Source organism: Poecilia reticulata, linkage group LG11 (assembly GCF_000633615.1).
Source record: "Poecilia reticulata strain Guanapo linkage group LG11, Guppy_female_1.0+MT, whole genome shotgun sequence".
In the NCBI taxonomy this organism is placed as follows: Eukaryota; Metazoa; Chordata; class Actinopteri; order Cyprinodontiformes; family Poeciliidae; genus Poecilia; species Poecilia reticulata.
The window spans coordinates 20,066,177-20,120,983 of NC_024341.1; the positions used below are offsets into that span (position 1 = coordinate 20,066,177).

General features: G+C 39.5%; 1 protein-coding gene across 1 annotated transcript; it reads right to left on the minus strand.

Moving 5' to 3' along the window:
* Nucleotides 1-8,205: 8,205 nt before the first annotated feature.
* On the minus strand, nucleotides 8,206-28,771 carry LOC103472661 (TGF-beta receptor type-2-like). The gene is made up of 5 exons (XM_008422422.2): nucleotides 28,509-28,771; nucleotides 20,449-20,590; nucleotides 18,321-18,514; nucleotides 10,169-10,920; nucleotides 8,206-8,403 (listed from the first exon to the last, which is right to left on the minus strand). The coding sequence occupies exons 1-5, from the start codon at nucleotides 28,582-28,584 to the stop codon at nucleotides 8,221-8,223; spliced, it is 1,347 nt and encodes a 448-aa protein (XP_008420644.1). The 5' UTR covers nucleotides 28,585-28,771; the 3' UTR covers nucleotides 8,206-8,220.
* Between the last annotated feature and the right edge of the window lie 26,036 nt (nucleotides 28,772-54,807).

Genomic DNA, 54,807 nt, shown 5'->3' on the forward strand with positions numbered 1-54,807 from the left:
ATTAACTACAATCCAGAATAAACATTATTAAACAAATCAAACTAATTAAAATGAAATGATCATTTTGCTTCCGTGTGAAAGAAACAAACTTCAGAGAATCTWCAAAGCTCACAGATGTGCAAACAATGGCTTCTGGTACCTTTACAGTAACTTAACCTGAAGTTSTCCTTCAGGTTACYTCCACACAATACTGTTATGTTTGGTTTCGTCTAAAGATAGTGGGCWTTCTGACCGTCATTAAAGGAAAGCAGAAAAYAAAATCGATTCAAAATYTGGACTCAAAAATGCAACTGAAAACACAAGATGGTACACTTGAGAATTTCCTCAAAATTCAGACACCTGTTCTGCTTTACAAGGCTGGCACATATTTTCCCATCTTCAGGTCTTTTTTCTTTTCCTTCCCTGAAGCATTTGTCAGAAATGTCTGTGCAAACTGTCTGGGACTCCATATGAGAAACTCTGCGTTTTGTATCTATACTGCCAACCTGGCTGCCTTTCCCCAAAACTCCCCGCTTTCTCTTTCTCCCTGATTAATGCTCCCCTCCTGACTACTGTCTGCTTTTCTGTTATTCTGCAAGTTCACATCCAGTCTGAAAAGTCCCAAGAACACAGTCGCAGCCAGACTTCTTGCACGAACTTGGAGATAACTTTGTTTTCGGAGACCTGACTAATCCACCGTCTGACTTTTACTAGGCTGTGGAGGCACTGACACTTGTTTTGCGCAGCGAAAGTCATGCGATGCAGTTGCATAAATGTTTATGACATATTAGAGAAGCTTACATTTGAGCATATGGCACAGACATAACCTACCATTAACTATAACTTATAAAGGCTCTAACCCCAATCAAGACAATAACGCCACTTCAGTGAAACCAAACTTGGTGGGGATTTTTTGTTTTTTCCCGTAACATTTGCAGATTGTGCAGTTGGGCAGTTTTTATCGCCAACACCCAATCTCTCTGCTCACACACATGTATGTACAACACCATCGGCCGCTAYGGTCGCACACATCTCACAGCTCTGACATCTGGAAAACAGCTGCCTCTAACCTCTCCGCCCACTCTCCAGACTGGGCCAGCCTCTCCCTCTGGGGAATGAAAGCATTTCTACGTCTGCAGCTCCACAACCCGCCTCACTCCACTATTATCCCCCTTCTTGGCCCCACCCCGCTGAGGAACGCCGTCGTAGTCATTTCAAGCCCTAAATCTGGACCGGGTAAATTATACAGTGGAGRGATTCGAAGAAACAGAGATATAAAAGATCTAAGCGTCGAATCCAACTTTTTCCTTTTCTTGGCGTTGTGTTGAGTTCCCCGACTTTAAAGTCGTAGAAGATAAAAGGACAGGAAAGCCATGTCTGATGTCTGACTGGCTGGTTCTGGGCTGGTTCTCCTTGTCTCAGATTAGGGTACCGGACGCAAGCAGAGGGCATCAAAGACAAAAGAAAGAGCGTCACCGAGTCTCAAAGAATCTGCGATATGTCTTGTTCAGTTTGTGTTAGTTTAGATGTATTCTTGCTCCAATTTTCTCCYAAGTGAGTTGAGTCATGGATGATTCACTCGGCACTTGGGACAATTTAGAAAAACAAGAGGTGGGGCATGAAAGCATGCAGCTCCTTTTCATTACGCTCTGCATATATCAATTTAATGCTCATGCACTTCTGATTCAGGAATAAATACAGCATATGGCATCGAAGCTGCTGTGAAAAGACTTCCAGGTAGCCGTAAAACCACACAAAAATAAAACGGCTAACAGCACAGCATGCATTCAGAGTTAGCTTTCTCTTAAAGGAACAGCGAAGACTTTCAGCAACAGGGATTCTGTGGCGTCGTTGATAGCCGTCAGTGTTTTACTCACAGAGGCAGAAGGACATTTGCAGAACCCGACTAACTGCTGGTTAAACTGGAGCCAGTTCTGGTACTGTTAGCACATTTTCAACCTCCCACTATCCTTTATTGAGACTCAAACTATCACTGCAAAGTAAATAACCTCTTAAYATTGGCATGTTATTTCACTCTGCCAGTGGAAGTTGAACTTTTTAATCAACATTAAGGAATTACTRACTTAAAACAAGCTCCTGCTCTGGTTGAAAAGCTACTTTTAAGTTGATTTTGTCTAATTTCAATATATTTGATCTCAATGCAGTCTAGCAGCGCTTTGTCCATTTTAACACACTTATAAAGATTGCAATCGCAATTTTATTTATTAAAATTGCAAACTTATAAGGGAATATTTCTGCACAAGTGACTGGCTGGTTTACAGTTTATTTCATACAATTTATTTTAAACACACATGGCTATATCTCTCCTTTTTTAAAGAAAGAACTGGGAGGATTTAAACTATATAATCTGGAACTCCTTTCCAACCCATAAGGTCCTGATTCGACCCGCCAACGCTGCTGCACCCCATGTTTATGAGATAATCACCGCTACGAAGAGTTCGCCTGATCTGAGCAAGCTGCAGCTGTTTCAAACATCTTGAGGATAGTAGACAACCACCGAGTTTGTTTAAAAAAAAAAATCTAAATATAGTTTAGAAAAACCTAGAAGAAGAGCGTGACATAGACGCTGTGGCTTGAGGGCGTCCAGCTGGGGAATCCCCAGCACATCTTATACGAAGTTCAGGTTAACGTTGTGAGTCGTAAGTCACGACTCTTTGGATCTGTAGTCACGTCGCGTGCTGTTTGAGGACACAAGGTCACTGATATTGATGAATCAGCGTGTGTGACGTCAAACAACTAAATTATTTGTAATCGGTTGGTTTGCGGTTGTGTATTTATCACGATCTGGAGAGGGCTTAACTGTTTTAATGCTTGTTTTAAATGAGGAAATGTTTGATCTTTGCTACTTTTATACAAGCAAATTATGTYGAAACACTTCAAACTTCATTGTGAGATAACTGTGTTTTTTGTGCTACTAAAAATAAGTTAACTTAGATAATATTTACGTGTCTGAAAATGTTCAGTTTTTGCTCCTAAACTTTCGTTTCTTTTTCAACGATTTCAAGGTCATTTCGCTCACCCGTTCCTCCTGGCAGTTATTASATAAAGGTGAATTTACTGCCTGAGAAAAGCTTAAATTTGAGTCTTTCTCACAGGCCAACTAAGTTATTTTTTATTTTTTTATTTTGATGCCACAGGTAACTTGTTGTGCTCTTTTTGGAAACACACCATGAATGTGGAAACAAAATTTGCTCATCAAATGGACTCCAGGGGATGAACATTATCACATTATTATCACAGGTTCACTCATTGTGATAACGATATATGACAAGCAATATCGCGTTGCCCATCCATTGTTTGTACAAAGACTTTATCTATAAGCACAAGGATGTTTTCTTGGATTTTAGTCCTAATCAGATTCACCCTGCTGTCTGTCCCAGAGAGCTGCCAGCTCTGGAGAAATGGGAACAGAGATACAGAAGACAGGAAAAACACATAAACTGCCCCGGCTGCTTCTATCTTTAGTCCGTAGGTGGGACGGGAACTCCTGCGCTTCCCCCGTCTAGAAAGTCCACCACACTGGCCRTCCTCCCTCCCCGTCTGCTTGTGGCTGAATTAGGGAAGTAATTGGGCTGTGATTAATGTCGCGTTGCAAAATGATTAACAGCTGCCTGCCTCAGATGAGGAAAAAGCAGGACGGTATGCAAAAGAAGGTGAAACCTTCAGGATTGAAGGATTGCATTTATTGCGTTATTTGGTTCTGTAACTGATATAGTTGTTCAGGATGAAGATAAACATAGTCGGACTCAGAGAATACAGAAGAGTATACAGGGTTTTTACTTTGTAGTATACAGTATGTAAAGATATGAGCTTTTTCCAGAATCAACTTTCATAAATTATGAAATTTTACCTTAATATTTATGGCAAACATTTCGTGGATGAGAATAAAAGAAATAAAGTAAGATTKAAAGATTAAAGATAGACTAAAGAAAGAAGGAAAATATTGTGCTACGCACAAAGAAAGGAACGAWGAACACAGGAAAGTAAAGAAGAAAGAGCRTGAAGGACAGAGGGACACAGGGTRGGACAAAAAAACACAACATTTAGATACCGGACAGGGAAAACTGTAAAAAACCAAATATGTTTCCTTTCTTTTATTTTTTTTTCCATACGTAGTCAGATCTGAAAAACACTGAAATCAAATTCCAGACTTTCCCAGACAGCGTAGGAACCCTGCGATAAGTTTAGCCTTTAACCTCTGTCATTATTCTCTGCCTGGCCCACTGTCAAAAGACATTAAAGAAAGGATAGATCCAAATTTCCAAACTGTTTCAAACCTCACACTAAAAACAGTTTGCCTTGGAATAGTTTTCGCTAAAACAGGAAATGGGCTATTTTCTTTTCAAATGCACCCACAGGGCTCACATAGTCTTACAGCTGGAAAGGAAGAGGGGGTTTGGGTCACATGGGTCGCACACTGTTGGTTAGCGCAACAGCATTGATGCACTTCAAGGAGATCCCCCCACGGAGAGGGGTTATGGGGGGGGGGGACAGGAAAGCACCAAAGCAGGAGCGCTCATGCCGAAAGGCGGCTCTCCATCTCTGCTCTGACACAATGGAGACGGGAGCGGCGGCAGAACCGAAACGGGACCGCTGAGACTTTGGAGGGAAGTGAAAACAAACGGTCGAGCATGGACATGAACTCCCGCACAATGCTTGAACTGCCGATAATCACTCATTTCTAGGATTTGCACACATTCTGACCTTGCTTGACACACACACAAGTTACGGCACATTAGGGCGGCAGAGGGCTGATCCCTSACACCTCCACTGCAAGACAGATCGCCTGGTCAACGCGTTCAGGCTTGGCTCCCGTCATGACTAATGGGGTCGTTGATGGAGTTTTTGTCGACATCTTGTAATGAACACAAAGGGGAGCCGAACGYTGCACTCCGACTGCATAAAGATATCACACTGCCATTCTCTACAGGTCRRCTTTTATCTTTCAGCGGAACTTAAGAGGAAATTTCCAAAGACTCCAAAGGGAATTTCATCATKAAGTGCTTGTACTGTTTTTTGTAATGCTTAGCAATGTCTCAACTGGAAACAAAAACCTGTCACTGTGAAAAAATGCAGTGWGCATAAATTACTAGATTATTTGTAGGCACACCTAGATTGTATCTATTGGGGTCACGTAACCGTGACACAACAGTTTCACTTCKGCTTTTAGTTTGGGGGAAAAAATAATAACTGTCTTTTACTGTAAATCCAGCTGTTCTGTGAAGGACTCGGAGGTTAATTAGAGAACATTAGYGAACAAAAAGCCTCATGAATGCCAAGGAACCCAAGGGATAACCAAGAAACACTCCAGAGAGSTCGAAGGGAAAATTGTGAAAACCCTTTTAGGAATAGCTGGGTTACAAAACAATATTCAAAAGCTTGAACATCGCAAAGAGAACTGTTTAATCTAAATATTTTTAATGGCAGAAGACATGAAGGTCAACCTAAACTGACACAAGGGAAGTGGAGGAGCAGCAGAGATCCACRGGTCAGGTGAGAACCTGCTTATGACAACAAMGGKGGCCTTCACAGATCTAGTTTTATGAAAGAGTAGCAGGAAGAAAGCCATTGTGCAAAGAAAGCATAAGAGGTCCCGCTGCCAACAGGACTTCACATCCTGGGAATAGTAAAACAGAGAAGCTGGAATGTTGATGGGAAGATGGATGCAGGATGTTACTGGAAAGAAAACTGGTRTAGAAATACTCTAAAAACTTTAATTGTAAAAATAGGTGGTACTACTAAGTATGTATAGAGAGGCTGAACAYTGGTTTAGTCTGAAATAAAACATCAGTACAATGTTTTTTTTTTGCAATGTGACAAATTCTGAAAAAAATCAAGGACAAAAAATAACGTGCAAAAACTGCGGAAATTATCTTCACGAATCAGGAAATGTTGCTGTTCACTACTTCCACTACAAAATTTCTTCTACTGTTCTGCTATATTAATATCAAAGATGTGACAGAGAATTTAATTTCCAAAACAATTTAAAAGTTTCCACAGGCCAAACGGGTCTGGGGCTAAATTTGGATCTCTCTTAWATGCTGGCCCTTCTGGCACCGATTCAACACGAACATGCAGTCCTTTTATAGGATTTTTATTTTCTGAGGATGAACTGCTGACCTTTCTGTGATGCACTGAGCCTTTTGGTTGGAYCTCTGTTCACCCACTGCAGAATATATTAACCACAATGGATATATATTTAAAGGGTCCTTTGATTTCCACGCTATGTGAATCATTTTCTGGCAGAAAGACGCAATGCTTAAAAAAATACAATCCTTATATAATAACAACACTGAAAAGAAAAGGTTTTAATTCACCCGAGTTTTTTCATAACCAATTGGTAATATTCAATAGTTCTATTATCTCATATACTATCTAGTTCCTCCTGATTGTGGGAACAAAACAACAAATCTGACRACTAAAAACTATGGATAAAACGGACATCATCAAATTTCAGATAACGACAAACATATTTACTGACAAACTATACTATATTTGGTGTTTTATGGATATAGTTAAATAAATGAGTGTCTTTGTGACAGGCTGCAGGCAAATAGTATCTAAATATCTTGTATTTAATTGGTTCTTTGCTAAGCTGTCTATCATGTGAGTCAARACACTGGTTCTTTCATCGAGTGTACGAGACTTTTAATGCGTGAATGATTCATGAGTCAGAAAAAAAACTGCCTTAGCAAACAAACAGATGTCTCTTTTTCACCAAGCTCAAATGATAAATGTAGTTCTCTAAAATGGTTTTGATTTATGTGTATATGCATGCATATCTGTAGCCTTCGAGAAGTATTTGTGCTGAATATGAGGTTAGACAGATTATTTCTCCTATTTGTGTAATTTTAGGACTTTYATGCAATCGTCTCAAAGGGAATTTTTCATGTTACTTTAAAATTTAATGTGTTAAAGTGTCTTAATATTAACAGATAGTGATACAGTCCAACTCCAGCAGCGATATGGACTTAGAATTTTTTTGTGACGCTATTGTGATAACAACAAAGAATATGATTTAAAGAATATTATTTTTTAGGGAACTGTGTTAATGTGTCTGCATGGTGCAGCAATCATAGAGCCACGAAAACAAATATTGCTCTTGAAAACGTTCCTATTTACGTCCGTGCTCCCCTCCGTTTTGTACGATTCTACTTCCGTATTTATACTTCCAACAACGAGTTCTGTGACGCGAAGCATTGCTTTTCTATTTTGACAGACGCTTGCATAGTTTCCATCTTCACATGATTAAATGCGACCAGGAACAAAAATCTATTTCAACTTTGGCAAAGAAGAGGAAGTAAAACGTTTTCCTATATGCTTGTCTGCTCTAAAAATATTATTTATTTCTTCCGTCGTTTGGAAAATGTGGGAAAGCTTCCTGAGAAATACATATTTACAGGAAGTATCTGTGAGTGAGACAGAACCAGTGAGTGAGTCCCAATTCCAAATCCAGAACTTCTGTTCACTGTCCAGACAAAATGAATAAGTTAGTCCGTTTATCCTTATGATTTCCTGTGTGATAACATGGAGCAGATTGGCAAGCCAGACCCGACTGCTACATCTCAYGCAATCTTTCTAGTACTCAACTAAGCATGCAAACATCAAATGAGCAATAMATAATTCACATAAAGCTTAAACTATCAGCTCAGTTGAAGATTCTCAACTAATGAGAGCAGATACTTGGGTAAAATCAGGAGATATTTTAATCATTTCAAGTGGGATTGCTGGTTTGGATCAAATAAAACAAAAACAAAAACGAATGAAGCAACCAACAAACATGGTTAAAATGGTTTTAGGTTAAAATGTTTATTTTTTCCACATTTAAAAAAAATTAAACCTCAACTTACTTGATTTTTTTCACTAATAATTTTCAGTGCATATCAAATATCTCTTTAGGAGACAAGTACTCGGTACCAAAGAGGCGCAGGAACCTGGGTGGTTTTACACTGCAAGTTTAAAAAGCTTCATGAGTTATTACCAAGCATCTGCTCTTTTTTCAAGCCCCATTTCATACAGTGTTGATGGTTTACTTTGCTCCTTTACACAAATCCTAAACACCTGGAGTATCCCTAACTGCATGAAAGGACCAAAACACCAAAACACAAGGTCAAAAACACCTGAAAACCCAAAAATCTTGCCTTCAGCTGCAAAACAAAGTACCTTTAAGAAGAAATAATCAAACTTTAATGCCTGAATTTACTTGCAGTGCAATATCTCCTAAGGGTGTCTGAGAGTTCCTGTATTTCCTGCCATCTTACCTCCGATCGCGCTGCATCTGGAGATGATCTCCCACAGCACCAGAGCCATGGAGTAAACGTCTGCCTGTTTGAAAGACTCGATGTTTTCCAGATTGATTCTGGACTCCAGCACCTCGGGAGCCATGTACCTGGCCGTGCCCACCTGAGAAAAAATAAATAAATAAATAAATAAATAAATAAATAAATAAATAAATAAATAAATAAAAATGAGACAAGCACACAGACTTACACGACTTTCTAAAAAAAAAAAAACACCCTCTACACGACCGTCTCATGGAGGGAGCAAACTTTCATCCGCAGTTGCAGTAGTTGGGTGACACGCGGTCACGCCGTGCCCGTGCATTTGTCACAACAAAGTTTATTTGAATCAAAACATGATGGATGTGAAGAGTAATTAGAAAGTAAATGTGTCCCTGAGCTCATCAATGCGACGCTTCTCTTTAATAACCTTATTATCAGCTCGGAAAAGAGAATCCTTCACATGCATTAAAACGCATTAGCCGTGCTGTGCTGCCTATGATGAGGCCTATTCAAGATGAGTCATTTTAAAAACAGAGTGAGCTGTTGCATCAGAAAATTGAGTCCATTACGCTCAAATCCTTGTGGTAGGAAAAAAACAGCCTGAGGCCGCTCATTAAGATACGGAACGTTGATTTTCTTTCCCTAAACTACCTTGGCGCCAAACAAAACATTTATTTCCATTGAACTTTTAGGACATTTTATTACATTACCAAGAAAAACTTAGTGTTTTATTGGAATAATACATGCTTTTTTATATTCTTTACAAATATAGATCTGAAATGCGTAATGTGTTTTGGTTTCCAGACACATTTAGTAAATAATTAATACTGCAATTACATCTGCAAGCTTTATGGGTAATTCCCTATTAGTTCTGCAGACCTGTAGACTCGTTTTATTGTGCATTGGTCTTAGCAAAATAATTCAAACTCAGTCTAATATCTAGTTTTACCAACTTTTGATCTTATTAAAAATGCTTTTTAATTAAAAATACCTTTTAATAAGGTCTTATTTGGACACACACTTCCAATTCTATTGTCTATTTTGCAAAGTTCATCTATCCATCAGTTCTAAAGAAAAAGCCCCCCACAGCATGATACTGCTTTCACTATGTTTCACTGTGACAATGGCTTAATCAGAGTTGAGTTTAATTTTCTACAACACACTGTATTTTCCTGTATATGAAAAAGTTTAACTTTAACTATGTTTTCATCAGACCAGAACATTTTCTTCCTCATGTTAACTGAGGAAGAAATGGATTGTTTCTACTACCTTTGTCTTTCTTCCAGTCAGTTCTTCCATAAACACAAAATGTGTGGAGTTTATAACTAATAATTGCCATGATGACAGATTATCTTGCCCATTTTCTGAAAGTCTGCAGCTCTTTCCTCCGCTGGTATGACCCCGCCATCTTTATTTCTAACTAACCAGCTCCACTTAGCAGTGACCATCAGAGCCCTTTTCTGGATGATGACCAAACTTCAACAATGGAATAAGGTCTAAGCGAACGTTACTATTTAATCAATTTGAACATATTTTAGTCTAATAAGCCATTAATTGATAATTAATTGTAAGTTTATTAATTGTTTGCATCCTGAAACCTAGACTTAATTTAAATGTTTCCACTTTTTGTCTACTGTGTTCCTTGCTCTTATGACTAGATTTTATTTAGGGCAATCAGAGTAAAGGGAGCTGGAAAACAAATTAATTCACAAGTATAAGATTTTGATTCCCTCAAATTCTGAAAGCCATACGGAATTTTCCTTCAGCGTCACAATTATGCACTGCTTTTTCTTCACATAATCAATCACATTAAATAGCAAAACTAAGCACAGCGAGAGATCTTGGAGCTGAAATTAAACGATGAATCAAGGAGCAGGAGGTCTTACCTGTCCGCTGTTGGCCAGCTCGTCCACAGACAGAGAGTTGTCCAGTCGAAGTGCGAGGCCAAAGTCACACAGGCAGCAGGTCATGTCCTTTTTCACGAGTATATTTGAGCTTTTAATGTCCCTGTGAGCGATGGGAACCTTGCAGCGGCCGCAGGAAGTGCGGTCACTGTGCAGGTGTGCCACCACACGGGCCAGCGAGCTCCCCAGCAGCCACAAGTCTGGCCAGGAGATGATGTGATTGGTTAGGTACTCTTGGAGGTTCCCCAGTGGGTGGTAAGCCGTGATCAGCCAGTACTGCCTCTGCCCCTTCCTCTCCTCGGCCGTCAGGAAGTGAAGCACGTTCTCATGCCTCAGGTCCGCGTCTGAGAAAATGTCCTTCTCGTTCTTCCAGGAGGCGTACTCCTCGAACTGGAAGATCTTGACTGCCACCGTTTCAAAGCCGTGCTCCTCCCGGACCGACGAGCCTTGCTTGAGCTTGGCTTTGTAGACCTCGGCAAAGCGGCCCTTGCCGACCAGAACGTCCAGCTCGATGGGCAGGAGCTCGGTGTTGTGGTTCAGGTTGTTGGCGTGCGTGGAGCTGCTGTCTGAACCCTCGTTGTCTATGATGGGGTGCTTGTCGGTGTTGTCCAGTGGCTTGCGCGGGTTTTGCTGTTGACTGTAGACCCGGTAACAGTAGAACGAAGTGATGACAAAAATTGCTATGACCAGAAGAGGCACCAGGCTGACCAGGATGACGGGCCCAACCTGAGAATCTGTGACGGAGACAGAGAGGATAAGCACATCAATACTCTGGATGAATCCATCTCCAGATAAAACTGACTTTATAACTACACTTTAGTATTGTGTCAACTTTTTGTTTAAAATTTCAAGTTCAAAGGGCGCCAGGTGGATCAGCGGTAGAGTGTGTGCCGGTAGAGTGTGTGCAGCTGTCTCAGGTTCGGTTCCTGGCCCATTTACTGCATATCCTCTGCTTCCCTCGCTAACTTTCTTCCTGTCAAGCTAATAACGAATAAAGGCCACTAGTGCCACAAAAATAAAATCAAATAAATAAATACATAATTTCATTAAAGCATTAATATAAAATAATCAGTAACACTTTATTTGAAGGGGTGTGGATAAGACTGACATAACACCTGTCATAAACATGAAGAAGTCTTCAGGAATGTCTACAACTATTGTCATGAAGTGTCATTGGATAAATAATGACACTTTTAATGCAAAGTTGACACTTTTAATTTACTTCTAATGCAAGTTTTAATGGAACTTTGCATTGAAATTGTCATTATTTACCAAATGACACTTCATGACAACAGTTGTTAACATTTATGAAGAGTCATTCCTGTTCATGACAAGTGTTATGTTTATTACAGCGTCATGTCAGTCTTATGCACACACCAGATAAAGCGTTACCAAACAATCTGTAGATTCCAGAAAGTGATCATAGCCTGTTCACCTTTTTCCACTTTCAGTGTAATATGTGTAAAAACAGAAAAAGTTTGTTAACCACGTCGCAACAGTTCGCACCTTTAGACAAATACTGTTTTAGTCTCTTTTTGATTCAATTTCAAACGTCTATCTTGTTCGGAACGAGCCCAACGTCAGGCTTTTCCTGCTACTTGTGAGAATATTCTGCTGTGCTCTCCATATGTCATGAATAACAAGCAGGACAAAATAGTTTTCTACCAATACTGTCCAACATTAAGGTAACTAAATGGTTTCATACAAGTTTTGACTGTAAACAACTATAAATTCTTGTGCGAACAGCAATTCAGCTAACTAACTTCCCTGAAATTGATCATAAATTGCATTTTTTTTTAGCTATCGTAGTCATTTATTCTATGTTTGTCAGTTCTTTTATGGCTCTCATTTTCAGAAAAATGCAGGTGCTACTGTTCATTCATATTGCTGTTCTGCCCTTGGGTTCATTAACTTTGGAAATGTATTTAATGTAATACTTTTATGCTAATTAATTACAGATAATTACACTGTCCTTTCTTATAACTGATTACAGTAAATTATACTTTTCCTAAACGAGCGTTTTTATCAGTTAATTAAGGTAAAATTGCAGTTTTCCTGAAACAGACCTCTTCTGTTCATTCACAGTTTTTGTGGGTAGTACTGATGTTTAGCTGCAGCTTGGAAAGTTAATCTCCACTTTGTCAAACTAAAGATGTTCAGGGAGTAATCTGATGCACGTCATAACTTCATAACAGAAACATAAACTTAAAGAAATTGTCAGTAGAAAAAGAGTTACTGTTACTGTGTTGTAGAATGCAAATGTGAAATATTGTGATCTTTGTTGTTACGCGTCTTTAAATATAAGGTAAAGATTTCTATTGGTACACAATGGAGAACAGGAGTTAGGGCATTGTCCACATACTCAAACCATAATAATAGTTATTACCGGGAAGTTCTGCTAATCTGGCCACAGACTTTGCCTTTACTGCAGAAAAGTTTTATTTTATAAGCATGTCTGTTTTGATTGTCAATATAATTGAAGAGGAAAAATGAAAGAGGCTAAACTGTTTACACTGGGATTTTGGAGCGTTTGTAGATGTTTATGTTTGTTGCTTTAATCACTCAAACTATGTCCCAATTTGAGACACAGTTCTTTTTGTCTTCCCCTCAGGCTCCTTGATCTTTGCAGATTTCCCCCCCCATACTGGAGTGTGTATGCATAAGAACTCTTTCTGTATGGACTTAATATATCATGCAGCTGATGGTCCTTTGGTTGCAGGAACATTTCATGAATAATCCTCCCAGTGTGTTACTTTAGACCTCTTTAGGTACTCATCAGTAGAGAATACATCCCACTAAGTTTCATCGAGATGGATATTCTCTGAAACGCTTGAAAAGACGGACATTTAACTAGTGCAAGTGAAGGATTTTGTCCTTGGAACTCCATCTGATGGGGATCGTAATGAAAACATGACTTTTTACCAACCCCCGCTTTCCCCTTTTTTTTCCCTTTTGATTAGCACAATTATCATCCGTTTTACACAGGTTACAAATTGCAAATTCGGATCTGCTTGCGGTATGCTCATGTGTCCAGCTAAGAGCACAACAGTACTCTTAGGTCAGCGGAGGAACTGCTCTTTGGTTGTGGAATGTCCATTTAAATTAACGTCTGGACCACAGATCCAAAAACAACTCCAAACCCCGACCCAGCCGACCGCATATTGTGCCTCTTTATAGAATTTGTTGTATTTTTGTACGCTTGGAGAGGGTGTGTCTGGAACCTGCGACTGTTTTGGCAAACAGCGCCATTTGCTGCATTTATAGTTATACATTTTGAAGTTGCAGTCATAAAACGGGATGCATAAGAGTACGTCAGTACAAGTAAGGAGTGGCAACTCTTTCCAGTTTGATTAGGTTCAAACTGACTTTTAATACTTTACATTAAGAGATCTTCATGTTTTGACGTCACTTTTTGCTGCTGCAAACATAAAGTGCAAAAACAACAACAACAACATATCTTAACATATTCCATTTGTTACAATAAATGACAAGAATACATTTTTTTGGAGGACACTGTGAGACAACGGGCCTAGAGTCAGTCTTGAACAAGGTAGTAATATTAATGTAAAACTCATCTCTCTGCCTCCACAGACCAAGCCCTCGAGCGCTCTATAATTTTTTTTCTCCTTTTTTCTAAACAGGAAACCGCATGTCTGAAATCCTCTGCAGGGCCCCAGACAGACAGTTTGTTTTGACTTTCGCAGAGTGAGAAGGTTTTTTTTTACACAACAACCTGTCACTGTGCCTCCTGACGCAGACATTTGAGAAAAACCCTCAAGTTGTTGTCTACGACGTTAGCAGGCCTGCGTGTCAATGTTACATAATGTTGCATAAGATCAAATTGGTGTCATAAAGTTCGTATTTTACCTTAAATTAAAAGTTGTTTACACTTGCTAATTTAAAAAGCCTTCACTATAAAAAGGAATGGTTTATGGGTTTGTAATCTGACCTTTAAAAGTGACATTTGGTGTAGTTAATTCATTCCACAGTTGGTTAATTTTAACTTTGAGACAGAGGCTGATTAAAAACAGCTGAAGTTATGAAATCTCTAAAATGAAAAAGAAGTCAAAATATGCTACAATATTCAATGGCAAATGCTGAAAATAAAATGTTATAAAAGGCACAATGTAGACTTAGTTAAAAGGTGAACAGGGGAGAAGATGGATGTTGTGTTTAGAGGAATAAGAGTTCATCAATCATGATGTACAAAAACCCCAAACAAGCTTAAAACTGGGTGAGTAAGTTTGCAAGAAAGCAGCCATTTGACAGCTGTAATCTTTCCAGGTGTGGCTGTGGTCAAATCTAATGATTGTACAATAGAGAGCACTGTTTTCCTTTTTCATTTTGCAGCTTTTCACGGCATTGTATTGTAAGAATGCTCGGTGTTTGCTGCAGGAGCGCCACGGTGGCTCTTAACGGCTGACATTGCACATCAATCCTTAAAAGTACAAAACACACAATATTCCCAACGTTCAGCCACACAAACAGTTTTGACGTCACAAACGTCCATAACTTTGAAATTCCGAGGACTTTTGAGGCAAAAATTTTACTTTTCGTTGCGATGTCTTTGGCTAACAAGGGGGTAAAAAACCTTTTGTTTTTGTTTCAAAGTAGTTTAATTCAAGAGCATTCATTTGCCAACAAAATTAAAATGGTAATTGTTTGCCACACAACTTGTAATCAGATTTAACTTTTATTTGTGTTTTTAATGACATGCAGTTCCCCCATTAAAACATGYTTGTGAAATTAGCGCTCGCCAACTTCAGATTTTTGGCTGACCTTTCCACGATCATCTTCTCATCATTTTCTAATGAATTAACTTTGAACTTCAAATGTCGCTCTTTCCCGTCTTCTATGCAACTGTTACAGTTTGCCACGCCTACTCTGCTATTCGCAGAACATAATGAGCGTAGACATTCAGTTCAGTCAGCCAATATGCCACGTCTACAAAAAAAAGAAAAAAGAAGAAGCATGTCGGTCCCTTTCTATGGAACAACTGTTTAGACTATCAGCTGTCTAACAGGGATGTGTTGTGGCATGTTTGCTCTGGAGTTTCATGAAAAAAGCCCACCCGCCTGCAGTCTGTCTGCTGAGAGAACTTCCCCCTTGACGTTTAAACTTCTTCAACTGTTTAGGTTTTTTTTTTACAAGGACACAGATAAATTTGTGTTACGGATTACGTTTTATGAGCTCTTGAGCTCATTTGTAGCTATTCGTGTTGCATCAGGAGAATACACTTACACTGGATGCTGAGAATCTTATTTTTAAGAATATTGCATTTGTAATACCGTATTTTCTGGACTCCAAGCCGCTACTTTTTTGCTAAGCTTTGAACCATGCGGCTTATAGTCCGGAAAATACGGTCATTTTTCTTTTCTCCAAATGATGACAACACTGTTCATTTTCTCCTGGCCTTCTGAATGTTCTCATTTGTAATCCAGCACCAATTTTCACAGGACAGTTTTTTTCCCTCTCACTTGTTCAGCCAGTTATCTGAGGTTTATGAATCATTCAGCCATTAAAAGGTTCCAATACTGAACCAGTTTTGTGTCTATACATATCAGAAAGCAGAGCTACAAATCAATAGTCTTCAAGTCAAGTCCTGTCATGTTTTCACAGCAAGTATTTTGTTTTAGTTGCACTCCCATTCCAAATAGTGCTTGTGAGTTGGGATCAGTTGTGTGGAGTCGAACGTTCTGCTGCTTCAACATTGCACAGTTTGGTTTTATTTCTATTTACTTTTTCCATATTTAAGGATCAACTGGCCGTCTTGGGATGAAATTTCAATGATCTATGACTGTGTCAATTTCTGGTATTTTAAATGCCAAGATACGCAAAACATCTTCATAACATAGAGATGGAGTCACGGTAAAATTGCTGTGATAATTTAAGTTGTGTTGATTCTGTTGGATATATGCTCAATATGTGTAACATGTCCGATAAAAATCAACAGCAGTTCGGTTTATCTGATAATCAAACAGTGTGTGCTAAAGTGTCCCATGCATAGATGCTGAAATATTATTTTCTTGTGGCATTCTGTCTTTGTGTGTCCTTGAAACAAGAGGCAGACAAACAACAAAAACAGGCTGCCACAAAAACACAGTTAGTTGCAGTTTCTTCAGTTAAATCTACCAAAAACACCAACTCGACACTTTCCAACACCAACAAACTGATTCCCTAAAAGCTAATAAAACGTGTGATGAAGTGGATGAACTACTGAGGATCGATGCTTCTCTAAGGTTCCTAGAAATAACTTGAAAACTCTTCGTCTACTGTGGAGAGTTTTTAAACTGGACATTTTTGTCCTTCAATTGTCTGCTTTTCTTGTTTCTAAACCATCAAACTATCTGTAAATGTCAGCTAAAAGCACCTAAAAAGAGTTAAATTGAAATTAAATGCATACATAAATATATATAAAATAAATACACACATATCGCACTTGTATTTTTCTTTGAGAACAACAAACATTAGACGATGAGATAAAGATTTTAAGAATTCTGTGTTCTGTGGATGCCTAACAAAATTAACCACTGGTTAAAAAGCAACAATTATTTGTTTATTTTCTCTTCTATCAGGTTGACGTTGAGCTGAGATGGTGGGGGGAATGTTGTTGTTTTTTTTTTGAGGGTTGGAGGAGGGTTGGGTGGGAAGCTGAAACTGTTGGATCGTAACTTCGGAACTTTTATTTCTGTACAATGCCTCTATTATTGCACTGTGTATCGATCACCATGTGTTCAAAATGAGAGGTATTGTGTTTACATGTGTATGTAAGTTCAAATATATGTATGTATTTTTTTCCTTCTTTCGGCTCTAATAAAAATTCTAAAAAAAAAAAAAAAAAAAAAAGCAACAAGCCAGATTCACTGAAACTTACTGGAATCGTTACTTACTAACTCACATTTAATCACCACAGCCTTCATTGCAGCAACACCCATCTCTACTCACTGAAAAGTTACAGAGACTGCTCAGACATTCTCGAGAGTACGCGAACGCATTTCCATGACGTGCTTTGCACTCCACAGATGCTTCTAATTTGTGCTCTCTGCTGTTCCAAGCCAGGTCTCAGAAATCCACCGCTACGCTGTTACTGCAGAGATGCTGCAGTAAAAATACAGGAGATTCCAGCGCCAACCGGAGACAAGAAGGAAAGGCGTGTCCTGAGGCGGTTTGTAATCAGAGAGACACAGCCTCACAGTACGAACATGCTGACATTCTGGCGTGACACTTTACACGACGAGCCGACAGTGACGAATATATCAGTTTACCTGTTGCTGTGATTATTGAGTGATTACAAGATGATTCACTTACAATCAGAAGAAGAGCAAAGTAGATCAAGTCGTACGGGTATTTTACAACTTTTAAAACAAGTAACCCTATAAACCGAACCCTTCTTCAGATTACTGTAATTAATCTGAAGGGTAGACGCCAACTGACTCATTACACTAATTTAAAGTTATAACGTCTGCAGCTCTCAGCTTGTTCCATCTAATTGCTTTGGCTTTTCAGCTAACAATTTTAATGTTTAGTTTTAATCTCGTCATAAGAGCTCAAGCTCCTTCACCCTCTCATGGCGAAGACAACTCGCTGAAGTTCAATCAGAACCGGGACGAGGAGGATTGGGAAGACTTCGGATGTGGCATACTTATTGGTGGTCTAAATATTTTAGCAATTTATGACCAAGCGGGAGTTTTTACATACAATTGACTAAAAGTTTACAAGGAATGTTCCACAAAAGAAAAATATGGATTTTTTGCTTTTTGTGGAGCATTCCTGGTTTATTGAATACAGAAGGCAGAAAACCATCTCTACGACGATGACAAACAATCAATCACACCGGGTGACACGCCAGCCAGCTGAAACCAGAAAACTAAAACTAAAACTTAGACATGTTCATCAAAATTGGAGAATATTAAATTGGAAAATTGTTGCCCCGTCTAGAAGTGTCTTTATTTCAGCTGCCAAACGAAGTAGAATCATAATATATCGTAGGCAAAGTGAAAGCACAAAAATCATTCTTAAAATGTGTCCATGGAGATCTAACTAAAAAAAAAAACACACACAACATCAGGATCTCAAAAATGCAAACAGCAAATTAAAAATACAAAAAAAACAGAAGACAAAATGTCCAACTCACTTAGGTTGAAAATGATGTGATCGTTGCACTCCTCCTCGTTGGAACAGGAGCAGATGAAAAACTTTGAGTCTTTGGCCTTTTTCTCCTTCATAATGCACTTTGTGTTGTTGTAATCGTCCAGGTACAGGCCGTACAGGGGAAGAGCTGGATCGTGACAAACCGTTTCAAACGTAACATTGTCGTCTTTCTTCCGCCTTGGAAAGAGAAAACAGAGACAACAAAGCATATTGATTACCTGTGACCTATGACCTTAAAGAGTCCAAATGCCTTCAACAAACATCTTGACATTGTGCAAAAAAAAAAAAAGCAGCTTGTGTCCCTGCTGGAAAGGGGCTGAGATGTTGTACTAAATTTTATGTCAATTTGCCTTTTTTTTAAAAAGGGAAAATTCATTTTGAAAATAATGAGGAAAAACAGAGATAGCAAGAAAGGAACGGACAGAGTTTTCCTTTTTTGGTCCACTCCTTTTTTACAGGATTGTTCTAATTCTGTCACGCTGGAGGATTTTTGAGCCTAATAATCCCACAGTTTTTAAATTACATGTAAATCCAGATTTTGACTAAGTCACTAAAAAACCCCTCATTTTCTGCTGGAGTCCAAAACATTTCCATGCCATTGGCCCCCAAACATGGCCCCTCTGAGTCAGTGCTTCAAAACATGCAAACATCACGTTTTAGAATGTTTATTCCTCACTTTTTTTATTCACTATTCAAGAATTATTACTTTGGTTCAGCATAAACGCTGCCTCATACCTTCTGATTTTAGTTGGCCATGAATTCTGTGGAGGAAAATTTATTATCATGTAAAAAGTAATGACTTTATTAATCTGGTGTTTTTGACATAATATATGACCTGATAATAAAACTTTTCCACCACAATGCCCTCTTTTAATTATAAGAAAATGTTCAATATTTTATATTAATCACACATTTACTTCACCCACGCAGCTCTTAGGGGTTTTTCTCCTGGACAGTCCTTCAATATTTTTCTTTATGTCAGAAACTCACTTGTTCACTTCCTGGTTGCTGCGCTAGCTTGTGAATGACTGGCAGCCAATCACAAAAGATAAGCATGTCAAATTGCCTTTCAGGAAATTATTTCAACTTATTTTTCACAATAATTATTGAAAAATCCATTAGATTTTATTGAAAAACATACATAGATATTGTTTTTTAAAATGTATAGGATTCAATTCTTTTATTTTTGCTATTTTTTCCTCTTCTTTCCAACTTTTGGAGGGAAGATGAGGCCCTTTTCATGGTTTATTTATGGTAAATTGTGAAAAGGTTTTCCTAGTCTTGATGCAGAAAAACACACTCTTACACCACCACTGTTCTTGTTCTGATTATCTTTTTTTTCTCTCTCTCGAAATGCTGTGTTGGTTTTATGCAGGAGAATGCTGAAAGCTGGGCAGGAAACGATCTTCACCTGCCCTCATAAAATGACGTTTGTCTCGCTCTGCGGTAATGACAGCCTTGGAAACGGCATTAACGTCCTACATGATCCACTCAAAAAGCTAATATTTCACAGATTCAGAAGAAACAAACTTAAGAAGCAATAATTGGTTTTTATATACCCAAAAACGCGTTTATTTTTGCCCTGAAGCCTCTAAATTTCTCTTTTATCCAGGGGATTTAGGACAATTTGCTGAAGACGCTGGAATATGAAAGCATGCTGACCATTCAACGACCTCACATCTGACTCTGGGTGTGCAAAGCAGCAGGAAGCAGGTTTGTATTGGTGTTAAAAGCTTAAGGCTACGCTGGTGTTTCTCACTATAATGCCAATGTAGCGGTCATGATATGAGCTGAGGTTAGCAGAAAGCTAATGGTACACGGATAGCGGCGCCTCTTTAAATTGTCCTTCAGAAATCACAAATCCAGAATTACTCAGCAGGAATTTAGATGGGCAATATGTAGATTTGTCCAGCTTGACTTTATTCCAAACTTGCTCTTTAGTAGAGCTCCTACGTTTTCCTTAAAAGTATTTGACTCCTTACAGTATTTCTCCTGTTTTTGCCTTTTGTCAGCTTTACATGCTTCAGATTCAAATATCCGAACATCAGATAAACTGAGCCGAGATGAAAATCAGATCCCAAATGATGAGTTATCATGAAAACAGAGCTTACCAGATGCTGACACACACTTCGTTATCTTCGGGGCAGATGGCGGTAATGTCACATTCCACCTTGCAGACTCCCCTGCCGGGACAGTTGGTGGCCCGCAAATCACAAAACTTGCACAGCTGTTTTATAGCGATCGCGGAGGTATCTGAAATGAGATAAAGGATGGAGAAAGTTGGATTGGTTACCAGATGACACACAAATAAATAAACAGCATTCACGTTTTGCAAGCAAAACAAACAAACAAAAACAAAAGCAATAAAAATAAAAACGGTATTCGTCTTCCAGTGGATTCATTCAAGAGAGCGAGAAGAAAATCCAAAATATTTAATCGTAGGGAGGCGGGCGCATTTTTTCCAAGATCTCTGTTGATCTTGTTCGGACTTGACTTTGCCAGCAGGCACGTTCAGATCAGTCAGACAGACTGGATTGTGTGATGAGCGCCTGCGGGCTTGATAATCACCTAAGACCTGAGACAACTGCCAGACGGGTAAGTACAACAAACAGAGGAAAAGCAAAGCCATCTGCTGGCTGGGAAGCCTTTAATTTGTCATTCCGATGAGTCGGCTCCCCCATTTAAATATGTGTTGTGCCAAGGAACTATTAAAGCAAACAAAAGAATGTAATTGGTGATCGTGAGTGATTGGAGAAAGGAGGAAAAAATATGCATATTTTTCCAAGACAAAAACATTAAAATAGCCAGATTATTTGGTCATCATAAGACCTCTTATCCCTAAAAATCATCCATGATTAATTAATATTCACTGCAACCGCAGGTAAAGATTTTTTTTTAAAGATTAGAATTATTTTCATCTTCTACTAAAATGGAGTAATCTCACCAAACAAATGTAGAAAAGCCCTTAATTTGAGTACTTTTATCCACAGTGGAGAAAAAACTAAATGAGAAAATGTTTTTTTTTTTTTTTAAATCACTGGTGCCACAATTAATGACAACTTATATAAGACTTTAGCATACTTTACTTTTTTAAAGAACTGGTCAGGCTTTAGAAGACTGCTAACTATGACTTCAATTTTAATGTCCAATTTCACTTCAAAACGAACAAGACGAGAGAACATGTCTTGGAACATGTTTTCTAATCTTCAAGAAAATAACTCCTGTATTTTCCACACTCCAAGTCGCACCAGATTATAAGGCGCACTGTTAATGGATGATCTATTTTCGATCTTTTTCCATAAATAAAGCACATCGGACTGCAAGGCGCATTAAGCGAAACAAAACAGTCAGATGAGTCAGTCAGGCAAAGCACAGCACGTATTACTCCGCGACGCTCCTGACTACGGTGGCCGTGATGTGATGTACGGTAACTAAAATATTTTGACAGAGCGCCGTGAGCGTCTTGTACCGCACAGAATCGCTTCGAGATCAGTCAGCACATCCAGAGTCAATCCGTATTAATTCACTAGAGGGCGCTGTTTTACTCCAGAATTACGCGGTCCAGATTGTAAGCGCGCTGACGTTTTTTGATATAAAGGTTCGGAAAATACGGTACTATCGTTGTCTGTAACTTTAGTCAGAGCAAAAACAGAATAATATCCAGCCTCGTGACAAACGATGCTGGATGGAAAGGTCAAAGAATCCCTAAAACTCATCGTCAGCAAACTGCAGCAATTTGTTTAGTATGAGATTATGCTTCTAATTTAACATTTTCAGTTTGCTGTGCCAATAAAGGTCATGAGCAATGTACATTGTGCTTAACTGACTTTCCCTTATTTTATAATGTGATTTGGCGTCTTGCATAAATATTCCTACCCTTTGTCACATTTTGTCTAATTACAGCTGGGAATTTAAATGTATTTTATTGGGCTAATTCGGGACAGACCAACACGAAGAGACGCATATTTGTGAAGTTGCAGGAAAATAAAATACTGCTTTCTAAACTTAGGTTTGAAAGCAACATGCCTTCAGGGGTTATGAGCAAACATGGGGAAGAAGCTGCTCTGGGGAGATGAAACCAACATTTACACTTGTGTCCGCTTCATCCATCACTGTGTGGTTTGCCTCAGCTACAAAACAGGACGGGCCCAAACTTCAAAGAGCAATCACATCTGCAGAGGAGATCACTGCGGCTGATCGTATCATCAGCTTGGACTAGTACAAGTGGAGGGTCAGGAAAAGGGAAGCTAATATTTCTGCAGACCCCACACGTCCTGGACACAAACCACTTAGACTTTTACCCTCACCTTCGTGCTACTACAGAGGATTATTTGCTAAAACCAGCCGCCACAGAAACCGTTTCTTCCCCCAGGCTGTTTCTCTAACGAACACATTAAACAGAAACCTTCCAGCCTGAGCAGTCAGCTGTGCAAAAATAGACATATTTGCACTATTATCACATATAAACATTAGCTGTACATTCACATTGTACATGTGTTTCCAATTAATATTTTCTATGTAGAGTTCATATGTAAGTTTATATATTTATACTTCATGTCTGCACACTGATTGGTGAAACCATAGCCAAATGAATTGTTTGGCCACGCAAATACGACCAACGGAGCCGATTCTGAAGAAGTCAAAATACGATGAGTAGAGAAAAACTAGACCAACACAAACACATATCAGGGAGTTCGACATTGTCATTGTGAAACAAGCTGGTGGCAGTTGGGCGAGTGGTTTTCTGTAGAAAAAATGAGGAAGCTTGTCAGAGCTGATTTGAATATGGATGAGGCTAAATACGGTGCAACACTGGAAGAAAATCTGTTGAAAAGTACTTGAGATTGAGCTACACTATCACCTCTGATATGAGAAGAATGCTAGAAAAAAAAATAGGAGCCAGAGCTCTTTGAGAAGTGATGGTAACGCTTGAAAATTGAGCAATTTTGCAAACAAGATTAAGCAAAAAAAGTTCAGTCTGTAGATCAGCAAAGCTGACGGAAACGAACAGCAAAAGAGTCTATGCAGCTGTACTTGCAGCTGCAGCTACAGCTGCATAGACTCATTGATGTTACTGTACTGACTAAATGAAGTATTGACTCAGGGGGCCACGATATAAATACTGCAACACTTCACTTTATTTGTGAAAAAATAAAATAAAATAAATGAAACAAGGGATTGTTTTCTTTCCAAATTACTCACAACTGTACTTAATTTCATACCATCAAAAATACGACACATCGAAATTTGGGGTTTTAACATTACAAAATGTAAAAAAAAAAAAAAAAAAAGTTTACCAGGTTACAGGTTAAAGGGCAGTTAGTGAGAAAGCAAGCCATGCAGAGAAGTTATATTACTTCCTACTGTCTGTGCTGGGAAGTAAGACACATCGAGAGACAATTTAAAAAGCAAAAGTCTGCTATAGGAAATTCGCACAACCACACTACTTCAGCTGTATCCTGACTCTGTGTACAGGAAACCATCTGCTCACGAACCAATGAATTCGATGCGCAGCCATACTGAGAATAAGTAGGTTTGTTTCCATCTACGTGCAGGTTTTTAAGGGCTCCGTGTGAAGGTTGCAAAGCATACATGGCTGATCACATGACCAGATGTTTTTCAGGTTGGGAAGTGCAAGCGAAAGCATGCGTTTTGGCAGCCGAACGTCTTCACACCGATTTCAGAGTATGCTCCTGAAACGTGGTACAAAAATCTCTCTGTGTCAGCTCAGCCACACTGCAGGGTGGGCTTACGGTAAAAGAGCACAGCTTCTGCAAAAGAAAAAAAAAAAAAAAGAAAAAAGGGAAGAGCAGGAAAGTTTGCACTGAAATGCATCCTGACATCCTGTTTTACAAAAAAAACCTGTCACAGGAAATTGCAGAGAGATATTTCTGAGCTCATCTCTGCTGAACAAACTTCCAAAGTCAAAAAGCATCACTTGAACTCCAGATTAAACTAAATGACTTAGCAATTTAAATTTCTGCCCCGTGGGCTTCGAGAAGTGTTTTTTTTGAAGTGGATCAGCAACAAAAATGAGGGACGGGGGGGATGAAAGCCCATTCCTGAGTAGTAGGAAGGTGGCTGAGCTCAAGTAATTATATCATTAGAGCAGCTCCTCTCAAAGAGCATGTCATTTTAACCCAGGAGGCGGGCTGTGGAAGGGATGAATGGTGGTAATTGTCACCCAGGGCTGCATATAATTGCAGAGTAGTGGGGGGAAAGGGGATTAGTAGCAGCCAGAGCTACTTGGTGCCGCTGGGACTGAGTCTGAGACAGATGAAGGTAAAACTTCCTGGCAGCAGAGCGACTTGGTCAAAGATAAGACAGACAGGACGATAAGGAGGAGCAGAAAGGCTCCACAAACATTTCACTTGGTGTAACACTTAGGTGTAGTTGAGGAACCCAGCATGCGGTTAGGCAGTGTGAACTTTGGTACGCTAGGACGTTAGGTCATTTGGGACATGATGAGTAAAGAGAATTTCACCTTTGTCTTGAAAATTATATAGCAAATGTGAGCTTGGGAGCAGACTCCTAAACCACATGCCGTAGTGGATGACCTATCATGCAGAGGGCTGTGGCCAGCACAACAAGCCGGAGAATGTAACGTATAAAAATCTGTTTTTTTTGTGTGTGTGTTTTTTTTTTAATACATTTGTGAAAACTGTGACTATGTCATGACAGTATAATACTGATAATCTGTGAAAATAAAATGAGTTTATCTGTCTTCTCCTAGTGTTAACTACATAAATCAATCAGAAATGACCAGTCAGAGCTGGAGGGAGGTCCTAGAGCTGTCAATCATACTCGTGTATATGCCGCTCACAGCTGGTTCACCAAACATGGAGCCCGTTCTGACCACTGAGGCTGGTTAGCATGGTCACTGTTGACAGATGAATGTCTTTCTTGTAACGGTATGCTGTTTCTCCTCCATTAGCACATTTAGCAGCATGTACACAAGTGTGATTGACAGCACAAAGACACTCCTCCTGGCTCTGATTGGTTGTTTTTGACTGAGAGATGGCAGTAGCAGCACTGGGAGGAGGTGGAGCAGTTCACAGATTATCTGTCTCATGATATACTGTCACGACATGGTGACAATTTTAACAAATACGTAAAAACGTTTTTATGTACATGTTACATACCCCCACATTTAGATATTTGGATTAGCACATTTAGATCCAGTAAAAGTAAAATATTATACTGTGTGTAACTGATAGCATCTTATTTTGAAGCATTTAGGTTCAGATGTTTGACAAGTATTTCTGCTTGTTAATGTGATAGCAAAAGATTTGTTCAGTGAAATAATCTTTAACCATACTTAAAGCATGATTAGCCAAATTTAAACTATATATGCTGTTTATTTTTCAGTAGGGTCGCTGTTCTCAGAATGTGGTACTTGGGTTTCCTTCAGTGGGGCTCAAAATAACTTCTGGTTATTTCCAAGGTAAACACAATCAAACTGACTGTGATGAAGTGAAGAGCAGCGAACCAGGAACAAACTCTCATGGCTTCTGACGCTGCGCTCTACTGATCTCCGAACGTGGCAATCTGGGAATCACATCAAACTTAACCTTGTCTCAGGGTTAAGTTGGAAAACCGGATAATGGATGCTCTCAGTGATAACTACTGTTTGTAATAAAAGCTAACAACAAATTTCACAAGCCAACAAAGATGTTCTGGTGCGACTGCATGGACGTTTTTGCTGAAGGAGGTTGCATATTTCTGCAACCTTCTTTGAGAAATACAAAGTCTTTTTGTTTTTTATGAAAGTTTGGCTTTTGTGGGACACCTCCTTTTATCCCACAATTGAAAATGATCATTTTAAGGACCTATCTGTTAATTTATCTAACTTAGAAATGTGAAAATTCAGAAAGTTCAAAAATTCAACACATGATTGCAGCTCATCTTTCAATCAAACAAAGAGAGTCTGTTTCCCCTCATGTTACTTTTTTTTTCTTTTCTACAAAACTAGATAAGACTGAAGGAGCATCCAGGTCCGTTTTTCTTCTTGTAGTACATTTTGAACTGAAATAAATACACCCCTTGCTTTTTGAAAATCCAAACAAAAAATACATTGCTAAAAGTTCACATTATTATTATGGATGCTGTGAAGGTAAGCCATTCAAAAGTGCAAAAAATATATATTTTGGTGCAGCTATATTGAGGAACAATAACATTGATATTGAAGGCAACATGCTGGACCTCATACTGGTTATTGTACATTTAAAATGTAAAAAAAAATATTTACAACTTTCAGTGTATAAAGAACCTGTTTCAAGTTGTGCAGCTGAATAATCTCTGGTTTTAACCATTGTTTTCTCTAATTCAGGGAAACAATTGGGGCAGTATACCTCTTAAACTTAACTATTCCAATCCAACTTTATTACGGTATTTAAAAAGTTTTAAAGAGCTCAAAGAGAAACAAAGTGATGCACAAAACTCCGCGGCCCAAACTCTGACATACTAAGGGTTCAGAAACGTAAGGAGTGAAAATGGGTGATTTTATTCTTTCAAAATGATTGTTTAATTAACGTAAAAAGAATAATGTCATTCTACAACTAGTACATTCCCAGCTTCTGACCCAGAAAATGAGTGGAACAGACTCATAACCACAAATGCTGATTAACTGTATTACAATCAGTATGTAAATAAATGATTTACATAAAAAACAAGGTCTAAGGTGGGTGAGAGTTCATTCATTATTGTTACCCAAAATAAGACAAGAAAATTAGTATAAATAAGTTTATAGATACTGCAGCCAGACATATCAAAGTATACCAAAACTTTTTGCCATAACTGTCCCATAGCTTAAAGACATTTTGCAAACATGCGAGAGTGAGCAGAGTGTTTTCCGCCTTTAGGATGCATGTTAACACAGGAAAATACTCCCACACTTGATGCTTCACACTGCCAGTCAGCTGGCTGAAAGAGGGTTACTACACTGTTGCATTGGTTACAATAAAGACAATTCAACTGTTTGCAAATATTTCCCAATACAAATACAATGGACAGACAAGGCATATTAGCCCTATTGATAATATTGTTATGACTAATAATAATATTATTAGCTGGGAAAAAATATGTTACAGCATAATTTCTACTTTAAAAGTTTGCATAAATGTCATGATAGTAGAAATGTATTAGTTTCACAATGTGAGTATTTCATTCTGGACTGTAGTTGCAACTCATCTAAACTTGTCTACTATCCATATCTATAAAACAAACCCTCCCACCTTTTCACAGATAGTTTGTAGATTTTTCCGTGGAACATAACTCCAGAGAATTCACAGAAACTTTCACAACGTGCAGATTTTATTATTAATTATTATTATTATTAGCATAAAATATCTAAAATAGTTGAAAGAAATACAGCTTAGGAAGCTGAAATGCACAGATACAATGCTACTTGACAGACTATTGACTGGTGTTTACACCCCAGAGCATAAGGAAGACTGTAGATATTAGTTCCTGGAGTAGTGCTAAGATGGTTTCTGAGGTATATTATGTGTTTAAATGATTAAAAAAGGCAGTTATTCTGGTTTTCAGAGGGAGTTTAAACTAATAAGCAATTCGCTAGCAGCGGTGGTGACACACCGCGGGTCCTGCAGCACAGGCCCCCCAAACCCACCTCTGTGAACGCCACTGCTAAGGGATTTAAATACTCCAAAAACGGTACCAACCGACCTTTCATTGTCTTGATTTTTATCTATTTAGGTCACACATATCAATTGCCACAATTATTTCTGGTATTTACTTTGATTATTCCGAGGCTGTCAAGACCGCAACTTTCGGAACCACCGATAAAACTGTCAAACCAAACGTGCTCCTCCAAACTAGCTTTGTCTCGTAAAATGCAGTCAGTCACGTCTTCGTAAGACATTAAGCCATTTTTACACATAAAATATGAGAGAACATCTTAAAGGAGCTCAAACATTTGATTAGTTTTTAAAAGTCGATGACAGATTTGAGATCAGACAATAAATGTCCGAATTACGCTACTTTTGCGTTTAGTTTAGTTTCTCCGACTTAATTTACTGTTGTAATAAAAGTTTGCATCAGGCACAGTGGACTGAACGTTTCTTAAAAAAAAATAAAATAAAATAAGGAAGTTCTTTGTTGAAACTTTGAGTCAACTCGCTCCTTGAACAAACTTTTAATAAGTTTAACTCACTCGTCTCCACCGGCAGAAGCACAACACCGAGCAGGACCGCTCCGCAGCAGAAAACGGAAAACCGAAGCAGCTCCATGTAGAACCGGACCTCACGCCCCCTTTCTTTTTCATTAATTGAGCCTGGACAGAGGAGTTAAATATCCGAGTTTCTCTGGGATCCAGCCGCCTGTTGCTCCTCCACAGAAAGCGACTTCACAGCTCGGTGTAGAAGCAGAGTAAACACCAGGCAGGCAGGACTTGCCCTATATGACTCACAGTATGTGCGCCTTTCCTGAGACAGGAAATCTTCTGAGGGGCTGGACGGTCCCCCCCCCCTCTCTCTCTCTCTCTCTCTCTCTCTCTCTCTCCTTCTTCTTGTTCTTCTCAGTCATGCTTCTGTGGCTCACAGAGTTTTGAAGCATGTCATTAAGAAGCTCAGAGCCAGTAGAGCAAAGGCTTGAAATTACACGCTCCATACTTGCTTAATTAGAGACTTCACTTCTGGGCTACACACGTATATACAAACAGATTTACTTAAGAGAATTCATATTTTCATTTAAAGGTGTCATATATAGTGAAATGGTCATTTTAAGACCATGTAACAGGGTCACCCAAAGTTACACCAGGCCCTGGGAAGATGGATATCAGAACCCAATTCCCGATAAAGAGATGCACTTAGTATTTTGATGTAAGGTTCAAACAACATCTTAATATTTTGGATGGCAAGTCAATAAAAAAAATGGATATCAGAATTCAAACGGTGCTTTAAAGAATCTGTAATCAGTGGAAATAAGGCAATTAAAGTTTACCCACACAAAGCAGACTTTCAAATGGAACCGCAGCCCAAATTTCCCTGAATAAAACGGTGAAATTTCCCTTTAGTTTGCCCTAAACTAAAGGGCAACCCTCCCTTCTGTCACCCCACAGACACTGAAAATGTTGAGATGCTGAATTATAGACAGTTAAATACATGTTAAACTTCTTAAAATAAAATAAAGCAGCCCTTTAATACTGTATCGACTCCAGCCAACATCAGCTTTCTGAATGTTTAACTCCCAGCTAAACATTAGAAAAAACTATTCTGGGTGCAATATTACTTTTTTCCGTAGTGGTGCCCTGTGCAGAAAGCTACATTGTTCATATATAAAAAACTACTAATGGATACAAATAAAAATGTGGTGGAAGTATCTGTTTAGTGTTCGTGTAAACCACTGAATAAACTAATATGCAGTCTGTATACAGTACATCAGTTTGGTCATACAACTGAGCATCTTGCAAACTACGTCCCATCGTACTTCAAAATAAGAGCATAAAACATTTTAAGTCAATTCTGCACTTTTTTCTGGATCGGTATCGGCCGATACTAAACCTCAGATATCTGTGTAGGTGTCGGAAGTGAAAAAAGTGGATCGGTGCACCCCGAGACATCTCGAAAATGTGCATCAAAAATTGTGTTTGGTGCACAGTTACAAAGGAATAAACAGACAAGCAAAAGTTTAAATACGTAGTAATGAAAGGGAACGAGACACAAGTAAAAAAGCAAGGAATCCTGCTGACTTGGAGTGCGTACAGTAGGCCAGCTCAGCCTACTAGTGTCCACTGCTTGGCACGCTCCTCTGGAAGTGCTCATGTTTCCTTCAAGGCCCGCATAAGGAACTGCGTCTGTCTAACTCTCATTTGCTTTTGTTATTTTAGTTGAGGACACACAGAGAGGAGTTTAGCGCCCAGGAACACTCAGAAATTATTCATCTGCTGCATCTCTTCTCTGGCATGTTTTCGCTCTGCATGCTCGAGAAGTGACGTCAGGCTGGAGCTCTGACCCTGTGACCCCAAAGGCATGTGATTCTTTAGAAAAAAACGTCACTGCTCCCTTAACTTCCTCTCTCATCAGCTGTTGGGTTACTTTATGACATACATACAGCAAAAAAACCCAACAAAAAACATCATATTGCCCAACTAAAAGAGGAGCTCTTGTTAGCATACTTGTGCATACTTTTATTTGTACAACTATATTTAAAAGTCTTTTCTGAAAGGAAAGACTTTACTGGCCTCCGTTATTTTGTGTTCCCTCATTCTTGGCTCTCAGTCAGCGGGTGTGGAGAGTCGTGTTTATGTCTCGGTGTCTGTTTTAGACGTGTTCAGCCGTTAGGTACTGCAAGGTGGACTTCAAGCCACAAGGTGGAGATCCGAAAGCATTTTAAGGCCAAAACGGGCCCCAGACCTCAGCACACGTGAGGGTTTCAACATCCTGCTCAATGACCACAACATTCAAACAAAACTTCTGTATAAATATATGCCTAACTTTATAGCTTTATCTGCTTCAGTTGAACAGGAAACCCCAGCTTAACCCCGGGAGGCTTATTTCAGTCCATGTGCCGTTTTCTTTTACTTTCAGCTTCCTCCTCCTTCACAAGCTTCACAGAGTTTTCTTTTTTTTTTTTTTTTTTTGCCTTTGAGCTACTTATGTCTTACAGTGTTGCGCAAAACGCAGATAAACAAGAGCCAGGCAAACATCCTGAGCGGTAATATGCTCAAAGCCGGCGCCTTGTGTTCCTGTGAACTGCTTTGGTCAAGTTGGACGGCAAACAGAGTGACCCTTACAACAACTCTCTGGACGCGTGCCTTCAGATAACACTGACAGCAAACAGCCGATTTCTGCTATTTCAATGACGCTAAGAGACGTCACTCCTCCAGCCCTCCCTCTCAGTGACACGATGAGACTGTTGGTAATTAAATTTGACACGGTTGCTCTATTTTTAGAGCCCGAAGACGACTTCGTTTGACTTTCTCTTTCTCATAATCCAGATAATCTCCTGTCCAGTTTCTTGAATGGACTTTGCTTCACCTTTTTCATCGTTGTTCCCGCAGCTTGTGCACCGTTTTCTACTAAAAGTTTTCCTTCCACTCAACTTTCCACCAATATCTTTGGATGCAGCGCTCTGTCGAGAACCAGTGACTTTTAGTGGCCTGTTTGGTCGAGTGTGACTGACAACTGAGCTAAGCTGCAGTGAAAAGCAAATTGCTTTTCCCACATTGCAGCAGCTTTATTTACAAACAGCAAGAAGAACAGCAGCAACAAAATCCTCCTGCTGCACAAAAATGGCAGCAAATGAAGGCAAATCAAAAGTTCACCAGCATGGCAGCTTTCATCTAAACAGATCCATTTTTACACAAACAGATGAATCTATATTCAATCGACTTCTCAAAACGCACTCATGTTGCACACGCATGCGTCCACGAAAAGGTTCAAGTTGAATTATTACATTCCTAATTTTTACACTTATAAAAGAAAGGGTGAAGCACTTGATGTAGAGAACTACAATTTGAGGATTATAAATGACAAGCGTAACAATAACAATGCAGAACAAAGAGTTCCGCCATGTTAGGGGAAATACCTGTAAAGGGCCTGAACTTGTGTAGTGATTTATCCAGTCCAGAGATGGTGGATTTGTTTAGACACGCTGATGGTGGTAAGCTACATTGTAGCCACAGAAGCGAGGCTGCCGTACGCGATACGTGGAGTATAAACTTTATGCACTGCAGTGGTGATGGTGGTGATGTTTAGAGAGCCAAATAAGCCTGAGATCTTGTCAGATCAAATTGCATTTTGCACTAAATGACAAAGTAAGCTGCACCGGTGTGCTTGTGTTTACAAAACTGTAATCTGAAACAGATTATAATAGACTGTTCAACATGGTCTAGTGTAGATAATATACTGACTGCTGATAATTACCCCACAGAACCCTCTTTAAAATCCTCTGCTATCCCAGTAAAAGTCATCCTTATGGAATGCATCTATTGAAATTTTTACATTCAAATCTTAGTCTTATATCTTTAGTTTTCAAAAAATGTATCCAATCAAACCCAGATAATATGTTAATTACAGAATTTCACTTGGCATGTTGTGTCTTAAAAAAACAAGACAATCAGTGGTGTTACGAGACAAAATGCTCTTGTTCCTGTAAGGTGTGTGCTTGTATCACATAAATATAGTTGCTTTGTTTGTGTGTGTGTGTTGTTGCAGGCCCGTCTTTGCCCTCACCGATGCTTCTCCTCTAATATGTCAATCTGAAAAGTGAACCTGCCTCAGGATGTGCCTCCACAATCCTTCAAAACTTACTTCAGCCCCAGAGAGCTTAAGTCAGCTCTCACGGCGTTAGAGTCAAACTGTTCAAGACACGGTGTAGTGTACGGCTTTCGGGGTCGTCTAAGGACCGAAGATGAGTCAAGACGGTACAAAACAACAGTGTGGAAACTGAAAGGTGAAATCAAGCTGGGAGAGGAGTAGAGCGGAAGCTGAGCTGAGCACATCTCATCTGGTGTATCTTCTGCAGCAGTAATTGGCTCTGTCAGGGTGTGCAAATCTTTTGAGACCTTCACACTGCAGATCTCTGGAAGGATGTGGGCTGCCTGCCTGTCTCTATACAGTCACAACATAAACTGAATTCAGAGCCGAGTGGTTAGGACAGAATTTAGGAAAGAGACTTATTTATCATATTTTAGAAATTATTTGTAAGAGTTTGCCTGTAAGAGTTTGTTGATCAACACATTTTCCTACAGATAAAAACACTTTTCACTGACGTAATACATCAGATCATATTTTGTTTCTGTTACTGAATCTGACTGAATCCTGGTGAAGGGATTAATTATGTCATAATAAATCTGCTGTTGCTTTGCAAAATCTCTCAGTTTTTCAGAGCTTCTTTGTTCGTTTTATAACCGCTTTGAACGACATACACGCCGACATCCTACCAAAAAAAACCACTCCGTTTATTGGAGTTCATGCTGCGAAAGCTGTTAAAAAACTGTGGACCAGAAGACATCTACAAGACAACATTTTACTGCACTCAAACATGTGCGAAATGTATCTCAGCGTTGCGTGCATGCAACCGTCGTCTTAAAGCCACAAAGCCACAGAAATGCTATGATTTCCTCAAATATGATAAACAGAGTAGTGATGAATAACATCTTACTTTGGATGTTGTTGCATGCAGCCTGCCACAAATTCCTAACGTATGACTTCAGGATTTCATAGAATTAACTTTGTGTCCATTGCTGGGCAAACACCCAGCACACTAACACTACTACACACGCACACACACACACACACACACACACACACACACACACACACACACACACACACACACACACACACACACACACACATCCCCGTTTAATAAACTGGTGCCACAACAGCCTTTCTATCTCTTCTCCCCATCGCTCGTCTGCTCGGATTAGTTGGAGACATTAAGGGAAAGCAGGATTTGCCCTCAAAACTTCACAGACCTGCAACCTTTGATATCACAACTAATAGCTATTGTTCTCAGAAAGAGTATAAATAGGTGTTCAAAACTGTGCCAAGGTTGTTTCAGAGTGATTCCACTGCAAGAGAAAGCAAACATCCGATCAAATGCCGCAACATGCACCCCACTCCTGGTTCGTCCACAGAGCTCATTGGTATAGGAGGCAAAAACGTGTCATTAGCTGTAAGCATACCAAGATAAAGACTAGAAACTCCCTCCATCATTTTGAAAACGGCCACAAATCCAAGGTTTTGAATGCAGCATAAGTTGACAGGGCTTTACCACAGTGAAGATCGCTCTGCTGTTTGTGCTCAGCCTGCAACTACTTCTGTGGTTCAGCAGAGCAGAGAGAAGATGACGAAGATTACGGCCGTGCAATTCGCCGAGCCCAGATTACAGAGAGCAATCTGGGTTCTCTTCCAGCGAGGGGGGAAGATTTAACTGGGCTGCCCCCCCAATAAATACTTCAATATGGCTCACTTAAAGTGGCCGAGGACACAGTCACACTTTGGAGTAACGAAGCTGTCTGTTGCTGAGCGGGAATAAATGTGGTAAATCACAGGATTTCATGCATGCTAAAAAGAGAACAGTGATCCCGGTACTAATGAAGCCTGTGTGGGTGGATACCTCATCACATCAAATGTTTGGCAGTCGCACAGAAACACGGAGGTGTGGAAAGTAGCAGCCTGATCTCAAATTGTGATACGGAGGACAAAATGTATACAAACCCATTTTGCAAATGCACACACAAGTTGGAGACGTTGCTTACAGTGTTATTTGCAAACGAGTCAGTTCTTGTGAGAGAGAATAACTTTCCAAAGCTTTTGAAACATTGTTTCTTGCCTTAGTGTGCTTGTTGGCGTATCGAGCAATCTCTCTTTTTTTTTTTTATGGGCCCAAATATAAGAAAATGTAAAGCATCATCAGCATCCTGTTACCTGTGTGTCTCATATTTGTTTCTTCTGGTCTCCTGTCATTATGTACAGCGGTCAAAAATAATCCAGTCCAACATGACTGACTTGTTCTTGATAGAATTGGCTTTGCTGGAATGTGTAATGATAGAAAACCAGCAGGATCGGCAGTCGTGACATGCATGATGCAGACTTTGTAAATGAGTCGGTTATTAAAAGGAATGTGTTCAGGAAGGATTATCCCAGAGTTAAAGATAAATCAACCAAAACCGGTTATTGTAAAAACACACATCTTGTTTATGCAACTATTCTTCTTGAAATCAGACTCAAATGGTCCAAACAGTCATCAAATATCAGGAAAAAGTTGACTGGAGAAGAGACAGCATATAAAGATGCGTAGAAAATGGTGGACTGCTCAGCTAAAACAAGCAGAAATGGTTTGAAATGAAAACCAAAACCAGAAAGACATAAAAGAAAAAAAATATTTTGAAAGAGCTCTGATTCAAATCAGTGAAGGTTTATAGTTACCGGTCAGTAATTTACAATTACAAAATGTCAAAGTGGAACCAAGTAATCAGCAAAAAGCTCTTGCAAAGTCCCATTGTTGAATAGTCATAAGGTTTCTTTTTCTGCACCATGTTACGTGTCATTTGTAGTTTTAGTAATTTAATCATAACTAAATCGGCATTTAACTGACAGAAAACAGAAAACATTGATAATGTGACATATAAGGCGATAAAATGTAAAGTTTATCTGTTCACTTAAACCAAAGTGACACAATTTCAGATAAATTTTACATTTATATTTTTCTTCTGTTTTAAAAGAAAAAAAATTGTATTCCTTTTTTATGTTTTGATTGGGTTGTCTTTTACTGTCATTTTTTTTATTTTTTATTTAACCCTTGCATACACAACAAATCGACAGCTAATCAACGATGCTAAAAATGTTTTTGGACAAGTCAAAAAAAAAAGTTTAGCAGTAAAACCACTGCAGCTTTCACACACCTCTCACACCTGCTCTATTTTCTACATAATCGAACCTGATGCAACATTACGCAGAAACTCCCAAAGTGCTGATAAACATTTAATTAGGTTGCCTGGCACAACAAAAGAAAGCTATAACATGACCTACGACATCGGAAGTTAACAGTGGAAGACACACACACTCTTGGTTTTGCAGTGTTGACTGAGGAACATCAAATGTGTCACACACACTTTAAAAGGTGTAACCAGACTCAACGTTTTGTAAAATCTACTTAATACCTCAATAGAAGTCTGCCATGTACGTTCCCAGTGAGATAACCAGTGAGTCAGCAGTCAAAGCTTTACGGTCCTTTGGGCATGGCTGCCTTTTGGATAGACCCAGTGATAAGCAGGAATAAAGATGTAGTTTCACCATCTACAAATAATTAGTCAGCCAAGCTGAAGCTTACAGATGGGGGATAATAAAAAAAGATTCAGATCTGATGCAACACTGTAGGCTGCGCTCCAAAATTCGTCCACAGAGCGGGAGCCCACTGATCATGGTTTCCAAAGAAACCCACTTCAATAAACACTCGACATCAGAGATGTTTGAAGGGCGGGTCCTCCTGGGCTTTCCGAGCCGTGCGTGTGTACTTACAAATATCTGCAGATCCCTTCGTTGAGACCAAAGTTTCATCTGCGCGCTTCCCATGGGAAAGGCTGAGCCGAGACGGAGATGAAACGACATCTCAGACGAACAAAGTCTCCACAGGATCAATAGAAACAGAAAATAGTTTAATGTCTCAGAGACTCTTTAACTGAGGAGATCCTTATTTTGGCTTTTACTTATCATTTATGTATTTACTGAAAGGTGTTACACAAATAAGGTCCATGCTAATTTTGCATTGAGATGAATAGCTTATATTTTTGTAAATTACAGTGTCTAACTACTTAAAAAACGACGAGCAGAAATGACAGGCTTTGACACGTTTTTCCCAGCAAACACCTTTTCTGTCGTGCCGCTGCTACCTTTGATCTCAGCCAAACAGATGCATGAGTTGGTGGCTGAGAACCTGCAGTGTGAATTGGGTGCAGCTCCATGAGCCCCACTGTCCTCCCCCCACCGACCCCCCCAACTCTGCAACACTTCCACTCACCAGCAGGCCGAGTGGACGGGGCTGCTGGATACGCGCTGGGTGTGCCAGGACAGGAAGCAGCGCTCATCCTGTGCCACCTTCTGCTCTTGTTGCAGGCAGGAAATACCAACATTAGCCGACACTGATAAGAGCGGAGAGCTGAACCGTGGCCAAGTGGTAAACACTGCGGGACAGCAGCAGAAGCATATATTCTGTGTTTATGTGGGTACGAAAGGGAGGAAGAGAGAGATTTACACAGCTGGCTATGTGACCAACACTGGTAACACTATACTTTTTACAACCAGCGCAGGCGGAGAAGAAAAGCTGGAAGTCTGGGACTCTAAGTGGGGTTTATGCAGGGTGACTTTGCAAAGTGTTCATATCCTTTGAAATTTTTACACATTTTGTCAGAATCATATTCTGACATGTCAAAAATAATAATAATTACATGGATCTATTACTTTTAAGAATTTATGGATCAACTCCTCTGAATCCAAGACTTTAAAACAATCTGTACTCATTTCTTCCAGCTCAGGATTGAAGGGACTGGAGGAGCTGCAGTGGATCCCCATCAGGCCAGAGTTTGGCTTCATCATGGTAAAGGTTGTTGGTTGATGACATTACAGAAAAAAAAAACTCTTTACACTGATCCAACACACAAAACAATGACAGATGATTCATCACAGTTGTGTTCTGTGGCATTAATTATGATCGATACGACTCCGTCAGCGGTGGTGTGGTCTAGAGGGCTCCAATAAAACTCAAACATCTTTTGGTTTCTTCACAAATAAGCTTTAGTGATCAGAATCATCTTATGCTGAGATAAACATGGACAGCAAAAATACATGGTCAAGGTTAGAATCTGTTTGATGCTAGCGAGACTAGCTTCAGACAGATCCGCTTTAGTTCTTAACGTTTTTGGAAAAAGTGGCGCTCCCTCGTTCCACGAGACATGTTCTTTTTGGAGGGTTGAATTATTGTTTATTATTAATAAACTTCAGAAACAAATATCTGGTGGACATGTTTGAATTTACATTGAGTTTTTAAATTTTACAAACAGTACCAACACACACACACTGGTTTCTTAAAATTTTCTGAAAATGGCACGTACATTTTGACAAAGGTCAAAAGAAACATTTTAAGCCATCCAGAAAATCCAGACAGCTATTTCACAAACACTTTTTTAAAGTGTGTTTATGTAGTTTTACTGTGTCGATCCAGCGAATAAAGGTGTTTCAACACCCTGCCACCAAAAGAAAATAAAATTAAAATCACAAATTAAGAGTTTTACACTCTTGTCTCGGTAGTCAAACATGTAAACCTGTATCGTCGTTCTGCTGTGACGTCGCCAGTCGAAATGGAGCTAAACTTGATCCCGACTCGGTGAGGCTCCTTCTCAGCCACGCAAATGTACCATGACTCTACATACACATTTACCTCCAGCCGTTCAGTGGAAATTGAAGCACTGCTCTCCTCGAGTTTGATCATCGAGAACCTGCTCTCCATTCCTTCCTGCTTAAACACACTTTGCAGGAGACAGAAAGTGATTGAGCTCTGAACGTTCCCTGCACATCAACCCAGCAGCGCGTTGGATGACAAGAAAATTACAAGCCTCCCTCTACAGGAGTTATTGCGGGGTTTTGTGCAGTCTGCTACAGCTGTATTTTAGCTATCAGTTAATGAGGTTTCAGGCAAACTGCTGATGGAGCATCATGAGACATTCCCCACATGGCTGAATGCTAATGTCTGAGCTTGTTGAGTAATCTGCTTCCAGATAAATTGATTTTTCCATCAGGGCATCAGTTTCACATTTACACATTTTTTATTTTTTTTAATGCTATTTCATAAAGTTCACCTTAGCCGTCAGAGTTTAACTGCTTCATTTCTTTTTTTTCCTTCTTTGGTTTCCAAATCTGGGTCTGCTTATACGAAGTGGCTGCCAGCTATCTCAAAAAAAGAAATTCCTCACAGAGAACTCCTACGTTCTCTCCTGACAGCAGGATGATTTAGATATCTCATGAAATCAGGTTCAAGCTCTTGTGCAATAAACAGGGCTTTAATCATAAGATAAATTTCAGGGCTTGAGGTTTATCTTGTGTTATGAAGAGGTGAAGAGTAGATTTTCTCAGATCATTTTTACAAATAAAAATCTGAAAGGTGTGGCTTGCATTTGCAATAACTACCCTCGAGGCAATACCCTCTGGTGTCATTGTTTTTTTTTACGTTACTCTACCAGCTTTGCACATTCTACTGACATCTGGCTCAATTTTTTTTCGCAGAAGAGCTCAAACTCAGACTGAATCGAGTGTCTCTGTGTGGGTTTTATTTCGGTTTGTCCGATTAAAAAGAGGTTTATTACACAACGACAAACCGGTTATTTACCTTCTTCTTCCTAATTATTTGCCACAGTGTGACGATCCGTCATAAAATTCATGGAAGTTTGTGATCGCAATGTCATTAAATGAGAAAACCCTTGAAGCGGTGTTGATACATATGCAAGAAAATGCATTATTTCCTGTGGTCAAGTAATTATTCTCAAAAAGCGGAATATCTTTATTTCAGGTTGTTTATGTTCCTCGAACTTATCAGGGATTCAGTTTTTATTAGATGAAACTATCAGAACAAGCAGAGCTTACCTAAACCTTTATTTACAGAGAGAATTATTTGCATCTTCAGACTTTAAAATCCAATCTGTCTTGCTTGGGCCTGCCTCTGTTCATCACTGTGAATAGGAGGGAGAGGAAAAGTGGGTCTTACAGCATAATCAGCTGCTTTGTGCATAATACCAGCACAGTCAGAGATGTGTTGCTCTTTGTTGATGAGGACAGAATGAGTCTTTGCTTCTGCGCTCCATCTCTCAAGCAGTTTTCATCACTAGCAGAAAAAAAAGGAGAACGATTGGAATTAATTTTCCATTTTTTGGGGGGTGGATTGAGGAAACCAGAGAATTCATGTCAGCTGAAATGTTCCTGATTTTTAAACATTTATACGTCTCCTTGAAAGCAGCAGACGTCTCAGTAAATGTGTTTTCAATGTACTAAGATTAAACGCTGTGTGGGTGTAGGCAGAGCAGTCCATTCTGCGCCATATATTCTGCTATTATGCATTGTACAAAATAAAAGCTGTTTTCTCCACAGCAGCCCATTTTCATTCATGCAGGCCCCCATCTTAATATATATATAAAAAAAAACTCTGCAAAGGAAATGGAGCGCATGGAGGGTTTATTTCCAGGACATCCTCTGTGGTCCAGACCTAATAAAACCCACTGCCATTATGGCACTACTTGTACCTCTGGTTGCTGACCAACCTTTTTGTTTCGAGCTCAGCTGGCATACGAACTGAAGCGTTTTTTTTTTCTCTGTTTGACCTCAGCATGGAGATGTTATTCAAGGCACATGAGATGAAAAGCTTTTATGATCCCAATCTGATAAAAATAACAGAGAGAGGGAGGGTGGTAAAGAGCTGGAGTGTGTGTTTGTGTGTGTGTTGGTCCATCTGGCCTTATCGTATGGACCTTTTCCAACTGACCCGACCCTTTCTGCATTATCTGACCGCTGGACACGGAACAAGAACAATGACGGCAGCGGCTGTGTGTCGCTGAATTGTTGCGGCGTACGCACAGGAACTACTGCTTCTACCGACGGTCGGAGGGACAGAAATAAAACTGAACTCGCTGAATGATTTCGCTTCAAGAGACGTTTTAGTTTTAAAGCCCGATGGAAGAGGCAACCGGGTTTCTGGAGGAGAACCCAGACAGAACAGAGACTCCATGCAGAAAAAAAACACAAGCCTGGGTTTGAACACTTCTTGATGAAATGTAAAATTGTAAGAAACTGCACCACCACGCAGGCGAACTGGTATAGACCCCTAAAATCTACGGGTTTCTAAAATCCTTTGGAGCATGAAAATTGCTTTTATTTTGGTATTTAAGATTTGATTTAATAAATAGAATATAATTATCATAAAATAAAACTTGAATGCAGCTAAAAAACAGAATTAATTAGATGCCTGATTTCATCATTAACTCAGTGCCTGGGCATTGCTGGACCAAAACCAAAAACTGACAAGTTCAGGCACAATTTAGATATTTTCCCCTAAGGACCGATTATTTTTGTTGCCAGTGGTTCAGACATCATCTGTTGTAAGTTATATTATTTTGAAGCAACAGCAAATATACGTTATTCAAGCTGCACACTGAGTCCTTTACATCGCAACCCAGTGTCATATCAGTGTTGTCCCATGAAAACAAAAAAAAAATACAAGTTTTAGAAAAATGTGAGCAGTGAAGTCACTATTGTGAGGTACCGTACGCCTTTCTGGCTCAGATTATGGAGTAACGCGCGTAGACCTACTATCGAAAATATGGCACACAATCCTACACTACTGTCTCACAACACGATCTCAGTCCTTTATGGTCAATAAGTCTGTTTGTTCATAATATAAATGGCTAGTTGTGTCCGAAATTCCTCCAGCTTAATGCAGAAAAGAAAGAGGTCATTGTTTTCGACTCCGGCCGAAACAAAAATCCACAAAGCGAACTGCAGCTTGTCCAAAATACTAATGCCACAGTCCAGAGCAAGTTAAGAAACTTTAGATTAAATCACATTCACTGGTTGTTAAATCACCGCAACGGCTCCCTGTTTGTAAGAGGATTTAATTCAACATTGTGTTTGTCTACACCTGGGTCCAAATGCTTCAGTTACCCATCAGGCACAAACCATCCTGACCTTTAAGGTCATAGAGAAACGTTTCTAGTCCGTATTCTCAGGATTAAAACGAAACAAAGGGAGGCATCAGTTAATCTGTTCACTTCAGGTTTGGCTCAACCTCTTTAAAAAACCTGAAACAAGCAGAAACAATTACATCAGGACTGAAAAAAAAAAAAAAGCTACTCCATCGGTTGATTGCTATCATTTTCATGCATTTCTGTGTGTGTTGCTTAAATTTTTATTGTTTTAATGCATTTCTTGTTCCTTTATGTTCTTGTAATTAACTAACTTGTGCGTGGACAGTGTTGTAGAAACCAACCAGTCTTGCTCTATACAACACAGTTCATAGGATTTCTTAAGATATTGGAGAGAATATTAGGTATGTACTTATTATATGCCCAACCAAAATCACGATTTCAGTTTTTTTTTTTTACAGAAATATGGCCATCTGAGTCTTTCAGTCGCTCTATGAAACCTTTGCTTGTACTATAATGGAAAAAACAGCGAGGAATGTTCTGGCACCGTGAAGCAGCATCATTAGTCACATTGTTTCGCCTCCTTGCTGTCAGATTTCAGCCTACATGTCTTAATCTCCACCAGTGTGTACACTTGTTGTCCAGTGGGTACCATGGGAACGAGGCTGCGCTCCACTGGTCCTTTGCTATGATATCCTCAAAACACACGCAAACACAGATTTTTACAGACCAACTGAGAGGTGTAAAACCAAATAAAGACAGCCGGTAGCGCTGGGGCACAACGCAGTCTGGATGAGGCGTTCTGGGCAGCTCTGGCAGAGTTCACCTGTCTGTGGCTGTTCATCTGTCATCAGTTCACAAGGAGAGCCTGGAGACAAGGCACATGTCAGGAATAATAAAGATAATTATATGTATACCGTGAATTCAGCTTCACAAAAATCAAAAAGGCTTGATTGGGGCAACAAAGCAAGGCGCTGGTCCGAACAGATGGAATAAAACTCTTACACAATGCAGGATCCCTGCAGTAAATGGGAGCTGAAGGATTCAGCACCGTGGATGTTCATGTGGCGCAGATTAAAGTCTTCCACTGCAATGCACAAAGTGAAGTAGGAAGTGTTTTTAAAAAAAAAACAAACTTACAAACTTGGTCGCTTGTTTTGTCATGGAAGATTTAAAAGAAAAGATAATTACCCTGAAAGCAGTTTCTTCACAAGTTCAAGAAAACAATAAATTATATAACGGAGAGAATTTACAAACACAAATTTTCCAAATGTTTATGACAAATAGTGGATCTACAAAACTTTTGTTCACCAACACTAAAAAAGCTTTATTTAGGTCACAGCGCTGTTAAAATAAGGCACTGCCTGGGAAATATGGATTTTCCAGGTAAGTATTGCCATTTTTTGCACAACCAAGTATGTTACCTGTAGCTGGAATCAAAATGCTTCATATAAAATGCAAAGACAAAATCCTGACCTATCGATGGTTCCTTGTGACCTTCTTTTAGTGTAGAGCCGATTCCTCATCCAGCCAACTCCTGTTTGGGTCACAACTTCAGTACACCCTAAAGGTCATGGTTTGAACATGCCAGCATAACTACACTACATGTAAAACCCAAAGATGAGACTGTGAGGTTCACCAAGTCTGATAATGTTCTAGACCTAAGACTATCCTATCCACAAAGGTTAGTCCTAAACCTGGGCCTCCATCTTCATGGGATAACAATACAGAGAAACAGAAGGTTTCGCTGGTTTCCAGTTGTTCCCCCAACAACCTTTACTGGTACATCTTCCACCTAATTGATTCATTATGATTTAAAATCAGTATGGCACAAAATAAACTGTATTTCACCCGTTTGTTGTTCTCTCCAAACAAAATGTTGCTCCTCACAGATTTTCTGGAAAAGAAAAAATAAAATAAATCTTTCAGTGGGAACTGAAGTAAAGTTCATCTCCACTGAAGTCTGCTTTGGTCTGTTTGTGTCTTCAGGCCGTTACATCTCTTCGCTCACACACACAGCAAAAATTAAATCACACTGTCACGATTTTGCGCATTTGCCTGCATTCCTGAATACTGACACAAACTCCTCTGGAAAACGGACACATGCAGACTGTAGCAACAGCTTTTTGACGCACGCAGAACATGTGGAAGCGCTTAAATGAGTCTGGGCCCTTTTCTGACTCCAGCCTCACCTCCATCTTCATAGTTCAACAGAAGGAGAGTCATTAGCAAAGAGAATATGTGGAACATACAGTAAATCTACTGAGATTAAATGGAATCATGTTTCTCAAAAAGATCTCAAAGGACAAACAACCATGCGAACACACACTCACTGCATCATGAGACCTAGTGACGATTCAAAGACTTATTTACTCAACTTTCATGTTTTGTTTTGGACTAGGAAATGACTAGAGTACTCAAGGGACCCCATACACACAGCCTCCATGTAGAAAGTACCCTGACCAGAATTTGAACCCAGGAGCTTCCTGCACCAAGGTAACGACGATAATAACTTCAACAATTTGAGTGCCAAAAATAAATATGAATGAGTTCATTGTGCTTTAGTGCTAATGAGAACGGATAGCCATACAGATGAGTTGGCTATACGTCAGCTTTCTTTTAATATTGGATTTGTTTTTTGTTTTTTAATTGCAGTGCATTTTCTCACTTGTGGACTTTTCTGCTAACTTAGTATTTTCTATTGCGTTTTGTTTTTTATTTTACCACTTTACTGCTTTTATAGTTGCTGGCCGTTATGAATTTCCATCATTTCCGTTTCCAGCGTTCACCTTTCCAACATTTAAGCACTGCTTGTTCATTCTGTTCCCTGGCAAATCCTTCCAAAGCCGTGCCAGATTTCTGTCGTACATCTTGTATTACTTTCAAGTATGCTCTCTGTTTTTCCTTCTTTGTTTGCCTTTTTAGTTTTGCCTTTAGAAATAACCTTCAACATGCGACTACCATCCTCTTCTCTGGATCCGTTAGACTCCTCTTCAACAACAGGACATAATAGCACACTGATCTTTGCTTTGTCAGGAATCACTCCTGTGGAAAAAGTGCTAGAAAGTCTCTGGAATTAAGGTGAAGCCATGTTTAGCTGCAACCCAGTTCAAAGTTCAAAAACCGATAGGATTACTCATTGATATAATCTGTAACTAGATTAAACTGATACTGGCAACACAAAGCTGTGACAAATTAAGATTTTCTGCCTATTGATCGTTTGAACATTGAATTTACTTAGCTGACCAAAGAGGGTTTACTTTATGGAAGATTAAATGAGAAACTAACTTCAAAAGTACATTTTTCTTTTAGTGTAAGGCAGCCATATTGAATTTTGACGTTTGGGTAAATAAAAAAAATCGCAGATTTTCCAACTTGGAATCATATTTTCTCACCTCAACCCTGGAAATGTTGGAGTTTGTAGCTAAACCCTGTCCTCCAGCTCGTCATGCAGGGCTTTCTTACAACACAACAAACTTTTCTACAATAAAGATGTCCGTCGAGACAGAAAGGAAAACCTTCTCACTCCGTTTGCCCACTTACACTATGGAAGTGTACTAACCCAGCGTAAACAGCACTTACTTCTAGCTCTGCTTACGTTCTTCAGTCTTCTGCAGAGCTTTCAGTCCAGAATCAGTCAACACCAACCTCAGACTCAGCACCTCTAATGTATTTATAGTGTGGTATTTCCCCTGCTTGTTGGCCTTATCCACATACAGCTTCCATTGTTGTGTTTTGCTGCAGAGGGCATGACATCTGGGCTATGCACTCCATTCTTTCGCTGAGACTTCGTAACAAAAGGTGCAAAAGGTTACCCATCTGAAAGATGAAGAGAACACAGTGGTGAAAGCAATTACAACTGAAACATTACTGCACAACATGAAAGTAAGCAGCGTAGTCAATAGTAAAAAAAAAAAGAATAAATTCAGCTAATCTCTGTAGCATCCGTTCGCAACAAATGTAAAGTCAAAACAATCAGATCTCAGGTATACACAAATATACGATTGAGTCAATCCAGTTCAGATTGAAATGTACATCCCAATTTGATTCTTGTTAAACTATAATTTAAGGATCATTTAATGAAACTGTAGTAGATTTTGCCCAGACAAGAGACGTTTACCTGATGTCTGTTAATCTTTCCTAAACATGGAAAGATCACATCTGGAAGGACCGGAGGGAGCGACTTTCACTGCTCACATGTTGGTAGCTTATTTCTAGATCTTCGGAGATTTCCACACTCAGCATGTGTGGTCCTCCTCCTTTTACCAGAGGCCTGTTTATCCACCTGCACCCCGCCTGGAAGTGACGCCAACCTCATCCTGCAGCCCTCATGGTCCCACGTTTCCTTTCTCTTAAACATTTCTTCTCCCGTTTCGTTTTCATCTGCCTCTGCATACATTTTTCATCGTCTTGGAATACTGTGTATTGACTTGCATTAACTTTTCATTTGCCCCCGAAACACAGGGCGAGGCAGAGCTGGCTTTATGATTTGTTTTTGCATTATGTAGAGGAACATCTTCGGTTGCTAAGGAATGAGTTTTGCCCTCAGCAGTGGTTCTCACGCTGCGGTTTACGCACTGTATCTGGAGGAACTAGTTCATCCAGGCTAGTAGAGACATTTTTAAATCTGAATGCATTTCACTGCAGCGAGAGGAAAAACTAATTATAGCTCTTTGCAGAAGCATTCATCGCACATTTTAACCACAAGCTGAGGTGTATTTTGTTGAAAGAAACATATAGTACAGTTTGTTTGTTTGGATTGGAAATGATACCATGAAGCAGAGCTGAAGCACCAGTGATGGTTTACTTTGTGTGTTTAGCTACAGTTTAGCGAAATCTGGTGAACTCTGTGAGCTTTAGAGAAATTATTGACCAAATGTCTGGTAAATCAGTTCTCAGAGGCGATCTGACTCAGAGAGAGGTTAGCTTTTTCCGAGAATTTCACATTTAAATAAAATTAATGAATAAATAAATCAGGGAAACCAACACTGCACCACGTTAAATTAAATACTACAGAGTCATGAATGAGGGCTATAAAATTGAAAATTTCTGTCGTTCCCCTCCATGGGTCCTCAGTCACGTCACATTTAAACAAGTTTCCAAGTCATTGCAACGATAGACTTACTGAAATACCCCTGCTCCAGTGGTGGTGCAGAACGTCAGCACTGTTGACTGTTCAGAGTGGAGTCCAATGGAGGACACATTAAATTATAGTGTGAAAAACAACTGGATGCAAGAAAACAGTTGGAACTGAGCATTTAGACCTGTAGTGTGAACAAAATCTTAGATTTAACCCATCTGAATCAAATCAGTGCTTCATTACCAGCACTCAGCAGAACTTGATGACACACTGAGCTGCATGCGCTGGAGCACGGCTGTGTCGGAAACATGGAGGGTTCTGGTCCTTCGAGCCTGGAAATGACATCAAATGTGCTGTTATGCGTTTCTCAGAGGGAAACTTGGCTGTTATGACTTGGTGTGTTGAAAGTCCAAACAGCCACACAGGAGAGTAATGGCAGTTTTCAAAGGGAAAACTGAAGATTAAAAGAGTTTTCGTACTTCATTCTTTCAAAGTTAAAGTTTTGAACAGCTTGGCATGTTTGGATAGAGAATAAGCAGCTTCCAATCAAACCAGTCCGACCATGGATTTATCTAAAGTTAAAAAACAAAACCAAAAAACAACCATCCCAACCGTAACTTTACCATTTAAAATCTAAATACAGGAAGTGGTTAATCAACTTACCTGAACCCAAAATCTCCTTGGAAGGTCTGAAACTGCAGGCCAGCAGCTGTTTCATCACACCGACCCACAGAAATGGGTCATTAGTAGGACTCTGGAACCGCCTGCGTGATGCAGAGATAATCCAGCTCTTTAAATCAGATGTGGTAGACACATATAAGTGCCGCAAGACATTTTAAGTTGTAAAAAAAAACCCAGAAAGCTTACACTGTTATTAATAATAATGGTAACTTAGAATCAGATGCTAAATCAGCGTTGCCTCTATTTTATTTGAACAGTATTTTCAAGCTAATGCATTACATCAGTGAGTCCCTGGGGCTCATGTAAAACTCCGGAGCTTTCCTCATATCCTCAATAAAAACCCTTTACCCCGCCGTCAGCGTGCGGGGAGCCGAGCCGGGCCGGGACCTCGTCACAGACCCGCCGTAGTGCCACCTGGGGAACAATGCCTCCTGCTCAGGCCCCCCCACCTCCGCCCGCATCTCCTGGGATACAATTGTTCCCGTAATGTCGCCGAGAACTTCAATAGGCTTTTGGCTGAGCCGCCGGATTCCCACAACACAATGACAGTAATTCATCTTGCAAATATTGAAATGGAGCGGCTGTCTGAACGAGTGTGTCGCCACATGGGACTCCATTGTGGAAGAAGGGCAAGAGATCCGTGTTGTTGTTGTTCTTGCTGGCTGCAGGAGCACATCTGGCAAACAAGCTCACACCTGGTTTCCTGACACATGCACTCAACACAGATGAAATAATAAGGAGGTTTGAAGCTGCAGCTTCTAGATGTTTTGCCAGCTTGAAGGCAGAGCAAACAAGCGCTGTGGAAAAATGACGGCGCCGATTTTTCCACAGTTTATTGACTTTTGAGGGTTTTTTATTTTTGGTAATCTACACCACTGTGCTATTAATTTAGCACAGTGGTATCCAAGGTCAGTTCTCAAAGGCAGGTGTCCTGCATGAGATCCATCTCTTCCTCAACACAGCCGAATGAACAGATCACCACATGTTAATTTATCATCAGGCTCCTGCAGAACCCGACGACACGCTGAGGCTGTTGAAGCAGGAATACATCTGAACACCGCAGGACAGGAAATGGACAAATCTGTCTGAACACTAAAGAAAATAGTCAGAAACTTTAAGTCAGGACAAAGTTTTGATCAAAATTAGAAAATGGAAAAAAAAAATATTCCCTTTATTTTTAGAGTTTATGTAGTTTGACGGCTAAATAAGTTTAAAATCGTGTGATAATATTGTCTTAACTGCACCAGAAACTAGAATATTTAGTCGGCAAAAAGAGTAAAGAAGAAGATTGTTCTTTCTTTTCTAAATCCAAATTGCCTTCAGGGGTATCAAAGTAAAAATTGTTGCAACAAATGCAGGCCACACTTTTGAAATTTACGCATTTAAAGCTGTTTAAAAACATTTTTTTTTCTTTACAGTCATGCACTACTTCACCCTGGTCAGCAGGGGTGGGTAGAGTCCCCAAAAACTACTCAAGTAAGAGCAGCATGACGTCATCACATTTTTACTCAATTAGTCATCCAAGAAATGGGTTAAAACGAAAAGAAAAAGGCTAAAAAGTATTTTGTAAAGAGGTTACTTAAATACATACATAATATCTCATTCAATCTTTTAAAAATAAGATTAAAAATATAAAATTATATGCAAATTTTGTTGTTTTAAAAACTAAACAAAAAACAAGTAACAGAATTACAAAATAAACTCAGGTAGAAAAAACTGTTTTCAGCATAAAGCTAACTTATAAAACCAATACTTACCAACATATGGATGTTACAGCTGGGTCAGGCTATGCCACGGACAATTCACACTTGAGCTTCAAGTGATGCAGCAGGCGTAGAAGATGGAAAACAACATGAAACCAACAAAGCTTGTGCTCAAATAACTAACATGAACTGTTAAGTATCTATTTATGCTGCATGTTGGGAGAAAACATATTGACTCTTCATTTGTTGAATTTAATCACGGTGGGTAAAGTATGCAAAGATTTTATGGAAGTAAGAAGTACCTCATAGTAGTATTACTAAAGCAAAAAAGTAAAAATTACAATACAGTAAGCCTTGAAGCGTACTCATGGAAGTAACTGCATAAATATAACTAATTACTATCCACCTCAGTTACATAAAATGTTAAAACTGTACAACGAAGTTTGTGGTTGGAATGTGAACATTACTCATTTCACAAACCACCTATTTTGTTACTGAAAGATGTCTGGCACACATGCTGGAACGTGTGAACTAATCAGATGTTCCTCATCTGTTATTTTAAACCTAAAATGTGTAAAAAGGAAAAATACGGGTTCCTCCAAACTTTGAGAGCATCTCATTTTGCTTCATGCAATCAGTTTGACTTTCCACTAACATTTTTCTAGATTTCACAAATAATCCAGTTTCCAGGAAGGTTTTGTCAGATTTTTTTTTTTTTTTTGCCCAGCACTGCTAATTCTTTTGTTCCTCAATTACATCTCTGTAAGTGGAGCGCAGGGAAGCACCAGGTGTGTCCACGGCTGGCGATGAGCACGTTCGCTCAATTTGCTGCCGCGCACTCAGGGTTATTACAGGTCCCAGTTCCAATCAGCAAACATAACCAGTTTATGCTGGGGTGTAATTAAATCTGTTGTGTTCAAGCTCACTGGGATCAGAAATCTCTGCGTCCCACAGGTCCGTATAGATCATTTGCGCAGGCAAATTGATTACCTTTACATCCAAAGTAACGTTTCCAGCTAATTACTGTTGCTCGTTTTGCATCATGCTGGTGGTCATGTTTATTACATCAGGACCACGATGTGCAAGAGGGAGCTGTGTTTGCAATTATGTTTCTTCGATAAAGAAACTCTAAAAATCTTATGAGGCAATTAATCTAATGCACTTTTGTCTCTGTTCTTCACATCAAATAAAAAAAAAGAAGATATTTTATTGTAAATTTGCCACGATTAGAACCAGGGAAGTAGGAATCATCTCCTCCCCGCGCGTCACATGAAGCTCACATCATTCAGGCAGATTTGATGTTTAATGTGTTCAGACTCTTACTTCCTAATCTTTATATGTTCTCAGCTCACTGGAATGACAGGCTGTGTTGTTGTGCTGAGTTTACCCCAGTGGATTTGTCCTTGATCCGTATCCAGAGTGTGGATGTGCCTCCGTGTGCCTGCTGGAGACGGGGAGGGTTCCCGCCTCCTCTGTGAAATGCACATGCGAGATAACATCTGTGTTGGTATGCTGCACCCTTGTGGCGCTCTGCTGTTACATCTCTATAAGCCCCGATAAGGACGCCGGCTGCTCGGCTGCAAGGGAGGCGAGCGAGATTCAATCTGTGGCATTTCACTCGATAAAAAAAAAAAAAAAAAAAAGGACCCCACTGCATTTTCGCAGCCACAAAGTGTGAAGTTGGGGACATTTTTTTTTTAAATCACAGCACACAGAGAGGTCTCTCCAAGAGATGCATAAATGTTGCTGTAAATGCAGCACACGGTCGATTATCTCTGCCGAAGAGCGAGGCTCTTCTAAACATCCACAGATTAGCAAGAGGAAGGGAGGAAGCAGCGGCTCCTGACATCCAATCCAAGCTCTCCAGTCAATTGTTCCCCATTAGGCCGTATCGGAGTGCCGCTCTTGTTGCTTTGATCTTGTGGAGACTTCCCAGACAGCAGCCATTGTGCAGCTGCAAGTATTGACAGTACAAGCGTCCAAGGAGGTGACAAGGACAGCAATTGATTGGGCCTAAATGAGAGTGAGGAGGAGGATTGATTGCCATTGATCCACTTTTTTTTTTTTTCCTACCACAGACTCTCCCTCATCTTTGATCACGACCACTTCACTTGCACACGAGCCTAAGTGAGCTGCAAGGAGGAAATCCCATCGAAATGTATTAGCTCCATTTGTGAGGCCTGTAATTATGAGAGGATGTAAGGGCCCAAGGTCGGCGCACAGCGGGTGCCATCAGCTCGGGCGATAATAACAGGCCTTCTTCTTGCTTCCCACTGATTTAGTCATATAGATAATAGGCTATCTAGACGATTCATTTCTGTGTGGATCCTCCGTGAATAATAATCGTTTCTACAAAGAATGGAACAGTATAGCCACGTTCTGCCACTTTAAATTATTTTATTGCATAAAACGTGAAGCAAGCTAGCAAAAAAAAGTAAAACTCATTTCTTGACTTATTTTAAGTAAAAGAACAAAGGATGAAATGTCTGAATATTTCTTTCTTTGTCTTTTTTTTTTTTTAGAAATAAACGCAAAGAGTTCAACAGAAAAAAATCAGTGACATCACTGACAGACCAAAAGAAACCCTCAAATTTATTATTGATCAAGCTAAGATGGCTCACTGATGATTCAGTAAAAGAAAAAAAGAAGTGATAAAATTTGTCAGTAACACTTTATTTGAAGGGGGGTGAATAAAACTGACTTGACACTGTCATAAACATGACATAACACCTGTCATAAACATGAATAAGCCTGCATGAATATTTATGACTGTTGTCATAAACCGTCATTCGATAAATTATGACACTTAATACAAAGTTGACATTATTCAAAATGTCTTTGTTATGTCAACTTGACAATAACCAAGAACTCATTACTGATATAAATTTGTTATAAAAGTATTATTGATTGCACTTTAAAAATTAGGTAACTTTATTATTAAAGGTTTAAACAGTAATGATTTATTGGTTAATGTCAAGTTGTTATAACAAAGACATTTTGAATAATGTCAACTTTGTATTAAAAGTGTCAATTTACCGAATGACGCTCGACAGTCATAAATACTCATGAAGGCTTATTCATGTTTATGACATGCGTTATGTCATGTTTATGACAGTGTCATGACAGTCTTATTCACCCCCCTTCAAATAAAGTGTTACTAATTTGTCTAATATATTTACATGCAGAAATTATTCAAATAAACTGAACAAAAAAACCTCAGATTAGTAAAAAACTCAAACTACGCAGAAATGTTTCAAGTAAGAAATAATGTGTTTCCTCATCTGGTCCGGTTCAGCTGGGCAGGTGTGAAAGCTCATCTGAACTCTGGTACGGGTCAAACAAAGGGAACACTGGTCCGCCGGAAAACATGGATTACTACAGGAAGAAAGCAATGGGACTACGAAACAAACACAGGAAGGGAACCAAAAAGGAAAGGATTTGTCTCTTTAACAATTTATTTACAGACATAAATATCTGAAAACTGAAATCCTGTTTGAGGCCAGTTTATTTCCTGCTTCTTCAACTTTTAATGGCCTTTGGTGGCAGGTTGGGTTATTTCAAATCAGTTCTTCCCAGTAAAAATGTAAATTTGATGTACAGAGGGGCCTTTTTCTTCATCTATGACATACTGAAGCCATTTCAGGCTCGGCATAACTTCAATCATATCTTTTTTGAAGTATTGAAGTATTCACTTTTGCAGCAGATCATACCCACAGATACATTCTTACTGTCTGTAATGAGCAATTACAGACAGACTTTCATGTGAGGTATTTATAATTCAATTAAAAATGAGAGACAGGTTTGACCTTTTGAATAAGTGTTAATACGGCAAACCAAACGTAGCGGTTGCTTTTCTGGGCAACCTGTTGCGCTCCAAATGGAAAGTTGTTGAAACTCCAGCTTTTATTTGGTTTGCTTTCAAAAAGTGAACAAAAACAAATTAATGTGTGAATAATTCTGGGATTCCTGGCCCAAATGGAAAGTTTTGAGGTTTTCAGAAACCAAAAGAAAGGAGTTTTATCAACTAATTCTTAGTTCTCAGGCCTACTTTACTCTGAGAAGGGATCAGAGCCTGAGCTGTAAACCTTTGGCACCAGAACTAAAAAAAAAAAAAAAAAAAGAGTGAATGACTGGTTCAGACATGGCTGCTTACCTTCACAGAACATGCTGCCATTTGCTCGTTGGATTTGCAAATTGGACTCTCACAGCTGGAGGGACGGTCGGTCTTTGCTTCAACAGGAAATCTGTCTGCTTGGATGTTCCTCCACGTCCAAAGCTCTGACACAAGCTTTGGATGTTCCCAACTTTCAGTAATGAATAAAATTAATTATATGGAGAGGAAGAAAAAAAAAAGCAATAGGAAAAACTAAATCTTGGAAAACTTTAGCCCATTCCTGCCCTCCACTCCCCCAAAAATAAAAAAAATAAAAATTCACTGCAGAGCAGCTTATAAAGTAAACAAAAATTCTAACAAAAAGACATTTAATGCAGTTTCAGAAATCAAGCTCACTGTAAACATGAGCTTCTGGAGAAGGAGTCGTCAAAAAGGATCGCTCAACCAATCAGAAGCAGAGACAAAGGTCATAAGAGCCAAAATTAAACTAAATTCTATTAAAAAATGAAATATTTTTTTTAATACTCAGAGATTTCTCTAAGGTCCAAAAAGCCATAACAAAATTCTCATAACTGAACTTGTTTTTACATTCGTAGTTCTAAACATGTAGTCATTCTGCTGAATAACGGACACAACCACATTCAGTCTATTGATTATTGACTGATAATGTCAGCAATCAATGTTGCATGGAGTATTTTAAGGCACCCTAGAATTCAAAACCAGCACAGCACGAACTTTGACACGTTCTGAGCATAACTCATGAATTCACATTCCTCTTTTAAATCGAGATCTACATTTTCAGACGCTACATGCTTGAGTTGTTTTGAACGGACTCATGGTCCGGCAAAAAATCACAAAACACAGGAAACGTGCACTCCTTCTGCTTTTTCCCACATTTTTTTTTATTGAAAGCTTCATCAGAGAGAGAAAAAACAACTCATAAAACCCAAGTCAATTCCTAACATCCACAGATGTACAGATAAATTCTCAAAGATCGCACACACCAAGCAACGCCTGTGTGTGCACACGCGTGTGTGTGTGTGTGAGTGAGTGTGTGTGAGAGGCGTGACCGTATCCTCCTCAGCGCTGAAACAAAAAAAAAAAACAACAAAAAAAAAGTGGAAAAACAGAAAATGTAACCAAAACAAAGGCAAAAAAAAGTTATGAAAAACTGCTCTGCTGTCCTAATAAATAGTTCTCTTTGCTGGATTCCTTAAAATTATTTCTTAGTATCAGATTTTAACTTTCTTGTGGAGCTGTTGGAACTCCATGAGGCCTGTGTGTGGATATATGCATGCGTGTGTGTGCGCGTGTGTGTGTGTGGGCTGCCTGGAGCTCCAGGGGTTCTGCAGCCAATCGATAGCTCTCATCAGAGGTGGACCGAAGCATCAATTAAAAGCCCAGGGCTTCGCTCCAGCAGGGGGGCGGGGGGTGGGGAGTGTTCGTTTGAGCAATTTTCCCACTGCATTATGTGTAAAGTGTGACTGTGCGAAAGTGAGTTATTGAGCCGCGGCTCTCCTTGACGCTCTGCAGCAAGAGGAACTCTGAACTCCTGCTTATGCGAACACATGGCGATCAATGGGGGGACGGCTCCGAATTCATTCACACTGAATGAATCCAGGAGAGCCTCACAAGTGAGCGGGACATGGAAATATGAGAGTATGGCTGTGACACTGAGGTGGCAGTGGATCTGAGAGACGAGGAAGTGAATGAGTGAATGTGCTTAAAGGCATCAGGGGGTGG

What these genes read in the sequence shown, in the direction of transcription:
- LOC103472661 (XM_008422422.2), bottom strand. Translation starts at nt 28,584, where the DNA reads ATGGAGCTGCTTCGGTTTTCCGTTTTCTGCTGCGGAGCGGTCCTGCTC. An exon ending in GAAGTGTGTGTCAGCATCTG is followed by an intron (nt 18,515 to 20,448) that starts GTAAGCTCTGTT and finishes TCTCTTTCCAAG; the next exon opens with GCGGAAGAAAGACGACAATG. An exon ending in AGCTGGCCAACAGCGGACAG is followed by an intron (nt 8,404 to 10,168) that starts GTAAGACCTCCT and finishes ATTTTTTCTCAG; the next exon opens with GTGGGCACGGCCAGGTACAT.